This window comes from Ambystoma mexicanum, chromosome 5p, assembly GCF_040938575.1.
Source record: "Ambystoma mexicanum isolate Mex_15411 chromosome 5p, UKY_AmexF1_1, whole genome shotgun sequence".
Taxonomy (NCBI): domain Eukaryota; kingdom Metazoa; phylum Chordata; class Amphibia; order Caudata; family Ambystomatidae; genus Ambystoma; species Ambystoma mexicanum.
The window spans coordinates 10,338,589-10,410,677 of record NC_090930.1 but is presented as its reverse complement, the minus strand read 5'-3'; positions in this window follow the sequence as shown (position 1 = coordinate 10,410,677).

The window sequence follows — 72,089 nt, the reverse complement described above, 5'->3', positions numbered from 1 at the left end:
GCCTCAGGGCTGATGTACGCTTTATAAATGCTAATAAATACATAATAAATGAGCATGTATTAAGTGGCATGTAAAAGTACTGCGACGAATCCTGTGGAGTCACTACTGATTCCCCGGCAAGGATCTCCTACTATGTGGGCAGAGGACTCAGCCGCTACCTGATCCTGACCCTGCGGTTAGTACTATGATGGAGGATCACATGGAAGGAGACTGCTGTCTAGGGAAGGTGGTGACTCCATCAGGAGCGGCGCAGAATTCTTGCCTTTCAAGAGAAGACCTCATAATTCCTAAGTTCTTGGTGGATTGTTATCAACCTACACATCCATCCCATTAAAAAACACAGAAACAGTTCCTTTTTTATTTTTTTTATTTTTTATTTTTTATTGTGCATTTTTAGTTTGATGTACAAAACTTTTAGCACATATATAAAATAATATAAAAGAAAAAACGTCGATTTATATAACTCATACATAATACAATAACATTCACCAATTAAACACATGATTTCACACATGTAAAAAATACATTTAAAAGAAATGTGTTGAATTGTAAAACACCTACATAAAACAATACAATGTGCTGAATGTGCTGCTTAAATACGTAGATGAATTCACCTAATAACACATCTCATAATACAATAATAATAAATCATCTTCATTTTATAAACAGTTACGAGAAGTACAATCCATTTCCATTCATACCGAATAAGTTCCCAATTTCTTTATCATTTCCTTTCTTATACCAAAGGCGGTGTTTGTAACCACGATTGACTGTGCACCATATAATGTAGACCAAAACTGGTAATTCTGGATATTTTCAATTTTCCTAACAAAATGTGAATACCCTTTCATGTAACATGTCAACAAATAAGGCAAGCCATGGCAAAATCTACAGAAATGATTGCCTTGTCCAGAAGATTCTTTACTCCGCCACATTTCTATAAATTCATTTGTTGAGAGGAGGTTTAATCTCAGGTACAGAATAAACTGCTTCAATTCAATCGAACAAATCTTGGTTAGATAACGACAGGGCATAAAGTAGGCAAACCTTTGGTAAGAAAATTGCTTATATCATTTTTTTAATGTATTATATCGATATTCAAAGACCTATCCAACAATTTTTTCTTTGCTTTTATAATTTTCTCAAAATGCAGCATGGTTTCAAAAATATCTGCCCCGATATCCAAGGCCTCAAGGTGAACTTTGGCTGTTGTTTTTACATCTTCAATAAAAATGTTTATCCGGTCCTTTGTCATACCATTGCCCAATAATTTTAACAACTCGTTTGAGTTGTTATCAGTTTCCAAAATTGTAGCATATAACAAGGTACGTCTGACCAGCCACAATGATTTTAGTGAACATAAACCATACTCCAGTATTTATGCTTCGGCCGGGACAGATTTAGGAAGATTGATAATAGTTTGTGGCAATTTACCTTCAAGCTTCGCCAACCAGTGTACATGTGTGCTAGGAATTCCATAAGGCACATAAAGAATAGATGGTATAATGCTCAAGCGATAGACTTTCAAGAAGCCTTCAATGTTTTGGCCTCCTCTTCCTGAAACTCACTCTAGACAAAATAACATTTAAATCTCACACACTTCTCACACACATAACACAAATCTCCTGTTTCTGATGTTTTTCTAAGTAAATGTTCTAAACAGCATCACTTTTGAAATCCTAGAAATTCCATGGACTCCCAACTCCCATGAAAACTCAAGTACTGAGACGAGGAAGAGGAAGAAGGAGTGTATGCAGATTGAAAGAAACACAAAGTTCAATATGCGGGCTAGTTATTTTGATGAATCATGAGTGTGCAGGACATTAAAAAATTGTATCTGCACTCGAGATGCAGGCAGAGCTGGAGAAGGAAGCAGTATGGGAAAGGATTGTGCTGGAGGAGAGCGAGAGAGCAGGCACTTCCAGACAGCAGCACGCAATTGTGACAGTTACATACCGGCATGGTGCGAGGCCAGGACAGATGCAGCGGGCACCGTTGGGGCTCCGTTGGAGCACTGGCAGCAGCAGCAGAGCTACCAGACATACAGTTGTGCCTAGAAGCAAAAGTCTTTGGTCATGGAAAGATTCCTGGCATGGGAGTATACCAGGGTATCTGGAGTGTCTACTAAAGGATTCCTGGCAGAGGTGTCTACCAGAGGACCTGAAGAACCTACTAAAGGTGTCCTGGCAGGAGAGTATACCAGGGGACCTGAAGAACATACTAAAGGATTCCTGACAGGGGTGTATACCAGGGGACCTGAAGAACCTACTAAAGTATTCCTGGCAGGGGTGTATAACAGGGGATCTGAAGAACCTACTAAGGATTCGTAGCAGGAGAGTAAACCAGGGGTTCTTAGGAACCTACTAAAGGATTCCTGGCAGAGGAGTATACCAGGGGATCTGAAGAACCTACTAAAGGATTCCTGGCAGGGGAGTATACCAGGGGATCTGAAGTACCTACTAAAGGATTCCTGGCAGGAGAGTATATCAGGGGTTCTTAAGAACCTATTAAAGGATTCCTGGCAGGGGAGTATACCATGCGATCTGAAGAAGCTACTAAAGGATTCCTGGCAGGGGAGTATACCATGCGATCTGAAGAACCTACTAAAGGATTCCTGGCAGGGGAGTATACCAGGGGATCTGAAGTACCTATTAAAGGATTCCTGACAGGGGAGTATACCATGCGATCTGAAGAAGCTACTAAAGGATTCTTGGCAGGGGAGTATACCATGCGACCTGAAGAACCTACTAAAGGATTCCTGACAGGGGAGTATACCATGAGATCTGAAAAAGCTACTAAAGGATTACTGGCAGGGCAGTATACCAGGGAATCTGAAGAACGTACTAAAGGATACCTGGCAGGGGAGTACACCTGGGGATATGAAGAACATACTAAAGGATTCCTGGCAGGGCAGTATACCAGGGAATCTGAAGAACCTAATAAAGGATTCATGGCAGGGGAGTATAACAGGGATATGGAGAAGCTAAAAAAGGAATCCTAGCAGGGGAGTATAGCAGGGGATCTAAAGAACCTACCAAAGGATATCTGGTAGCGGTGTATACCATGAGTTCTGAAGAAGCAACTAAAGGATTAATGGCAGGGGAGTATACCAAGGAATCTTAAGAACCTACTAAATGATTCCTGACAGGAGATTATACCAGGGGGTATGGAGAAGCTACTAAAGGATTCCTGGCAGGTGAATATACCAGGGGATATGGAGAAGCTACAAAAGGAATCCTAGCAGGGGAGTATACTAGGGGATCTAAAGAACCTACTAATGGATCCATGACAGTGGCATATACGATGAGTTCTGAAGAACCTACTAAAGGATTCATGGCAGGGGAGTACACCGGGGGATCTGAACAACCTACTAAAGGATTCCTGGCAGGGAGTATACCTTGGGATCTGAAGAAGCTACTAAAGGATTCCTGGCAGGAGAGTACACAAGGGGATCTGAAAAACCGACTAAAGGATACCTGGCAGGGGAGTACACCAGGGGATCTGAAGAACCTACTAAAGGATTCTTGGCAGAGAAGTTTACCAGCAGATATGAAGAACCTACTAAAGGATTCCTGGCAGGGGATAATACCAGGGGATCTAAAGAACCTACTAAAGGATTCCTGGCAGAAAAGTATACCAGGTGATCTAAAGAACCTACTATAGGATTCCTGGCAGGGGAGAATACCAGGGGATCTGAAGAACCTACTAAAGGATTCCTGGCAGAGAAGTATACCAGGAGATATGAAGTACCTACTAAAGAATTCCTGGGAGAAAAGTATACCAGGGGATCTGAAGAACCTACTAAAGAATTCCTGGCAGGGGAGAATTCCAGGGGATCTAAATAACCTACTACCAGATTCCTGGCAGGTGGGAATACCAGGGGATCTAAAGAACCTACGAAAGAATTCCTGGCAGAAAAGTATACCAGGGGATCTAAAGAACTACTAAAGGATTCCTTGTAAGGGAGAATACCAGGGGATCTAAAGAACCTACTAAAGGATTTTTGGCAGAGAAGTTTACCAGCAGATACGAAGAACCTGCTAAGGAATTCCTGGCAGAAAAGTATAGCATGGATCTAAAGAACCTATTGAAGTATTCCTGGCAGGGGAGAATACCAGGGGATCTAAAGAACCTACTGAAGGATTCCTGGCAGAAAAGCATACCAGGCGATCTAAAAAAACCTACTAAAGGATTCCTGGCAGGGGAGAATACCAGGGAATCTGAAGAACCTACTAAAGGATTCCAGGCAGAGAAGTATACCAGGAGATATGAAGTACCTACTAAAGAATTCCTGGGAGAAAAGTATACCAGGGGATCTAAAGAACCTACCAAAGGATTCCTGGCAGAAAAGTATACCAGGGGATCTAAAGAACCTACTAAAGAATTCCTGGCAGGGGAGAATACCAGGGGATCTGAAGAACCTACTAAAGGATTCCTGCTAGAGAAGTATACCAGGAGATATGAAGTACCTACTAAAGAATTCCTGGGAGAAAAGTATACCAGGAGATCTAAAGAACCTACTAAAGGATTCCTGGCAGAGGAGTGTACCAGGAGATCTCAAGAACCTTCTCAAGGATTCCTGGCAGGGGAGTGTACCAGGGGATATGGAGAAGTTACTAAAGTATTCCTAGCAGGGGAGTATACCAGGGGATATGAGGAAGCTACTAAAGGATTCCTGGCCGGGGAGAATACCAGGAGATCTAAAGAACCTACTAAAGAATTCCTTTGCAGTGGTAATACCAGGGATCTAAAGAACCTACTAAAGGATTCCTGGCAGAAAAGTATTCCTGGTGATCTAAAGAACATACTAAAGGATTCCTGGCAGCGGAGAATACCAGGGGATCTGAAGAACCTACTAAAGGATTCCTGGCAGGGGAGAATTCCAGGGGATCTAAAGAACATACTAAAGGATTCCTGGCAGGGGAGTATAACAGGAGATCTGAAGAACCTTCTCAAGGATACCTGGCAGGGGAGTGTACCAGGGGACATGGAGAAGCTACTAAAGGATTCCTGGCAGGCGTATATTCCAGGGGATCTGAAAAGCCAACTAAATGATTCCTGGCAGGGGAGTATACCAAGGAATCTGAAGAAGCTACTAAAAGATTTCTAGCAGGGGAGAATACCAGGGGATATGGAGAAGCTACTAAAGGATTCCTGGCAGGGGAGTATACCAGCGTATCTGAAGAAGCTACTAAAGGATTCCTGGCAGAGGAGAATACCAGGGGATCTAAAGAACCTACTAAAGGATTCCTGGCAGAGGAGTGTACCAGGAGATCTCAAGAACCTTCTCAAGGATTCCTGGCAGGGGAGTGTACCAGGGGATAAGGAGAAGATACTAAAGGACTCCTGGCTGGTGTAGATACCAGGGGATCTGAAGAGCCGACTATTGGATTCCTAGCAGGGGAGTATACCAGGGGATATGAAGAAGCTACTAAAGGATTCCTGGCAGGGGAGAATACCAGGGGATCTAAAGAACCTACTAAAGAATTCCTGGCAGGGGTAATACCAGGGATCTAAAGAACCTACTAAAGGATTCCTGGCAGAAAAGTATTCCTGGTGATCTAAAGAACATACTAAAGGATTCCTGGCAGCGGAGAATACCAGTGGATCTGAAGAACCTACTAAAGGATTCCTGGCAGGGAAGAATTCCAGGGGATCTAAAGAACCTACTAAAGGATTCCTGGCAGGGGAGTATAACAGGAGATCTGAAGAACCTTCTCAAGGATACCTGGCAGGGGAGTGTACCAGGGGACATGGAAAAGCTACTAAAGGATTCCTGGCAGGCGTATATTCCAGGGGATCTGAAGAGCCAACTAAATGATTCCTGGCAGGGGAGTATACCAAGGGATCTGAAGAAGCTACTAAAAGATTTCTAGCAGGGGAGTATACCAGGGGATATGGAGAAGCTACTAAAGGATTCCTGGCAGGGGAGCATACCAGCGTATCTGAAGAAGCTACTAAAGGATTCCTGGCAGAGGAGAATACCAGGGGATCTAAAGAACCTACTAAAGGATTCCTGGCAGAGGAGTGTACCAGGAGATCTCAAGAACCTTCTCAAGGATTCCTGGCAGGGGAGTGTACCAGGGGATAAGGAGAAGATACTAAAGGATTCCTGGCTGGCGTAGATACCAGGGGATCTGAAGAGCCGACTATTGGATTCCTAGCAGGGGAGTATACCAGGGGATATGAAGAAGCTACTAAAGGATTCCTGGCAGGGGAGAATACCAGGGGATCTAAAGAACCTACTAAAGAATTCCTGGCAGGGGTAATACCAGGGATCTAAAGAACCTACTAAAGGATTCCTGGCAGAAAAGTATTCCTGGTGATCTAAAGAACATACTAAAGGATTCCTGGCAGGGGAGAATACCATGGGATCTGAAGAACCTACTAAAGGATTCCTGGCAGGGGAGAATTCCAGGGGATCTAAAGAACCTACTAAAGGATTTCTGGCAGGGGAGTATAACAAGAGATCTGAAGAACCTTCTCAAGGATACCTGGCAGGGGAGTGTACCAGGGGACATGGAGAAGGTACTAAAGGATTCCTGGCAGGCGTATATTCCAGGGGATCTGAAGAGCCAACTTATTGATTCCTGGCAGGGGAGTATACCAGGGGATCTGAAGAAGCTACTAAAAGATTTCTAGCAGGGGAGTATACCAGGGGATATGGAGAAGCTACTAAAGGATTCCTGGCAGCGGAGTATACCAGCATATCTGAAGAAGCTACTAAAGGATTCCTGGCAGGGCAGTATACCATGCAATCGGAAGAACATACTAAAGGATTCCTGGTAGGGGTGTATACCAGGGGATCTGAAGAACTTACTAATGGATTTCTGGAAGCAGAGTATACCATGGGATCTAAAGAACCTACTAAAGGATTCCTGGCAGGGGAGTATACCAGGAGATATCAAGAACCTTCTCAGGGATTCCTGGCCTGAGTGTACCATGGGATATGGAGAAGCTACTAAAGTATTCCTGGTAGGCGAATATACCAGGGGATCTGAAGAACCAACTAAAGGATTCCTGGCAGGGGAGTATACCAGGGGATCTAAAGAACGTACTAAAGGATAACTGGCAGGGGAGTATACCAGGGGGATCTGAAGAACGTACTAAAGGATTCCTGGCAGAGGAGAATACCAGAAGATCTGAAGAACCTTCTCAAGGATTCTTTGCAGGGGAGTGTACCAGGGGATATGGAGAATCTACTAAAGGATTCCTGGCAGGCGTATATACCAGGGGAACTGAAGAGCCGACTAAAGGATTCCTGGCAGGGGAGTATAGCAGGGGATCAGATGAAGCTACTAAAGGATTCCTAGCAGGGGAGAATACCTGGGGATATGGAGAAGCTACTAAAAGATTCCTGGCAGGGGAGTATATCATGGAATCTGAAGAACAAACTAAAGGATAGCTGGCAGGGGTGTATACCAGGGGATCTGAAGGACCTACTAAAGGATTCCTGGCAGAGAAGTATACCAGGGGATTGGAAGAACCTACTAACAGATTCCTGGCAGCGGAGTATAGCATGGGACATGGAGAAGCTACTAAAGGTATCCTAGCAGGGGAGTATACCAGGGGATCTGAAGAACCTACCAAAGGATCCCTGGCAGCTGTGTATACCATGAGTTTTGAAGAACCTACTAAAGGATCCCGGGCAGTGGGGTATACCATGAGTTCTGAAGAACCTACTAAAGGATTCATGGCAGGGGAGTGTACCAGGGAATCTGAATAATCTACAAAAGGATTCCTGGCAGGAGAGTACAGCAGGGGATCTGAAGAACCTACTAAAGGATACCTGGCAGGCGAGTACACCGGCAGATCTACAGAAGTTACTGAAGAAGACCTGGCAGGGCAGTACACCACGGGAGCCGATGAATCTATTAAAGGATTCCTGGCAGAGAAGTATACCAGGGTATCTGAAGAAACTACTAAAGGATTCCTGTCAAGGGAGAATACCAGGGGATCTGAAGAACCTACTAAAGGATTATTGGCAGAGAATTATACAAGGAGATATGAAGAACCTACTAAAGAATTCCTGGCAGAAAAGTATACCAGGGGATCTAAAAAAAAACACTAAAGAATTCCTGGCAGGGAGAATACCACTGGATCTGAAGAACCTACTAAAGGATTCCTGGCAAGATAGTATACCATGGGATCTAAAGAACCTACTAAAGGATTCCTGGCAGGGGAGCATACCAGTAGATCTCATGAACCTTCTCACGGATTCCTGGCCTGAGTGTATCATGGGATATGGAGAAGCTACTAAAGGATTCCTGGCAGGCGAATATACCAGGGGATCTGAAGAACCAACTAAAGGATTCCTGGCAGGGGAGCATACCAGGGGATCTGAAGAAGCTACTAAAGGATTCCTGGCAGGGGAGTATACCAGGGGATCTAAAGAACGTACTAAAGGATACCTGGCAGGGGAGCATACCAGGGGATCTGAAGAACGTACTAAAGGATTCCTGGCAGGGGAGTATACCAGGGGATATGGAGAATCTACTAAAGGAATCCTAGCAGGAAAGTATACCAGGGGATCTAAAGAACCTACTAAAGGATTCCTAGGAGGGGAGAATACCAGGGCATTTGAAGAACCTACTAAAGAATTCCTGGTACAGAAGTATAACAGGAGATATAAAGAACCTACTAAAGGATTCCTGGCAGAAAAGTATACCAGGGGATCTAAAGAACTTACTAAAGGATTCCTGGCAAAGGAAAATACCAGAAGATCTGAAGAACCTCCTCAAGGATTCTTTGCAGGGGAGTGTACCAGGGGATATGGAGAATCTTCTAAAGGATTCCTGGCAGGCATATATACCAGGGGAACTGAAGAGCCGACTAAAGGATTCCTGGCAGGGGAGTATAGCAGGGGATCAGAAGAAGCTACTAAAGGATTCCTAGCAGGGAAGTATACCCGGGGATATGGAGAAGCTACTAAAAGATTCCTGGCATGGGAGTATACCAGGGGATCTGAAGAAGTTACAAAAGGTTTCCTGGCAGGGCAGTATATCATGGAATCTGAAGAACAAACTAAAGGATAGCTGGCAGGGGAGTATACCAGGGGATCTGAAGGACGTACTAAAGGATTCCTGCTAGGGGTGTATACCAGGGGATCTGAAGGACCTATTAAAGGATTCCTGGCAGAGAAGTATACCAGGGGATTGGAAGAACCTACTAACAGATTCCTGGCAGCGGAGTATAGCATGGGACATGGAGAAGCTACTAAAGGAATCCTAGCAGGGGAGTTTACCAGGGGATCTGAAGAACCTACTAAAGGATCCCTGGCAGCTGTGTATACCATGAGTTCTGAAGAACCTACTAAAGGATCCCTGGCAGTGGTGTATACCATTAGTTCTGAAGAACCTACTAAAGGATTCATGGCAGGGGAGTGTACCAGGGAATCTGAATAATCTACAAAAGGATTCCTGGCAGGAGAGTACAGCAGGGGATTTGAAGAACCTACTAAAGGATACCTGGCAGGAGAGTACACTGGCAGATCTACAGAAGTTACTAAAGGAGACCTGGCAGGGCAGTACACCTTGGGAGCCGATTAACCTATTAAAGGATTCCTGGCAGAGAAGTATACCAGGGTATCTGAAGAAGCTACTAAAGGATTCCTGGCAAGAGAGAATACCAGGGGATCTGAAGAACCTACTAAAGGATTCTTGGCAGAGAATTATACAAGGCGATATGAAGAACCTACTAAAGAATTCCTTTCAGAAAAGTATACCAGGGGATCGAAAAAAAAAAACACTAAATGATTCCTGGCAGGGGGAATACCAGGGATCTAAAGAACCTACTAAAGGATTCCTGGCAGAAAGGTATACCAGGCGATCTAAAGAACCTACTAAAGGATTCCTGGGAGGGGAGAATACCAGGGGATCTAAAGAACCTACTGAAGGATTCCTGGCAGAAAAGCATACCAAGCGATCTAAAGAACCTACTAAAGGATTCCTGGCAGGGGAGAATACCAGGGGATCTGAAGAACCTACTAAAGGATTCCTGCTAGAGAAGTATACCAGGAGATATGAAGTACCTACTAAGGAATTCCTGGGAGAAAAGTATACCAGGAGATCTAAAGAACCTACCAAAGGATTCCTGGCAGAAAAGTATACCAGCGGATCTAAAGAACCTACTAAAGAATTCCTGGCAGGGGAGAATTCCAGGGGATCTAAATAACCTGCTAACAGATTCCTGGCAGGTGGGAATACCAGGGGATCTAAATAACCTTCTAAAGAATTCATGACAGAAAAGTATACCAGGGGATATAAAGAACCTACTAAAGGATTCCTGGCAGAGAAGTATAACAGGATATATGAAGAACCTACTAAAGGATTCCTGGCAGAGGAGAATACAAGGGGATCTAAAGAACCTACTAATGGTTCCTGTCAGAGGAGAATACCAGGGGATCTGAAGAGAAAACTATTGGATTCCTGGCAGGGGAGTATACTAGGGGATCTGAAGAAGCTACTTAAAGATTCCTAGCAGGAGAGTATACCAGGGGATATGAAGAAGCTACTAAAAGATTCCTGGCAGGGGAGAATACCAGGGGATCTAAAGAACCTACTAAAGAATTCCTGGCAGGGGTAATACCAGGGATCTAAAGAACCTACTAATGGATTCCTGGCAGAAAAGTATTCCTGGTGATCTAAATAACCTACTAAAGGATTCCTGGCAGGGGAGAATACCAGGGGATCTGAAGAACCTACTAAAGAATTCCTGGCAGGGGAGAATTCCAGGGGATCTAAAGAACCTACTAAAGGATTCCTGGCAGGGGAGTATAACAGGAGATCTGAAGAACCTTCTCAAGGATACCTGGCAGGGGAGTGTACCAGGGAATATGGCGAAGCTTCTAAAGGATTCCTGGCAAGCGTATATTCCAGGGGATCTGAAGAGCCTACTAAATGATTCCTGGCAGGGGAGTATACCAGGGGATCTGAAGAAGCTACTAAAAGATTCCTGGCAGGGGAGTATACCAGCGTATCTGAAGAAGCTACTAAAGGATTCCTGGCAGGGCAGTATACCATGCAATCTGAAGAACGTACTAAAGGATTCCTGGTAGGGGTGTATACCAGGGGATCTGAAGAACTTACTAACGCATTTCTGGCAGCAGAGTATATCAGGGGTTCTGATGAGCCTACTAAAGGATTCCTGACAGGGGAGAATACCAGTGGATCTGAAGAACCTACTAAAGGATTCCTGGCAGGATAGTATACCATGGGATCTAAAGAACGTACTAAAGGATTCCTGGCAGGGGAGCATACCAGGAGATCTCATGAACCTTCTCACGGATTCCTGGCCTGAGTGTATCATGGGATATGGAGAAGCTACTAAAGGATTCCTGGCAGGCGAATATACGAAGGGATCTGAAGAACCAACTAAAGGATTCCTGGCAAGGGAGTATACCAGGGGATCTGAAGAAGCTACTAAAGGATTCCTGGCAGGGGAGTATACCAGGGGATCTAAAGAACGTACTAAAGGATACCTGGCAGGGGAGTATACCAGGGGATCTGAAGAACGTACTAAAGGATTCCTGGCAGGGGAGTATACCAGGGGATATGGAGAATCTACTAAAGGAATCCTAGCAGGAAAGTATACCAGGGGATCTAAAGAACCTACTAAAGGATTCCTAGGAGGGGAGAATACCAGGGCATTTGAAGAACCTACTAAAGGATTCCTGGTATAGAAGTATAACAGGAGATATGAAGAACCTACTAAAGGATTCCTGGCAGAAAAGTATACCAGGGGATCTAAAGAACCTACTAAAGGATTCCTGGCAAAGAGAATACCAGAAGATCTGAAGAACCTTCTCAAGGATTCTTTGCAGGGGAGTGTACCAGGGGATATGGAGAATCTACTAAAGGATTCCTGGCAGGCGTATATACCAGGGGAACTGAAGAGCCGACTAAAGGATTCCTGGCAGGGGAGTATAGCAGGGGATCAGAAGAAGCTACTAAAGGATTCCTAGCAGGGGAGTATACCCGGGGATATGGAGAAGCTACTAAAAGATTCCTGGCAGGGGAGTATACCAGGGGATCTGAAGAAGCAACAAAAGGTTTCCTGGCAGGGCAGTATATCATGGAATCTGAAGAACAAACTAAAGGATAGCTGGCAGGGGAGAATTCCAGGGGATCTAAAGAACCTACTAAAGGATTCCTGGCAGGGGAGTATAACAGGAGATCTGAAGAACCTTCTCAAGGATACCTGGCAGGGGAGTGTACCAGGGAATATGGCGAAGCTACTAAAGGATTCCTGGCAAGCGTATATTCCAGGGGATCTGAAGAGCCTACTAAATGATTCCTGGCAGGGGAGTATACCAGGGGATCTGAAGAAGCTACTAAAAGATTTCTAGCAGGGGAGTATACCAGGGGATATGGAGAAGCTACTAAAGGATTCCTGGCAGGGGAGTATACCAGCGTATCTGAAGAAGCTACTAAAGGATTCCTGGCAGGGCAGTATACCATGCAATCTGAAGAACGTACTAAAGGATACGATGAGATCCCTACAAACCGAGGAGTCAAGCAAGGATGCCCGTTGGCCCCGGCGCTCTTTTTGACCTTTATAGGGGACTATAAAGAAACGGAGCACATGGTTCGTTCCTTCCCTCCACAAATTGGAAACACGAAAATCTCAAGAATTTTATATGCGGACGATATCATTATAGTAGTCCAGACAGCAATAGGGTTGCAAAGACAACTGACAAATCTTGCTGCATATATCGCCGCAAATGGCTTGGAGATAAATAAGCCAACGACTAAGATTCTGTTCTTTGGCAAAGGAAAAACAAAAAGTGATCTTTTCACATGGACTTTGGAAGGAGAACCCATCGAAAAGGTGACAGAATTTAAATATCTGGGTATCATGGTGGATAATACGCCAAAGGAAAACGCCATGCAAAAACAACTCTTGAGAAAAACAAAGAGTTTAATATCTCAAGCAAAAGCAATAGACAAGAAATTTGGCCGTTTTTCTCTTATACCAGTTATAGAATTTTACAAAACCAAGGTCACACCCACACTTGTGTATGGAGTTGAAGCTATGCCTGGCCTTCCAAAACAAATCTGGCCCATGTTAGAAAGCCAATATTGGAGAGAAGTTTTAAATCTACTGAGTTCCACACCTCTGGTATTAATAAGACGCGAAATGAGCCAGCTCTCGTTGACGGCAGTAGTAGAAAGGAACACCATGATGTTTTTCAGAAAATTACTCCTTGAAAAACGCTCGAAACTACTAGAAGCGATAGATGTAGAAGCTGAAAGTGGTTGGTCCGCTGTCCTGACCCAGTGGTACAAGGATCAAGAAGCGAAACTGGATGAAATTAATTGCTCAAAAAAAGACCTGGTGGAAAACCCAACGAAAATTCAAAAGAAATTAAACGAGCTTGATTGGGTCAACACCTTGGAACAAGCAGGTTCTTACAAACTGGTGGCCGATTTACCACTCATGACCTTTAAATTACATGAACTCCAACCCTTTGTGAAAAGATATCCTGATCGTAAATTGAGGAACACTTTTTTAAGAGCTCTTCTCAACTTACTCCACACTAACGAAATTCTCAAGATAAGAGGTCTAGCAACAACAAACAAATGCAGATTCTGCATAGACCCAGTGGTGGTAGAAACCACAAGACACCTACTCCTAACTTGTCCAGGCGTAGAGTTTATAAGAAATTCTTACCTGAAGACGACGTTAGCAGCGGCACATATCTTTGACGAAGAGATTTGGTGGGCAAGGTTAATCGGAGGTGGGCGTACTACATGGGTTACTGCAACCGCCAAAATCTTGGACACTATACTCGCGACTGCAAATAAAGAAGATGTGTAGAGTAAACTGTAAACTGTAAAATGTAAAAATTCAGAAACGAAGAGTTTGAACACAAAACCTTTTAAAAACCTTTGAGGTTAAAGAAAGTAAAAAAAAATAAATAAAAAAAAAAAAAAAGATTTCTAGCAGGGGAGTATACCAGGGGATATGGAGAAGCTACTAAAGGATTCCTGACAGGGCAGTATACCATGCAATCTGAAGAACGTACTAAAGGATACCTGGGAGGGGTGTATACCAGGGGATCTGAAGAACTTACTAACGGATTTCTGGCAGCAGAGTATACCTGGGGTTCTGATGAGCCTACTAAAGGATTCCTGACAGGGGTGTATAGCAGTGGATCTGAAGAACCTACTAAAGGATTCCTGGCAGGATAGTATACCATGGGATCTAAAGAACCTACTAAAAGATTCCTGGCAGGGGAGTATACCAGGAGATCTCAAGAACCTTCTCACGGATTCCTGGCCTGAGTGTATCATGGGATATGGAGAAGCTACTAAAGGATTCCTGGCAGGCGAATATACCAGGGGTTCTGAAGAACCAACTAAAGGATTCCTGGCAGGGGAGTATACCAGGGGATCTGAAGAAGCTACTAAAGGATTCCTGGCAGGGGAATATACCAGGGGATCTAAAGAACGTACTTAAGGATACCTGGCAGGGGAGTATACCAGGGGATCTGAAGAACGTACTAAACGATTCCTGGCAGGGGAGTATACCAGGGGATATGGAGAATCTACTAAAGGAATCCTAGCAGGAAAGTATACCAGGGGATCTAAAGAACCTACTAAAGGATTCCTAGGAGGGGAGAATACCAGGGCATTTGAAGAACCTACTAAAGGATTCCTGGTATAGAAGTATAACAGGAGATATGAAGAACCTACTAAAGGATTCCTGGCAGAAAAGTATACCAGGGGATCTAAAGAACCTACTAAAGGATTCCTGGCAAAGAGAATACCAGAAGATCTGACGAACCTTCTCAAGGATTCTTTGCAGGGGAGTGTACCAGGGGATATGGAGAATCTACTAAAGGATTCCTGGCAGGCGTATATACCAGGGGAACTGAAGAGCCGACTAAAGGATTCCTGGCAGGGGAGTATAGCAGGGGATCAGAAGAAGCTACTAAAGGATTCCTAGCAGGGGAGTATACCTGGGGATATGGAGAAGCTACTAAAAGATTCCTGGCAGGGGAGTATACCAGGGGATCTGAAGAAGCAACAAAAGGTTTCCTGGCAGGGCAGTATATCATGGAATCTGAAGAACAAACTAAAGGATAGCTGGCAGGGGAGTATACCAGGGGATCTGAAGGACGTACTAAAGGATTCCTGCTAGGGGTGTATACCAGGGGATCTGAAGGACCTACTAAAGGATTCCTGGCAGAGAAGTATACCAGGGGATTGGAAGAACCTACTAACAGATTCCTGGCAGCGGAGTATAGCATGGGACATGGAGAAGCTACTAAAGGAATCCTAGCAGGGGAGTTTACCAGGGGATCTGAAGAACCTACTAAAGGATCCCTGGCAGCAGTGTATACCATGAGTTCTGAAGAACCTACTAAAGGATCCCTGGCAGTGGTGTATACCATTAGTTCTGAAGAACCTACTAAAGGATTCATGGCAGGGGAGTGTACCAGTGAATCTGAATAATCTACAAAAGGATTCCTGGCAGGAGAGTACAGCAGGGGATTTGAAGAACCTACTAAAGGATACCTGGCAGGAGAGTACACTGGCAGATCTACAGAAGTTGCTAAAGGAGACCTGGCAGGGCAGTACACCATGGGAGCCGATGAACCTATTAAAGGATTCCTGGCAGAGAAGTATACCAGGGTATCTGAAGAAGCTACTAAAGGATTCCTGGCAAGAGAGAATACCAGGGGATCTGAAGAACCTTCTAAAGGATTCTTGGCAGAGAATTATACAAGGAGATATGAAGAACCTACTAAAGAATTCCTGGCAGAAAAGTATACCAGGGGATCGAAAAAAAAACACTAAATGATTCCTGGCAGGGGAAATACCAGGGATCTAAAGAACCTACTAAAGGATTCCTGGCAGAAAGGTATACCAGGCGATCTAAAGAACCTACTAAAGGATTCCTGGGAGGGGAGAATACCAGGGGATCTAAAGAACCTACTGAAGGATTCCTGGCAGAAAAGCATACCAGGCGATCTAAAGAACCTACTAAAGGATTCCTGGCAGGGGAGAATACCAGGGGATCTGAAGAACCTACTAAAGGATTCCTGCTAGAGAAGTATACCAGGAGATATGAAGTACCTACTAAAGAATTCCTGGGAGAAAAGTATACCAGGCGATCTAAAGAACCTACTAAAGGATTCCTGGGAGGGGAGAATACCAGGGGATCTAAAGAACCTACTGAAGGATTCCTGGCAGAAAAGCATACCAGGCGATCTAAAGAACCTACTAAAGGATTCCTGGCAGGGGAGAATACCAGCGGATCTAAAGAACCTACTAAAGAATTCCTGGCAGGGGAGAATTCCAGGGGATCTAAATAACCTGCTAACAGATTCCTGGCAGGTGGGAATACCAGGGGATCTAAATAACCTACTAAATAATTCCTGGCAGAAAAGTATACCAGGGGATATAAAGAACTACTAAAGGATTCCTGGCAGGGGAGTATAACAGGATATATGAAGAACCTACTAAAGGATTCCTGGCAGAGGAGAATACAAGGGGATCTAAAGAACCTACTAAAGAATTCCTGGCAGGGGTAATACCAGGGATCTAAAGAACCTACTAATGGATTCCTGGCAGAAAAGTATTCCTGGTGATCTAAATACCCTACTGAAGGATTCCTGGCAGGCGAGAATACCAGGGGATCTGAAGAACCTACTAAAGAATTCCTGGCAGGGGAGAATTCCAGGGGATCTAAAGAACCTACTAAAGGATTCCTGGCAGGGGAGTATAACAGGAGATCTGAAGAACCTTCTCAAGGATACCTGGCAGGGGAGTGTACCAGGGAATATGGAGAAGCTACTAAAGGATTCCTGGCAGGCGTATATTCCAGGGGATCTGAAGAGCCTAATAAATGATTCCTGGCAGGGGAGTATACCAGGGGATCTGAAGAAGCTACTAAAAGATTTCTAGCAGGGGAGTATACCAGGGGATATGGAGAAGCTACTAAAGGATTCCTGACAGGGCAGTATACCATGCAATCTGAAGAACGTACTAAAGGATACGATGAGATCCCTACAAACCGAGGAGTCAAGCAAGGATGCCCGTTGGCCCCGGCGCTCTTTTTGACCTTTATAGGGGACTATAAAGAAATGGAGCACATGGTTCGTTCCTTCCCTCCATAAATTGGAAACACGAAAATCTCAAGAATTTTATATGCGGACGATATCATTATAGTAGACCAGACAGCAATAGGGTTGCAAAGACAACTGACAAATCTTGCTGCATATATCGCCGCAAATGGCTTGGAGATAAATAAGCCAACGACTAAGATTCTGTTCTTTGGCAAAGGAAAAACAAAAAGTGATCTTTTCACATGGACTTTGGAAGGAGAACCCATCGAAAAGGTGACAGAATTTAAATATCTGGGTATCATGGTGGATAATACGCCAAAGGAAAACGCCATTAAAAACAACTCTTCAGAAAAACAAAGAGTTTAATATCTCAAGCAAAAGCAATAGACAAGAAATTTGGCCGTTTTTCTCTTATACCAGTTATAGAATTTTACAAAACCAAGGTCACACCCACACTTGTGTATGGAGTTGAAGCTATGCCTGGCCTTCCAAAACAAATCTGGCCCATGTTAGAAAGCCAATATTGGAGAGAAGTTTTAAATCTACTGAGTTCCACACCTCTGGTATTAATAAGACGCGAAATGAGCCAGCTCTCGTTGACGGCAGTAGTAGAAAGGAACACCATGATGCTTTTCAGAAAATTACTCCTTGAAAAACGCTCGAAACTACTAGAAGCGATAGATGTAGAAGCTGAAAGTGGTTGCTCCGCTGTCCTGACCCAGTGGTACAAGGATCAAGAAGCGAAACTGGATGAAATTAATTGCTCAAAAAAAGACCTGGTGGAAAACCCAACGAAAATTCAAAAGAAATTAAACGAGCTTGATTGGGTCAACACCTTGGAACAAGCAGGTTCTTACAAACTGGTGGCCGATTTACCACTCATGACCTTTAAATTACATGAACTCCAACCCTTTGTGAAAAGATATCCCGATCGTAAATTGAGGAACACTTTTTTAAGAGCTCTTCTCAACTTACTCCACACTAACGAAATTCTCAAGATAAGAGGTCTAGCAACAACAAACAAATGCAGATTCTGCATAGACCCAGTGGTGGTAGAAACCACAAGACACCTACTCCTAACTTGTCCAGGGGTAGAGTTTATAAGAAATTCTTACCTGAAGACGACGTTAGCAGCGGCACATATCTTTGACGAAGAGATTTGGTGGGCAAGGTTAATCGGAGGTGGGCGTACTATATGGGTTACTGCAACCGCCAAAATCTTGGACACTATACTCGCGACTGCAAATAAAGAAGATGTGTAGAGTAAACTGTAAACTGTAAAATGTAAAAATTCAGAAACGAAGAGTTTGAACACAAAACCTTTTAAAAACCTTTGAGGTTAAAGAAAGTATTAAAAAAAAAATAAAAAAAAATAAAAAGATTTCTAGCAGGGGAGTATACCAGGGGATATGGAGAAGCTACTAAAGGATTCCTGACAGGGCAGTATACCATGCAATCTGAAGAACGTACTAAAGGATACCTGGTAGGGGTGTATACCAGGGGATCTGAAGAACTTACTAACGGATTTCTGGCAGCAGAGTATACCTGGGGTTCTGATGAGCCTACTAAAGGATTCCTGACAGGGGTGTATAGCAGTGGATCTGAAGAACCTACTAAAGGATTCCTGGCAGGATAGTATACCATGGGATCTAAAGAACCTACTAAAAGATTCCTGGCAGGGGAGTATACCAGGAGATCTCAAGAACCTTCTCACGGATTCCTGGCCTGAGTGTATCATGGGATATGGAGAAGCTACTAAAGGATTCCTGGCAGGCGAATATACCAGGGGTTCTGAAGAACCAACTAAAGGATTCCTGGCAGGGGAGTATACCAGGGGATCTGAAGAAGCTACTAAAGGATTCCTGGCAGGGGAATATACCAGGGGATCTAAAGAACGTACTTAAGGATACCTGGCAGGGGAGTATACCAGGGGATCTGAAGAACGTACTAAAGGATTCTTGGCAGGGACGTATACCAGGGGATATGGAGAAGCTACTAAAGGAATCCTAGCAGGAAAGTATACCAGGGGATCTAAAGAACCTACTAAAGGATTCCTAGGAAGGGAGAATACCAGGGCATCTGAAGAACCTACTAAAGGATTCCTGGCAGAAAAGTATACCAGGGGATCTAAAGAACCTACTAAAGGATTCCTGGCAGAGGATAATACCAGAAGATCTGAAGAACCTTCTCAAGTATTCTTTGCAGGCGAGTGTACCAGGGGATATGGAGAATCTACTAAAGGATTCCTGGCAGGCGTATATACCAGGGGAACTGAAGAGCCGACTAAAGGGTTCTTGGCAGGGGAGTATAGCAGGGGATCAGAAGAGGCTACTAAAGAATTCCTAGCAGGGGAGTATACCCAGGGATCTGAAGAAGCTACAAAAGGTTTCCTGGCAGGGCAGAATATCATGGAATCTGAAGAAAAAACTAAAGGATAGCTGGCAGGGGAGTATACCAGGGGATCTGAAGGACATACTAAAGGATTCCTGCTAGGGGTGTATACCAGGGGATCTGAAGGACCTACTAAAGGATTCCTGGCAGAGAAGTATACCAGGGTATTGGAAGAACCTACTAACAGATTCCTGGCAGCGGAGTATAGCATGGGACATGGAGAAGCTACTAAAGGAATCCTAGCAGGGGAGTTTACCAGGGGATCTGAAGAACCTACTAAAGGATCCCTGGAAGCTGTGTATACCATGAGTTCTGAAGAACCTACTAAAGGATCCCTGGCAGTGGTGTATACCATTAGTTCTGAAGAACCTACTAAAGGATTCATGGCAGGGGAGTGTACCAGGGAATCTGAATAATCTACAAAAGGATTCCTGGCAGGAGAGTACAGCAGGGGATTTGAAGAACCTACTAAAGGATACCTGGCAGGAGAGTACACCGGCAGATCTACAGAAGTTACTAAAGGAGACCTGGCAGGGCAGTACACCATGGGAGCCGATGAACCTATTAAAGGATTCCTGGCAGAGAAGTATACCAGGGTATCTGAAGAAGCTACTAAAGGATTCCTGGCAAGAGAGAATACCAGGGGATCTGAAGAACCTACTAAAGGATTCTTGGCAGAGAATTATACAAGGAGACATGAAGAACCTACTAAAGAATTCCTGGCAGAAAAGTATACCAGTGGATCGAAAAAAAAAAACACTAAATGATTCCTGGCAGGGGGAATACCAGGGATCTAAAGAACCTACTAAAGGATTCCTGGCAGAAAGGTATACCAGGCGATCTAAAGAACCTACTAAAGGATTCCTGGGAGGGGAGAATACCAGGGGATCTAAAGAACCTACTGAAGGATTCCTGGCAGAAAAGCATACCAGGCGATCTAAAGAACCTACTAAAGGATTCCTGGCAGGGTAGAATACCAGAGGATCTGAAGAACCTACTAAAGGATTCCTGCTAGAGAAGTATACCAGGAGATATGAAGTACCTACTAAAGAATTCCTGGCAGGGGAGAATTCCAGGGGATCTAAATAACCTGCTAACAGATTCCTGGCAGGTGGGAATACCAGGGGATCTAAATAACCTTCTAAAGAATTCCTGACAGAAAAGTATACCAGGGGATATAAAGAACTACTAATGGTTCCTGTCAGAGGAGAATACCAGGGGATCTGAAGAGCAAACTATTGGATTCCTGGCAGGGAAGTATACCAGGGGATATGAAGAAGCTACTAAAAGATTCCTGGCAGGGGAGAATACCAGGGGATCTAAAGAACCTACTAAAGAATTCCTGGCAGGGGTAATACCAGGGATCTAAAGAACCTACTAATGGATTCCTGGCAGAAAAGTATTCCTGGTGATCTAAATAACCTACTAAAGGATTCCTGGCAGGGGAGAATACCAGGGGATCTGAAGAACCTACTAAAGAATTCCTGGCAGGGGAGAATTCCAGGGGATCTAAAGAACCTACTAAAGGATTCCTGGCAGGGGAGTATAACAGGAGATCTGAAGAACCTTCTCAAGGATACCTGGCAGGGGAGTGTACCAGGGATCTAAAGAACCTACTAATGGATTCCTGGCAGAAAAGTATTCCTGGTGATCTAAAGAACATACTAAAGGATTCCTGGCAGGGGAGTATACCAGGGGATTTGAAGTACCTATTAAAGGATTCCTGGCAGGGGAGTATACCATGCGATCTGAAGAAGCTACTAAAGGATTCCTGGCAGGGGAGAATACCAGGGGATCTGAAGAGCAAACTATTGGATTCCTGGCAGGGGAGTGTACCAGGGGATCTGAAGAAGCTACTAAAAGATTTCTAGCAGGGGAGTATACCAGGGGATATGGAGAAGCTACTAAAGGATTCTTGGCAGGGCAGTATACCATTCAATCTGAAGAACGTACTAAAGGATTCCTGGTAGGGGTGTATACCAGGGGATCTGAAGAATTTACTAACGGATTTCTGGCAGCAGAGTATACCAGGGGTTCTGATGAGCCTACTAAAGGATTCCTGACAGGGGTGTATAGCAGTGGATCTGAAGAACCTACTAAAGGATTCCTGGCAGGATAGTATACCATGGGATATAAAGAACCTACTAAAGGATTACTGGCAGGGGAGTATACCAGGAGATCTCAAGAACCTTCTCAAGGATTCCTGGCCTGAGTGTATCACAGGATATGGAGAAGCTAGTAAAGGATTCCTGGCAGGCGTATATACCAGGGGATATCAGAGAACCAACAAAAGTATTCCTGGCAGGGGAGTATACCAGGGGATCTGAAGAAGCTACTAAAGGATTTCTGGCAGGGGAGTATACCAGGGGATCTAAAGAACGTACTAAAGGATACCTGGCAGGGGAGTATACCAGGGGATCTGAAGAACGTACTTAAGGATTCCCAGCAGAAAAGTATACCAGGGGATCACCTACTAAAGGATTCCTGGAAGAGGAGAATACCAGGAGTTCTGAAGAACCTTCTCAAGGATACCTGGCAGGGGAGTGTAGCAGGGAATATGGAGAAGCTACTAAAGGATTCCTGGCAGGCATATATTCCAGGGGATCTGAAGAGCCTACTAAATGATTCCTGGCAGGGGAGTATACCAGGGGATCTGAAGAAGCTACTAAAAGATTTCTAGCAGGGGAGTATACCAGGGGATATGGAGAAGCTACTAAAGGATTCCTGGCAGGGGAGTATACCAGCGTATCTGAAGAAGCTACTAAAGGATTCCTGGCAGGGCAGTATACCATGCAATCTGAAGAATGTACTAAAGGATTCCTGGTAGGGGTGTATACCAGGGGATCTGAAGAACGTACTAACGGATTTCTGGCAGCAGAGTATACCAGGGGTTCTGATGAGCCTACTAAAGGATTCCTGACAGGGGTGTATAGCAGTGGATCTGAAGAACCTACTAAAGGATTCCTGGCAGGATAGTATACCATGGGATCTAAAGAACCTACTAAAAGATTCCTGGCAGGGGAGTATACCAGGAGATCTCAAGAACCTTCTCACGGATTCCTGGCCTGAGTGTATCATGGGATATGGAGAAGCTACTAAAGGATTCCTGGCAGGCGAATATACGAGGGGATCTGAAGAACCAACTAAAGGATTCCTGGCAGGGGAGTATACCAGGGGATCTGAAGAAGCTACTAAAGGATTCCTGGCAGGGGAGTATACCAGGGGATCTAAAGAACGTACTTAAGCATACCCGGCAGGGGAGTATACCAGGGGATCTGAAGAACGTACTAAAGGATTCCTGGCAGGGAAGTATACCAGGGGATATGGAGAAGCTACTAAAGGATACCTGGCAGGGGAGTACACCAGGGGATCTGAAGAACCTACTAAAGGATTCCTGGCAGAAAAGTATACCAGGGGATCTAAAGAACCTACTAAAGGATTCCTGGCAGAGGAGAATACCAGAAGATCTGAAGAACCTTCTCAAATATTCTTTGCAGGCGAGTGTACCAGGGGATATGGAGAATCTACTAAAGGATTCCTGGCAGGCGTATATACCAGGGGAACTGAAGAGCCGACTAAAGGGTTCCTGGCAGGGGAGTATAGCAGGGGATCAGAAGAAGCTACTAAAGAATTCCTAGCAGGGGAGTATACCCGGGGATCTGAAGAAGCTACAAAAGGTTTCCTGGCAGGGCAGTATATCATGGAATCTGAAGAACAAACTAAAGGATAGCTTGCAGGGGAGTATACCAGGGGATCTGAAGGACGTACTAAAGGATTCCTGTTAGGGGTGTATACCAGGGGATCTGAAGGACCTACTAAAGGATTCCTGGCAGAGAAGTATACCAGGGGATTGGAAGAACCTACTAACATATTCCTGGCAGCGGAGTATAGCATGGGACATGGAGAAGCTACTAAAGGAATCCTAGCAGGGGAGTATACCAGGGGATCTGAAGAACCTACTTAAGGATCCCTGGCAGCTGTGTATACCATGAGTTCTGAAGAACCTACTAAAGGATCCCTGGCAGAGAAGTATACCGGGGGATTGGAAGAACCTACTAACAGATTCCTGGCAGCGGGGTATGCCATGGGACATGGAGAAGCTACTAAAGGAATCCTAGCAGGGGAGTATACCAGCGGATCTGAAGAAGCTACTGCAGGATTCCTGGCAGGGCAGTATACCATGCAATCTGAAGAACGTACTAAAGGATTCCTGGTAGGGGTTTATACCAGGGGATTTGAAGAACCTACTATAGGATTCCTGACATAAAAGTATACCAAGGCATCGGAAGAACCTACTAACAGATTTCTGGCAGCAGAGTATACCAGGGGTTCTGATGAGCCTACTAAAGGATTCCTGACAGTGGTGTATAGAGGTGGATCTGAAGAACCAACTAAATGATTGCTGGCAGGATAGTATACCATGGGATCTAAAGAACCTACTAAAGGATTACTGGCAGGGGAGTATACCAGGAGATCTCAAGAACCTTCTCAAGGATTCCTGGCCTGAGTGTATCACAGGATATGGAGAAGCTAGTAAAGGATTCCTGGCAGGCGTATATACCAGGGGATATGAAGAACCAACGAAAGTATTCCTGGCAGGGGAGTATACCAGGGGATCTAAAGAACGTACTAAAGGATACCTGGCAGGGGAGTATACCAGGGGATCTGAAGAACGTACTAAAGGATTCCCGGCAGAAAAGTATACCAGTGGATCACCTACTAAAGGATTCCTGGAAGAGGAGAATACCCCGAGTTCTGAAGAACCTTCTCAAGGATTCTTTGCAGGGGAGTGTACCAGGGGATTTACAGAATCTACTAAAGGATTCCTGGCAGGCGTATATACCAGGGGATCTGAAGAGCCGACTAAAGGATTCCTGGCAGGGGAGTATAGCAGCGGATCTGAAGAAGCTACTAAAGATTCCTAGCAGGGGAGTATACCAGGGGATATGGGGAAGCTACTAATAGATTCCTGGCAGGGGAGTATACCAGGGGATCTGAAGAAGCAACAAAAGGTTTCCTGGCAGGGCAGTATATCATGGAATCTGAAGAACAAACTAAAGGATAGCTGGCAGGGGAGTATACCAGGGGATCTGAAGAACGTACTAAAGGATTCCTGCTAGGGGTGTATACCAGGGGAACTGAAGAACCTACTAAAGGATTCCTGGCAGAGAAGTATACCAGGGGATCTAAAGAACCTACTAAAGAATTCCTGGCAGGGGTAATACCAGGGATCTAAAGAACCTACTAATGGATTCCTGGCAGAAAAGTATTCCTGGTGATCTAAATAACCTACTAAAGGATTCCTGGCAGGGGAGAATACCAGGGGATCTGAAGAACCTACTAAAGAATTCCTGGCAGGGGAGAATTCCAGGGGATCTAAAGAACCTACTGAAGGATTCCTGGCAGGGGAGTATAACAGGAGATCTGAAGAACCTTCTCAAGGATACCTGGCAGGGGAGTATACCAGGGGATCTGAAGAACTTACTAACGGATTTCTGGCAGCAGAGTATACCAGGGGTTCTGATGAGCCTACTAAACGATTCCTGGCAGGGGAGAATACCAGTGGATCTGAAGAACCTACTAAAGGATTCCTGGCAGGATAGTATACCAGGAGATCTCATGAACCTTCTCACGGATTCCTGGCCTGAGTGTATCATGGGAATTGGGGAAGCTACTAAAGGATTCCTGGCAGGCGAATATACGAGGGGATCTGAAGAACCAACTAAAGGATTCCTGGCAGGGGAGTATACCAGGGGATCTGAAGAAGCTACTAAAGGATTCCTGGCAGGGGAGTATACCAGGGGATCTAAAGAACGTACTAAAGGATACCTGGCAGGGGAGTATACCAGGGGATCTGAAGAACGTACTAAAGGATTCCTGGCAGGGGAGTATACCAGGGGATATGGAGAATCTACTAAAGGAATCCTAGGAGGAGAGAATACCAGGGCATTTGAAGAACCTACTAAAGGATTCCTGGTATAGAAGTATAACAGGAGATATGAAGAACCTACTAAAGGATTCCTGGCAGAATAGTATACCAGGGGATCTAAAGAACCTACTAAAGGATTCCTGGCAAAGAGAATACCAGAAGATCTGAAGAACCTTCTCAAGGATTCTTTGCAGGGGAGTGTACCAGGGGATATGGAGGATCTACTAAAGGATTCCTGGCAGGCATATATACCAGGGGAAGTGAAGAGCCGACTAAAGGATTCCTGGCAGGGGAGTATAGCAGGGGATCAGAAGAAGCTACTAAAGGATTCCTAGCAGGGGAGTATACCCGGGGATATGGAGAAGCTACTAAAAGATTCCTGGCAGGGGAGTATACAAGGGGATCTGAAGAAGCAACAAAAGGTTTCCTGGCAGGGCAGTATATCATGGAATCTGAAGAACAAACTAAAGGATAGCTGGCAGGGGAGTATACCAGGGGATCTGAAGGACGTACTAAAGGATTCCTGCTAGGGGTGTATACCAGGGGATCTGAAGGACGTACTAAAGGATTCCTGGCAGAGAAGTATACCAGGGGATTGGAAGAACCTACTAACAGATTCCTGGCAGCGGAGTATTGCATGGGACATGGAGAAGCTACTAAAGGAATCCTAGCAGGGGAGTTTACCAGGGGATCTGAAGAACCTACTAAAGGATCCCTGGCAGCTGTGTATACCATGAGTTCTGAAGAACCTACTAAAGGATCCCTGGCAGTGGTGTATACCATTAGTTCTGAAGAACCTACTAAAGGATTCATGGCAGGGGAGTGTACCAGTGAATCTGAATAATCTACAAAAGGATTCCTGGCAGGAGAGTACAGCAGGGGATTTGAAGAACCTACTAAAGGATACCTGGCAGGAGAGTACACTGGCAGATCTACAGAAGTTGCTAAAGGAGACCTGGCAGGGCAGTACACCATGGGAGCCAATGAACCTATTAAAGGATTCCTGGCAGAGAAGTATACCAGGGTATCTGAAGAAGCTACTAAAGGATTCCTGGCAAGAGAGAATACCAGGGGATCTGAAGAACCTTCTAAAGGATTCTTGGCAGAGAATTATACAAGGAGATATGAAGAACCTACTAAAGAATTCCTGGCAGAAAAGTATACCAGGGGATCGAAAAAAAAAACACTAAATGATTCCTGGCAGGGGAAATACCAGGGATCTAAAGAACCTACTAAAGGATTCCTGGCAGAAAGGTATACCAGGCGATCTAAAGAACCTACTAAAGGATTCCTGGGAGGGGAGAATACCAGGGGATCTAAAGAACCTACTGAAGGATTCCTGGCAGAAAAGCATACCAGGAGATCTAAAGAACCTACCAAAGGATTCCTGGCAGAAAAGTATACCAGGGGATATAAAGAACCTACTAAAGGATTCCTGGCAGAGGAGAATACAAGGGGATCTAAAGAACCTACTAATGGTTCCTGTCAGAAGAGAATACCAGGGGATCTGAAGAGCAAACTATTGGATTCCTGGCAGGGGAGTATACTAGGGGATCTGAAGAAGCTACTAAAAGATTCCTGGCAGAGGAGAATACCAGGGGATCTAAAGAACCTACTAAAGAATTCCTGGCAGGGGTAATACCAGGGATCTAAAGAACCTACTAATGGATTCCTGGCAGAAAAGTATTCCTGGTGATCTAAATACCCTACTGAAGGATTCCTGGCAGGGGAGAATACCAGGGGATCTGAAGAACCTACTAAAGAATTCCTGGCAGGGGAGAATTCCAGGGGATCTAAAGAACCTACTAAAGGATTCCTGGCAGGGGAGTATAACAGGAGATCTGAAGAACCTTCTCAAGGATACCTGGCAGGGGAGTGTACCAGAGAATATGGAGAAGCTACTAAAGGATTCCTGGCAGGCGTATATTCCAGGGGATCTGAAGAGCCTACTAAATGATTCCTGGCAGGGGAGTATACCAGGGGATCTGAAGAAGCTACTAAAAGATTTCTAGCAGGGGAGTATACCAGGGGATATGGAGAAGCTACTAAAGGATTCCTGACAGGGCAGTATACCATGCAATCTGAAGAACGTACTAAAGGATACGATGAGATCCCTACAAACCGAGGAGTCAAGCAAGGATGCCCGTTGGCCCCGGCGCTCTTTTTGACCTTTATAGGGGACTATAAAGAAACGGAGCACATGGTTCGTTCCTTCCCTCCGCAAATTGGAAACACGAAAATCTCAAGAATTTTATATGCGGACGATATCATTATAGTAGACCAGACAGCAATAGGGTTGCAAAGACAACTGACAAATCTTGCTGCATATATCGCCGCAAATGGCTTGGAGATAAATAAGCCAAAGACTAAGATTCTGTTCTTTGGCAAAGGAAAAACAAAAAGTGATCTTTTCACATGGACTTTGGAAGGAGAACCCATCGAAAAGGTGACAGAATTTAAATATCTGGGTATCATGGTGGATAATACGCCAAAGGAAAACGCCATGCAAAAACAACTCTTGAGAAAAACAAAGAGTTTAATATCTCAAGCAAAAGCAATAGACAAGAAATTTGGCCGTTTTTCTCTTATACCAGTTATAGAATTTTACAAAACCAAGGTCACACCCACACTTGTGTATGGAGTTGAAGCTATGCCTGACCTTCCAAAACAAATCTGGCCCATGTTAGAAAGCCAATATTGGAGAGAAGTTTTAAATCTACTGAGTTCCACACCTCTGGTATTAATAAGACGCGAAATGAGCCAGCTCTCATTGACGGCAGTAGTAGAAAGGAACACCATGATGCTTTTCAGAAAATTACTCCTTGAAAAACGCTCGAAACTACTAGAAGCGATAGATGTAGAAGCTGAAAGTGGTTGCTCCGCTGTCCTGACCCAGTGATACAAGGATCAAGAAGCGAAACTGGATGAAATTAATTGCTCAAAAAAAGACCTGGTGGAAAACCCAACGAAAATTCAAAAGAAATTAAACGAGCTTGATTGGGTCAACACCTTGGAACAAGCAGGTTCTTACAAACTGGTGGCCGATTTACCACTCATGACCTTTAAATTACATGAACTCCAACCCTTTGTGAAAAGATATCCCGATCGTAAATTGAGGAACACTTTTTTAAGAGCTCTTCTCAACTTACTCCACACTAACGAAATTCTCAAGATAAGAGGTCTAGCAACAACAAACAAATGCAGATTCTGCATAGACCCAGTGGTGGTAGAAACCACAAGACACCTACTCCTAACTTGTCCAGGCGTAGAGTTTATAAGAAATTCTTACCTGAAGACGACGTTAGCAGCGGCACATATCTTTGACGAAGAGATTTGGTGTGCAAGGTTAATCGGAGGTGGGCGTACTACATGGGTTACTGCAACCGCCAAAATCTTGGACACTATACTCGCGACTGCAAATAAAGAAGATGTGTAGAGTAAACTGTAAACTGTAAAATGTAAAAATTCAGAAACGAAGAGTTTGAACACAAAACCTTTTAAAAACCTTTGAGGTTAAAGAAAATATAAAAAAAAAAATAAAAAAAAAAAAAAAGATTTCTAGCAGTGGAGTATACCAGGGGATATGGAGAAGCTACTAAAGGATTCCTGACAGGGCAGTATACCATGCAATCTGAAGAACGTACTAAAGGATACCTGGTAGGGGTGTATACCAGGGGATCTGAAGAACTTACTAACGGATTTCTGGCAGCAGAGTATACCTGGGGTTCTGATGAGCCTACTAAAGGATTCCTGACAGGGGTGTATAGCAGTGGATCTGAAGAACCTACTAAAGGATTCCTGGCAGGATAGTATACCATGGGACCTAAAGAACCTACTAAAAGATTCCTGGCAGGGGAGTATACCAGGAGATCTCAAGAACCTTCTCACGGATTCCTGGCCTGAGTGTATCATGGGATATGGAGAAGCTACTAAAGGATTCCTGGCAGGCGAATATACCAGGGGTTCTGAAGAACCAACTAAAGGATTCCTGGCAGGGGAGTATACCAGGGGATCTGAAGAAGCTAATAAAGGATTCCTGGCAGGGGAATATACCAGGGAATCTAAAGAACGTACTTAAGGATACCTGGCAGGGGAGTATACCAGGGGATCTGAAGAACGTACTAAAGGATTCTTGGCAGGGGAGAATACCAGGGGATCTAAAGAACCTACTAAAGGATTCCTGGCAGAGGAGAATACCAGAGGATCTGAAGAACCTTCTCAGGTATTCTTTGCAGGCGAGTGTACCAGGGGATATGGAGAATCTACTAAAGGATTCCTGGCAGGCGTATATACCAGGGGAACTGAAGAGCCGACTAAAGGGATCTTGGCAGGGGAGTATAGCAGGGGATCAGAAGAAGCTACTAAAGAATTCCTAGCAGGGGAGTATACCCGGGGATCTGAAGAAGCTACAAAAGGTTTCCTGGCAGGGCAGTATATCATGGAATCTGAAAAAAAACTAAAGGATAGCTGGCAGGGGAGTATACCAGGGGATCTGAAGGACATACTAAAGGATTCCTGCTAGGGGTGTACACCAGGGGATCTGAAGGACCTACTAAAGGATTCCTGGCAGAGAAGTATACCAGGGTATTGGAAGAACCTACTAACAGATTCCTGGCAGCGGAGTATAGCATGGGACATGGAGAAGCTACTAAAGGAATCCTAGCAGGGGAGTTTACCAGGGGATCTGAAGAACCTACTAAAGGATCCCTGGAAGCTGTGTATACCATGAGTTCTGAAGAACCTACTAAAGGATTCCTGGCAGGGGAGTATACCAGGGGATCTGAAGAACCTACTAAAGGATTCATGGCAGGGGAGTGTACCAGGGAATCTGAATAATCTACAAAAGGATTCCTGGCAGGAGAGTACAGCAGGGGATTTGAAGAACCTACTAAAGGATACCTGGCAGGAGAGTACACCGGCAGATCTACAGAAGTTACTAAAGGAGACCTGGCAGGGCAGTACACCATGGGAGCCGATGAACCTATTAAAGGATTCCTGGCAGAGAAGTATACCAGGGTATCTGAAGAAGCTACTTAAGGATTCCTGGCAAGAGAGAATACCAGGGGATCTGAAGAACCTACTAAAGGATTCTTGGCAGAGAATTATACAAGGAGACATGAAGAACCTACTAAAGAATTCCTGGCAGAAAAGTATACCAGGGGATCGAAAAACAAAACACTAAATGATTCCTGGCAGGGGGAATACCAGGGATCTAAAGAACCTACTAAAGGATTCCTGGCAGAAAGGTATACCAGGCGATCTAAAGAACCTACTAAAGGATTCCTGGGAGGGGAGAATACCAGGGGATCTAAAGAACCTACTGAAGGATTCCTGGCAGAAAAGCATACCAGGCGATCTAAAGAACCTACTAAAGGATTCCTGGCAGGGTAGAATACCAGAGGATCTGAAGAACCTACTAAAGGATTCCTGCTAGAGAAGTATACCAGGAGATATGCAGTACCTACTAAAGAATTCCTGGCAGGGGAGAATTCCAGGGGATCTAAATAACCTGCTAACAGATTCCTGGCAGGTGGGAATACCAGGGGATCTAAATAACCTTCTAAAGAATTCCTGACAGAAAAGTATACCAGGGGATATAAAGAACTACTAAAGGATTCCTGGCAGGAGAGAATACCAGGGCATCTGATTAACCTACAAAATGATTCCTGGCAGAGAAGTATAACAGGATATATGAAGAACCTACTAAAGGATTCCTGGCAGAGGAGAATACAAGGATCTAAAGAACCTACTAATGGTTCCTGTCAGAGGAGAATACCAGGGGATCTGAAGAGCAAACCATTAAATTCCTGGCAGGGGAGTATACTAGGGGATCTGAAGAAGCTACTTAAAGATTCCTAGCAGGAGAGTATACCAGGGGATATGAAGAAGCTACTAAAAGATTCCTGGCAGGGGAGAATACCAGGGGATCTAAAGAACCTACTAAAGAATTCCTGGCAGGGGTAATACCAGGGATCTAAAGAACCTACTAAAGGATTCCTGGCAGAAAAGTATACCAGGGGATCTAAAGAACCTACTAAAGGATCCCTGGAAGCTGTGTATACCATGAGTTCTGAAGAACCTACTAAAGGATCCCTGGCAGTGGTGTATACCATTAGTTCTGAAGAACCTTCTCAGGGATACCTGACAGGGGAGTATACCAGGGGATATGGAGATGCTACTAAAGGATTCCTGGCATGTGTATATAGCAGGGGATCTGAAGAGCTGACTAAAGGATTCCTGGCAGGGGAGTATACCAGGGGCTCTGAAGAAGCTACTAAAGGATTCCTGGCAGGGGAGTATACTAGGGGATCTAAAGAACCTACTAAAGGATTCCTGGCAGAAAAGTATACCAGGGGATCTAAAGAACCTACTAAAGGTTTCCTGGCAGGGGAAAATACCAGGACATCGGAAGAAACTACTAAAGGATTCCTGGCAGAGAAGTATAACAGGAGATATGAAGATCCTACTAAAGGATTCCCAGCAGAAAAGTATACCAGGGGATCTAAAGAACCTACTAAAGGATTCCTGGCAGAGGAGAATACAAGGGGATCTTAAGAACCTACTAAAGGATTCCTGGCAGAGGAGAATACCAGGGGATCTAAAGAACCTTCTCAAGGATTCCTGGCCTGGCAGGGGAGTGTACCAGGGGATATGGAGAAGATATTAAAGGATTACTTGCAGATGTATATACCAGGGGATCTGAAGAGCCAACTAAAGGATTCCTGGCACGGGATTATACCAGGGGATCTGAAGAAGCTATTAAAAGATTCCTAGTACGGGAGTATACCAGGGGATCTGAAGAAGCTACTAAAAGATTCCTAGCAAGGGAGTATACCAGGGGATATGGAGAAGCGACTAAAGGATTCCTGGCAGGGGAGTATACAGGGGATCTGAAGAAGCTACTAAAGGATTCCTGGCAGGGCAGTATACCAGAGGATATGGGGAAGCTACTAAAGGATTCCTGGCAGGGGAGTATACAGGGGATCTGAAGAAGCTACTAAATGATTCCTGGCAGGGCAATATACCATGCAATCTGAAGAACGTACTAAAGGATTCCTGTTAGGGGTGTACACCAGGGGATCTGAAGAACGTACTATAGGATTCCTGGCATTAAAGTATACCAGGGGATCAGAAGAACCTACTAACAGATTTCTGGCAGCAGAGTATGCCAGGGGTTCTCATGACCCTACTAAAGGATTCCTGACAGGGGTGTATAGCAGTGGATCTGAAGAACCTACTAAAGGATTCCTAGCAGGCGAGTATACCAGGGGATCTGAAGAACCTACTAAGGGATCCCTGGCAGCCCTGTATACCATGAGTTCTGAAGAACCTACTAAAGGATTCCTGCCAGAAAAGTATTCCAGGTGATCTAAAGAACATACTAAAGGATTCCAGGCAGGGGAGAATACCAGGGGATCTGAAGAACTACAAAAGGATTCCTGGTAGGGAAGTATAACAGGAGATCTGAAGAACCTTCTCAAGGATACCTGGCAGGGGAGTGTACCAGGGGATATGGAGAAGCAACTAAAGGATTCCTGGCAGGTGTGTATACCAGGGGATCCGAAGAGCTGACTAAAGGATTCCTGGCAGGGGAGTATACCAGGGGATCTCAAGAAGCTACTAAAGGATTCCTAGCAGGGGAGTATATCAGGGGATCTAAAGACCCTACTAAAGGTTTCCTGGCAGGGGAGAATACCAGGACATTGGAAGAAACTACTAAAGGATTCCTGGCAGAGAAGTATAACAGGAGATATGAAGAACCTACTAAAGGATTCCGAGCAGAAAGTATACCAGGGGATCTAAAGAACCTAGTAAAGGATTCCTGGCAGAGGAGAATACCAGGGGATCTAAAGAACGTACTAAAATATTCCTAACAGAGGGGAATACCAGGGATCTAAAGAACCTACTAAAATATTCCTAACAGAGGGGAATACCAGGGATCTAAAGAACCTACTAAAGGATTCCTGGAAGGGAGTATGCCAGGAGGGTGTGCAGTCATAATGTCGACAGTCAAAATGTCGACAGTCAAAATTTCGACAGATAAATGTCGAAAAACAATAATGTCGACAAACAAAAATGTCGACATTTTTCGATATTTTTTCGAAATTGTGTACTTATTGTAAGAATAAATAAATAAATAAATATATAATAGATTGTGTTGAGTATGAGGGGTGGGAGGGTGGTTGGAGGGGGTGTGGGGGGGGTGGCAGGGGGGTGTTGGGTGAGGGGGGGTTGGGGGGGAACCCCCCCATAGGAAATGATACTCTGTTTTGTTATTTATTTATTGAAAAAATAAATAAATAAATAAATATATAATTAGAATGTGTTGAGTATGAGGGGTGGGAGGGTGGTGGTGGGGGGTGTGGGGGGGTGGCAGGGGGGTGTTGGGTGAGGGGGGGTTGGGGGGGGACCCCCCCAATAGTAAATGATATTCTTTTTTGTTATTTATTTATTGAATAAATACATAAATAAATAAATATATAATTAGAATGTGTTGAGTATGAGGGGTGGGAGGGTGGTGGTGGGGGGTGTGGGGGAGTTGCAGGGGGGTGTTGGGTGAGGTGTTGATAGTTTTAAGGGTTTATAGTCATAATGTCAAAAAAAAAAATGTCGACATTTTTTTTTCGAAAAAATGACTTTTTACATTATAAGTATAGGATGTCGACATTATTATTTTCGACATTTTTTTTTCGACATTTTTGTCTGTCGACATTTTTTTTTCGACATTATGACTATAAACCTGCCAGGAGATCGGAAGAACGTTCTCAAGGATTCCTGGCAGGGGATTGTACCAGGGGATATGGAGAAGATACTAAAGGATTCCTGGCAGCCGTATATACCAGGGGATCTGAAGAGCCAACTAAAGGATTCCTGGCAGGGATTATACTAGGGGATCTGAAGAAGCTACTAAAAGATTCCAAGCAGGGGAGTATACCAGGGGATATGGAGAAGCTACTAAAGGATTCCTGGCAAGGGAGTACACCAGCAGATCTGAAGAAGCTACTGAAGGATTCCTGGCAGGGCAGTATACCATGCAATCTGAAGGACATACTAAAGGATACCTGGTAGGGGTTTATACCAGGGGATCTGAAGAACCTACTATATGATTCCTGGTATAAAAGTATACCAGGGGATCGGAAGAACCTACTAACAGATTTCTGGCAGCAGAGTTTACCAGGGGTTCTGATGAGCCTACTAAAGGATTCCTGACAGGGGTATATAGCAGTGGATCTGAAGAACCTACTAAAGGATTCCTGGCAGGATAGTATACCATGGGATCTAAAGAACCTACTAAAGGATTCCTGGCAAAGGAGTATACCAGGAGATCTCAAGAACCTTCTCAAGGATTCCTGGCTTGAGTGTATCATGGGACATGGAGAAGCTACTAAAGGATTCCTGGCCGGCGTATATACCAGGGGATATGAAGAACCAACTAAATGATTCCTGGCAGGGGAGTATATCAGGGGATCTGAAGAAGCTACTAAAAGATTCCTGGCAGGGGAGTATACCAGAGGATCTAAAGAACGTACTAAAGGATTCCTGGCAGGGGAGTATACCAGGGGATATGGAGAAGCTACTAAAGGAATCCTAGCAGGAAAGTATACCAGGGGATCTAAAGAACCTACTAAAGGATTCCTGGCAGGGGAGAATACCAGGGCATCTAAAGAACCTACTAAAGGATTCCTGGCAGGGGAGTATACCAGGGGATCTGAAGAACCTACTAAAGGATCCCTGGCAGCTGTGTAACCATGAGTTCTGAAGAACCTACTAAAGGATTCCTGGCAGAAAAGTATTCCAGGTTATCTAAAGAACATACTAAAGGATTCCTGGCAGGGGAGAATACCAGGGGATCTGAAGAACTACTAAAGGATTCCTGGTAGGGGAGTATAACAGGAGATATGAAGAACCTAGTAAAGGATTCCTGGCAGAGGAGAATACCAGGGGATCTAAAGAACCTACTAAAGAATTCCTGGCAGGGGTAATACCAGGGATCTAAAGAACCTACTAATAGATTCCTGGCAGAAAAGTATTCCTGGTGATCTAAATACCCTACTGAAGGATTCCTGGCAGGGGAGAATACCAGGGGATCTGAAGAACCTACTAAAGAATTCCTGGCAGGGGAGAATTCCAGGGGATCTAAAGAACCTACTAAAGGATTCCTGGCAGGGGAGTATAACAGGAGATCTGAAGAACCTTCTCAAGGATACCTGGCAGGGGAGTGTACCAGGGAATATGGAGAAGCTACTAAAGGATTCCTGGCAGGCGTATATTCCAGGGGATCTGAAGAGCCTACTAAATGATTCCTGGCAGGGGAGTATACCAGGGGATCTGAAGAAGCTTCTAAAAGATTTCTAGCAGGGGAGTATACCAGGGGATATGGAGAAGCTACTAAAGGATTCCTGACAGGGCAGTATACCATGCAATCTGAAGAACGTACTAAAGGATACGATGAGATCCCTACAAACCGAGGAGTCAAGCAAGGATGCCCGTTGGCCCCGGCGCTCTTTTTGACCTTTATAGGGGACTATAAAGAAACGGAGCACATGGTTCGTTCCTTCCCTCCACAAATTGGAAACACGAAAATCTCAAGAATTTTATATGCGGACGATATCATTATAGTAGACCAGACAGCAATAGGGTTGCAAAGACAACTGACAAATCTTGCTGCATATATCGCCGCAAATGGCTTGGAGATAAATAAGCCAACGACTAAGATTCTGTTCTTTGGCAAAGGAAAAACTAAAAGTGATCTTTTCACATGGACTTTGGAAGGAGAACCCATCGAAAAGGTGACAGAATTTAAATATCTGGGTATCATGGTGGATAATACGCCAAAGGAAAACGCCATGCAAAAACAACTCTTGAGAAAAACAAAGAGTTTAATATCTCAAGCAAAAGCAATAGACAAGAAATTTGGCCGTTTTTCTCTTATACCAGTTATAGAATTTTACAAAACCAAGGTCACACCCACACTTGTGTATGGAGTTGAAGCTATGCCTGGCCTTCCAAAACAAATCTGGCCCATGTTAGAAAGCCAATATTGGAGAGAAGTTTTAAATCTACTGAGTTCCACACCTCTGGTATTAATAAGACGCGAAATGAGCCAGCTCTCGTTGACGGCAGTAGTAGAAAGGAACACCATGATGCTTTTCAGAAAGTTACTCCTTGAAAAACGCTCGAAACTACTAGAAGCGATAGATGTAGAAGCTGAAAGTGGTTGCTCCGCTGTCCTGACCCAGTGGTACAAGGATCAAGAAGCGAAACTGGATGAAATTAATTGCTCAAAAAAAGACCTGGTGGAAAACCCAACGAAAATTCAAAAGAAATTAAACGAGCTTGATTGGGTCAACACCTTGGAACAAGCAGGTTCTTACAAACTGGTGGCCAATTTACCACTCATGACCTTTAAATTACATGAACTCCAACCCTTTGTGAAAAGATATCCCGATCGTAAATTGAGGAACACTTTTTTAAGAGCTCTTCTCAACTTACTCCACACTAACGAAATTCTCAAGATAAGAGGTCTAGCAACAACAAACAAATGCAGATTCTGCATAGACCCAGTGGTGGTAGAAACCACAAGACACCTACTCCTAACTTGTCCAGGCGTAGAGTTTATAAGAAATTCTTACCTGAAGACGGCGTTAGCAGCGGCACATATCTTTGACGAAGAGATTTGGTGGGCAAGGTTAATCGGAGGTGGGCGTACTACATGGGTTACTGCAACCGCCAAAATCTTGGACACTATAATCGCGACTGCAAATAAAGAAGATGTGTAGAGTAAACTGTAAACTGTAAAATGTAAAAATTCAGAAACGAAGAGTTTGAACACAAAACCTTTTAAAAACCTTTGAGGTTAAAGAAAGTATAAAAAAAAAATAAAAAAAAAATAAAAGATTTCTAGCAGGGGAGTATACCAGGGGATATGGAGAAGCTACTAAAGGATTCCTGACAGGGCAGTATACCATGCAATCTGAAGAACGTACTAAAGGATACCTGGTAGGGGTGTATACCAGGGGATCTGAAGAACTTACTAAAGGATTTCTGGCAGCAGAGTATACCTCGGGTTCTGATGAGCCTACTAAAGGATTCCTGTCTGGGATGTATAGCAGTGGATCTGAAGAACCTACTAAAGGATTCCTGGCAGGATAGTATACCATGGGATCTAAAGAACCTACTAAAAGATTCCTGGCAGGGGAGTATACCAGGAGATCTCAAGAACCTTCTCACGGATTCCTGGCCTGAGTGTATCATGGGATATGGAGAAGCTACTAAAGGATTCCTGGCAGGCGAATATACCAGGGGTTCTGAAGAACCAACTAAAGGATTCCTGGCAGGGGAGTATACCAGGGGATCTGAAGAAGCTACTAAAGGATTCCTGGCAGGGGAATATACCAGGGGATCTAAAGAACATACTTAAGGATACCTGGCAGGGGAGTATACCAGGGGATCTGAAGAACGTACTAAAGGATTCTTGGCAGGGAAGTATACCAGGGGATATGGAGAAGCTACTAAAGGAATCCTAGCAGGAAAGTATACCAGGGGATCTAAAGAACCTACTAAAGGATTCCTAGGAGGGGAGAATACCAGGGCATCTGAAGAACCTACTAAAGGATTCCTGGCAGAAAAGTATACCAGGGGATCTAAAGAACCAACTAAAGGATTCCTGGCAGAGGAGAATACCAGAAGATCTGAAGAACCTTCTCAAGTATTCTTTGCAGGCGAGTGTACCAGGGGATATGGAGAATCTACTAAAGGATTCCTGGCAGGCGTATATACCAGGGGAACTGAAAAGCCGACTAAAGGGTTCTTGGCAGGGGAGTATAGCAGGGGATCAGAAGAAGCTACTAAAGAATTCCTAGCAGGGGAGTATACCCGGGGATCTGAAGAAGCTACAAAAGGTTTCCTGGCAGGGCAGTATATCATGGAATCTGAGGAAAAAACTAAAGGATAGCTGGCAGGGGAGTATACCAGGGGATCCGAAGGACATACTAAAGGATTCCTGCTAGGGGTGTATACCAGGGGATCTGAAGGACCTACTAAAGGATTCCTGGCAGAGAAGTATACCAGGGTATTGGAAGAACCTACTAACAGATTCCTGGCAGCGGAGTATAGCATGGGACATGGAGAAGCTACTAAAGGAATCCTAGCAGGGGAGTTTACCAGGGGATCTGAAGAACCTACTAAAGGATCCCTGGCAGCTGTGTAACCATGAGTTCTGAAGAACCTACTAAAGGATTCCTGGCAGAAAAGTATTCCAGGTTATCTAAAGAACATACTAAAGGATTCCTGGCAGGGGAGAATACCAGGACATTGGAAGAAACTACTAAAGGATTCCTGGCAGAGAAGTATAACAGGAGATATGAAGAACCTACTAAAGGATTCCCAGCAGAAAAGTATACCAGGGGATCTAAAGAACCTAGTAAAGGATTCCTGGCAGAGGAGAATACCAGGGGATCTAAAGAACCTACTAAAATATTCTTAACAGAGGGGAATACCAGGGATCTAAAGAACCTACTAAAATATTCCTAACAGAGGGGAATACCAGGGATCTAAAGAACCTACTAAAGGATTCCTGGGAGGGTGTATGCCAGGAGATCGGAAGAACCTTCTCAAGGATTCCTGGCAGGGGATTGTACCAGGGGATATGGAGAAGATACTAAAGGATTCCTGGCAGCCGTATATACCAGGGGATCTGAAGAGCCAACTAAAGGATTCCTGGCAGGGATTATACTAGGGGATCTGAAGAAGCTACTAAAAGATTCCAAGCAGGGGAGTATACCAGGGGATATGGAGAAGCTACTAAAGGATTCCTGGAAAGGGAGTACACCAGCAGATCTGAAGAAGCTACTGAAGGATTCCTGGCAGGGCAGTATACCATGCAATCTGAAGGACATACTAAAGGATACCTGGTAGGGGTTTATACCAGGGGATCTGAAGAACCTACTATATGATTCCTGGCATAAAAGTATACCAGGGGATCGGAAGAACCTACTAACGGATTTCTGGCAGCAGAGTTTACCAGGGGTTCTGATGAGCCTACTAAAGGATTCCTGACAGGGGTGTATAGCAGTGGATCTGAAGAACCTACTAAAGGATTCCTGGCAGGATAGTATACCATGGGATCTAAAGAACCTACTAAAGGATTCCTGGCAGGGGAGTATACCAGGAGATCTCAAGAACCTTCTCAAGGATTCCTGGCCTGAGTGTATCATGGGATATGGAGAAGCTACTAAAGGATTCCTGGCCGGCGTATATACCAGGGGATGTGAAGAACCAACTAAATGATTCCTGGCAGGGGAGTATACCAGGGGATCTGAAGAAGCTACTAAAAGATTCCTGGCAGGGGAGTATACCAGAGGATCTAAAGAACGTACTAAAGGATTCCTGGCAGGGGAGTATACCAGGGGATATGGAGAAGCTACTAAAGGAATCCTAGCAGGAAAGTATACCAGGGGATCTAAAGAACCTACTAAAGGATTCCTGGCAGGGGAGAATACCAGGGCATCTGAAAAACGTACTAAAGGATTGCTGGCAGGGGAGTATAACAGGAGTTATGAAGAACCTACTAAAGGATTCCCGGCAGAAAAGTATACCATGGGATCACCTACTAATTGATTCCTGGAAGAGGAGAATACCAGGAGATCTGAAGAACCTTCTGAAGGATTCTTTGCAGGCGAGTTTACCAGGGGATAGGGAGAATCTACTAAAGGATTCCTGGCAGGCATATATACCAGGGGATCTGAAGAGCCGACTAAAGGATTCCTGGCAGGGGAGTATAGCAGGGGATCTGAAGAAGCTACTAAAGGATTTCTAGCAGGGTAGTATACAAGGGGATATGGAGAAGCTACTAAAAGATTCCTGGCAGGGGAGTATACCTGGGGATCTGAAGAAGCTATAAAAGGATTCCTGGCAGGGCAGTATATCATGGAATCTGAAGAACAAACTAAAGGATAGCTGGCAGGGGTGTATACCAGGGGAACTGAAGAACCTACTAAAGGATTCCTGGCAGAGAAGTATACCAGAGGATTGGAAGAACCTACTAACAGATTCCTGGCAGCGGGGTATACCATGGGACATGGAGAAGATACTCAAGGAATCCTAGCAGGCGAGTATACCAGGGGATCTGAAGAACCTACTAAAGGATCCCTCCCAGCTGTGTATACCATGAGTTCTGAAGAACCTACTAAAGGATCCCTGGCAGAGAAGTATACCAGGGGATTGGAAGAACCTACTAACAGATTCCTGGCAGCGGGGTATACCATGGGACATGGAGAAGCTACTAAAGGAATCCTAGCAGGTGAGTATACCAGGGAATCTGAAGAACCTACTAAAGGATCCCTGGCAGTGGTGTATACCATGAGTTCTGAAGAACCTACTAAAGGATTCATGGCAGGGGAGTATACCAGGGAATCTGAAGAACCTACTAAAGGATCCCTGGCAGTGGTGTATACCATGAGTTCTGAAGAACCTACTAAAGGATTCATGGCAGGGGAGTATACCAGGGAATCTGAAGTATCTACAAAAGGATTCCTGGCAGGAGAGTACACCAGCAGATCTAAAGAAGTTACTAAAGGAGACCTGGCAGGGCAGTACACCAGGGGAGCCGATGAACCTAATAAAGGATTCCTGGCAGAGAAGTATACCAGGGTATCTGAAGAAGCTACTAAAGGATTCTATTCTTGGCAGAGAATAATACAGGGAGATATGAAGAACCTACTAAAGAATTACTGGCAGAAAAGTATACCAGGAGATCTAAAAAAAAACACTAATGGATTCCTGGCAGGGGGAATACCAGGGATCTAAAGAACCTACTAAAGGATTCCTGGCAGAAAATGATACCAGGCGATCTAAAGAACCTACTAAAGGATTCCTAGCAGGGGAGAATGCCAGGGGATCTGAAGAACCTACTAAAGGATTCCTGGCAGAAAAGTATACCAGGGGATCTAAAGAACCTACTAAAGGATTCCTTGTAGAGAAGAATAACAGCAGATATCTAGAACCTACTAAAGGATTCCCAGCAGAAAAGTATACCAGGGGATCTAAAGAACCTACTAAAGGATTCCTGGCAGAGGAGAACACAAGGGGATCTAAAGAACCTACTAAAGGATTCCTGGCAGAGGAGAATATGAGGGGATCTAAAGAACCTACGAAAGGATTCCTGGCAGAGGAGTATAACAGGAGATCTCAAGAACCTTCTCAAGGATTCCTGGCAGGGGAGTGTACCAGGGGATATGGAGAAGATACTAAAGGATTCCTGGCAGGCGCATTTACCAGGGGATCTGAAGAGCCAGCTATTGGATTCCTGGCAGGGGAGTATACTAGGGGATCTGAAGAAGCTACTAAAAGATTCCTAGCAGGGGACTATACCAGGGGATATATAGAAGCTACTAAAGGATTCCTGGCAGGGGAGAATATCAGGGGATCTAAAGAACCTACTAAAGAATTCCTGGCAGAAAAGTATTCCAGGTGATCTTAAGAACATACTAAATGATTCCTGGCAGGGGAGAATACCAAGGGGTCTGAAGAACTACTAAAGGATTCCTGGCAGGGGAGATTTCCAGGGGATCTAAAGAACCTACTAAAGGATTCCTGGCAGGGGAGTATAACAGGAGATCTGAAATACCTGCTCAAGGATACCTGGCAGGGGAGTGTACCGGGGGATATGGAGAAGCTACTAAAGGATTCCTGGCAGGCGTATATAGCAGGGGATCTGAAGAGCCGACTAAAGGATTCCTGGCAGGGGAGTATACCAGGGGCTCTGAAGAAGCTACTAAAGGATTCCTGGCAGGGGAGTATACCAGGGGATCTAAAGAACCTACTAAAGGATTCCTGGCAGGGGAGAATACCAGGACATCGGAAGAAACTACTAAAGGATTCCTGGCAGAGAAGTATAACAGGAGATATGAAGAACCTACTAAAGGATTCCTAGCAGAAAAGTATACCAGGGGATCTAAAGAACCTACTAAAGGATTCCTAGCAGAGGAGAATACAAGGGGATCTAAAGAACCTACTAAAGGATTCCTGGCAGAGGAGAATACCAGGGGATCTAAAGAACCTACTAAAGGATTCCTGGCAGAGGAGTATACCAGGAGATCTCAAGAACCTTCTCAAGGATTCCTGGCAGTGGAGTGTACCAGGGGATATGGAGAAGATACTAAAGCATTCCTGGCAGATGTATATACCAGGGGATCTGAAGAGCCAGCTAAAGGATCCCTGGCAGGGTATTATACCAGGGGATCTGAAGAAGCTATTAAAAGATTCCTAGCACGGGAGTATACCAGGGGATCTGAAGAAGCTGCCAAAAGATTCCTAGCAAGGGAGTATACCAGGGGATATGGAGAAGCTACTAAAGGATTCTCGGCAGGGGAGTATACAGGGGATCTGAAGAAGCTACTAAAGGATTCCTGGCAGGGCAGTATACCAGGGGATATGGAGAAGCTACTAAAGGATTCCTGGCAGGGGAGTATACAGGGGATCTGAAGAAGCTACTAAATGATTCCTGGCAGGGCAATATACCATGAAATCTGAAGAACGTACTAAAGGATTCCTGGTAGGGGTATACACCAGGGGATCTGAAGAACCTACTATAGGATTCCTGGCATTAAAGTATACCAGGGGATCAGAAGAACCTACTAACAGATTTCTGGCAGCAGAGTATACCAGGGGTTCTGATGAGCCTACTAAAAGATTCCTGACAGGGGTGTATAGCAGTGGATCTGAAGAACCTACTAAAGGATTCCTGGCAGAAAAGTATACCAGGGCTTCTAAAGAACCTACTAAAGGATTCCTGGCAGAGGAGAATACAAGGGGATCTAAAGAACCTACTAAAGGATTCCTGGCAGAGGAGAATACCAGGGGATCTAAAGAACCTACTAAAGGATTCCTGGCAGAGGAGTATACCAGGAGATCTCAAGAACCTTCTCAAGGATTCCTGGCAGGGGAGTGTACCAGGGGATATGGAGAAGATACTAAAGGATTCCTGGCAGGCGTATAGAGCAGGGGATCTGAAGAGCCGACTATTGGATTCCTGGCAGGGGAGTATAGTAGGGGATCTGAAGAAGCTACTAAATGATTCCTAGCAAGGGAGTATACCAGGGGATATGGAGAAACTACTAAAGGATTCCTGGCAGGGGAGAATACCAGGGGATCTAAAGAACCTACTAAAGAATTCCTGGCAGGGGGAATACCAGGGATCTAAAGAACCTACTAAAGGATTCCTGGCAGAAAAGTATTCCAGGTGATCTAATGAACATACTAAAGGATTCCTGGCAGGGGAGAATACCAGGGGATCTGAAGAACTACTAAAGGATTCCTGGCAGGGGAGTATAACAGGAGATCTGAATAACCTTCTCAAGGATACCTGGCAGGGGAGTGTACCAGAGGATATTGAGAAGCTACTAAAGGATTCCTGGCAGGTGTATATACCAGGGGATCTGAAGAGCCGACTAAAGGATTCCTGGCAGGGGAGTATACGAGGGGATCTGAAGAAGCTACTAAAGGATTCCTAGCAGGGGAGTATACCAGGGGATCTAAAGAACCTACTAAAGGATTCTTGGCAGAAAAGTATACCAGGGAATCTAAAGAACCTACTAAAGGTTTCCTGGCAGGGGAGAATACCAGGACATCGGAAGAAACTACTAAAGGATTCCTGGCAGAGAAGTATAACAGGAGATATGAAGAACCTACTAAAGGATTCTCAGCAGAAAAGTATACCAGGGGATTTAAAGAACCTACTGAAGAATTCCTGGCAGAGGAGAATACCAGGGGATCTAAAGAACCTACTAAAATATTCCTGACAAAGGAGAATACCAGGGGATCTAAAGAACCTACTAAAGGATTCCTGGCAGGGGAGTATACCAAGGGATATGGAGAAGATACTAAAGGATTCCTGCAGGCGTATACCAGGGGATCTGAAGAGCCAACTAAAGGATTCCTGGCAGGGGATTATACCGGGGGATCTAAAGAAGCTATTAAAAGATTCCTAGTACAGGAGTATTCCAGGGGATATGGAGAAGCTACTAAAGGATTCCTGGCAGGGGGGTATACCAGGGGATCTGAAGAAGCTACTAAAAGATTCCTAGCAGGTGAGTATACCAGGGGATATGGAGAAGCTACTAAAGGATTCCTGGCAGGGCTGTATATCATGTAATCTGAAGAACGTACTAAAGGATTCCTGGTAGGGGTGTATACCAGGGGATCTGAAGAACCTACTAACGGATTTCTGGCAGCAGAGTATACCAGGGGTTCTGATGAGCCTACTAAAGGATTCCTGACAGGGGTGTATAGCAGTGGATCTGAAGAACATACTAAAGGATTCCAGGCAGGATAGTATACCATGGGATCTAAAGAACCTACTAAAGGATTCCTGGCAGGGGAGTATACGAGGAGATCTCAAGAACCTTCTCAAGGATTCCTGGCCTGAGTGTATCACAGTATATGGAGAAACTACTAAAGGATTTCTGGCAGGCTTGTATACCAGGGGATCTGAAGAACCAACTAAAGGATTCCTGGCAGGGGAGTATACCAGGGGATCTGAAGAAGCAACTGAAGGATTCCTGGTAGGGGAGTATACCAGGGGATCTGAAGAACCTTCTAATGGATACCTGGAAGGGGAGTACACCAGGGGTTCTGAAGAAGTTACTAAAAGTGACCTGGCAGGGCAATACACCAGGGGAGCCAATTAACCTATTAAAGGATTCCTGGCCGAGAAGTATACCAGGGGATCTGAAGAAACTACTAAAGGATTCCTTACAGGGGAGAATACTAGGGGATCTGAAGAACCTGCTAAAGGATTATTGGCAGAGAAGTATACCAGGAGATATGACAAATCTATTAAAGAATTCCTGGCAGAAAAGTATACCATGGGATCTAAAGAACCTACTAAAGGATTCCTGGCAGCTGAGAATACCAGGGGATCTAAAGAACCTACTACAGGATTCCTGGCAGGTGGCAATACCAGGGGATCTAAAGAACCTACTAAAGGATTCCTTTCAGAAAAGTATACCAGGATATCTAAAGAACCTACTAAAGGATTCCTGGCAGAGAAGTATAGCAGGAGATATGAAGAACCTAATAAAGGATTCCCGGCAGAAAAGTATACCAGGGGATCTAAAGAACCTACTAAAGGTTTCCTAGCAGGGGAGAATACCAGGGGATCTCAAGAACCTTCTCAAGGATTCCTGGCAGGGGAGTGTACCAGGGGATATGGAGAAGATACTAAAGGATTCCGGGCAGGCGTATATACCAGGGGATCTGAAGAGCCGACTAAAGGATTCCTGGCATGGGAGTATACCAGGGAATCTGAAGAAGCTACTAAAGGATTCCTGGCAGGGGAGTATACCAGGGGATATGGAGAAGCTACTAAAGGAATCCTAGCAGGAAAGTATATGAGGGGATCTAAAGAACCTACTAACGAATTCCTGGCAGAGGAGAATACCAGGAGATATGAAGAACCTTCTCAAGGATTCTTTGCAGGGGAGTGTACCAGGGGATATGGAGAAGCTAAAAAAGGATTCCTGACAGGCATATATACCAGGGGATCTGAAGAGCCGACTAAAGGATTCCTGGCATGGGAGTACACCAGGGGATCTGAAGAAGCTACTAAAAGATTTCAAGCAGGGGAGTAAACCAGGGGATCTGAAGAAGCTACTAAAGGATTCCTGATAGAAAAGTATACCAGGGGATCGGAAGAACCTACTAACGGATTTCTGGCAGCGGAGTATATCATGGGTTCTGATGAGCCTATTAAGGATTCCTGGCAGGGGTGTATAGCAGTGGATCTGAATAACCTACTAAAGGATTCCTGGCAGGATAGTATACCAGGGGATCTAAAGAACCTACTAAAGGATTCCTGGCAGGGGAGTATACCAGGGGACCTGAAGAAGCTACTAAAGGATTCCTGGCAGGGGAGTATACCAAGGGATCTGAAGAATGTACTAAAGGATACCTGCCAGGGGAGTATACCAGGGGATCTGAAGAAAGAACATACTAAAGGATTCCTGGCAGGAGAGTATACCAGGGGATCTGAACAAGCTACTAAAGGAACCTTGGCATCAGAGTACACCAGGGGATCGGAAGAACCTACTAAAGGATCCTTGGCAGGGGGGTCACCAGGGGATCTGAAGAGCCTACTAAAGTATTCCTGGCAGAAAAGTATACCAGGGGATCGGAAGAAGCTACTAAAGGATTTCTGGCAGTAGAGTATACCAGAGGATTGGAAGAACCTACTAAAGGATTCCTGGCAGAGCAGTATACCAGGGGATCTGAAGAAACTACTAAATGATTCCTTGCAGGGGAGTATACCAGGGGATCTAAAGAACCTACTAAAGGATTCCTTGCAGGGGAATATACCAGGGGATCTGAAGAACCTACTAATGGAACCCTGGCACGATAGTATACCAGGGGATCTGAAGAACCTTCTAAAGGATCCCTGGCAGTGATGTATACCATGAGTTCTGAAGAACGTACTAAAGGATTCATTGCAGGGGAGTACCCCGGGGGATCTGAAGAACCCTGCTAAAGGATTCCTGGCAGGGGAGTATACCATGGGTTCTGCAGAAGCTACTAAAGGATTCCTGGCAGTAGAGTACACCAGGGGATCTGAAGAACCTACTAACGGATAGCTGGCGGGGAGTACACCAAGTGATCTGAAGAATTTACTAAAGGAAAACTGGCAGGGCAGTAGACCAGGGGAACTGATGAACCTATTAAAGGATTCCTGGCAGAGAAGTATACCAGCGGATCTGAAGAAATTACTAAAGGATTCATGGCAGGGGAGAATAAAAGGGGATCTGAAGAACCTACTAAAGGATTCTTGGCAGAGGAGTATACCAGGAGATATGAAGAACCTACTAAAGGATTCCTGGCAGAAAAGTATACCAGGTGATCTAAAGAACCTACTAAAGGATTCCTGGCAGGGGAGAATCCCAGGGGATCTGAAGAACCTACTAAAGGATTCCTGACAGGGGGAATTCCAGGGGATCTAAAGAACCTACTAAAGGATTCCTAGCAGGTGGGAATACCAGGGGATCTAAAGAACCTTTGCAAGGATTCCTGACAGGGGAGTGTACCAGGGGATATGGAGAAGCTACTAAAGGATTCCTGGCAGGTGTATATACAAGGGGATCTGGAGATCCAACAAAAGGATTCCTGGCAGGGGAGTATACCAAGGGATCTGAAGAAGCTACTAAAGGATTCCTGACAGGGGAATATATCAGGGGATCTGAAGAATGTACTAAAGGATACCTGGCAGGGGAGTATACTAAGGGATCTGAAGAATGAACGTACTAAAGGATTCCTGGCAGGAGAGTATACCATGGGATATGGAGAAGCTACTAATGGATTCCTGGCAGGGGAGTACACCGGGGGATCTGAAGAACCTACCAAAGGATCCTTGGCAGGGGAGTACACCAGGGGATCTGAAGAGCCTACTAAAGGATACCTGGAAGGGGAGTACACCAGGGGCTCTGAAGAAGTTACTAAAGGTGACCTGGCAGGGCAATACACCAGGGGAGCCAATTAACCTATTAAAGGATTTCTGGCCGAGAAGTATACCAGGGGATCTGAAGAAACTACTAAAGGATTCCTTACAGGGGAGAATACTAGGGGATCTGAAGAACCTACTAAAGGATTATTGGCAGAGAAGTATACCAGGAGATATGAAGAACCTATTAAAGAATTCCTGGCAGGAAAGTATACCATGGGATCTAAAGAACCTACTAAAGGATTCCTGGCAGCTGAGAATACCAGGGGATCTAACGAACCTACTAAAGGATTCCTGGCAGGTGGTAATACCAGAGGATCTAAAGAACCTACTAAAGGATTCCTGGCAGGTGGTAATACCAGGAGATCTAAAGAACCTACTAAAGGCTTACTGGCGGGGTAGGATACCAGGGGATCTAAAGAACCTACTAATGGTTTCCTAGCAGGGGAGTATGCCAGGAGATCTCAAGAACCTTCTCAAGGATTCCTGGCAGGGGAGTGTACCAGGGGATATGGAAAAGATACTAAAGGATTCCGGGCAGTCATATATACTAGGGGATCTGAGGAGCCAACTAAAGGATTCCTGGCATGGGAGTATACCAGGGAATCTGAAGAAGCTAATAAAGGATTCCTGGCAGGGGAGTATACCAGGGGATATGGAAAAGCTACTAAAGGAATCCTAGCAGGAAAGTATATGAGGGGATTTAAAGAACCTACTAAAGGATTCCTGGCAGGGGAGAATACCAGGGCATCTGAAGAACCTACTAGAGGAAAACTAGCAGGGCAGTAGACCAGGGGAACTGATGAACCTATTAAAGGATTCCTGGCAGAGAAGTATACCAGGGGATCTGAAGAAATTACTAAAGAATTCATGGCAGGGGAGAATAAAAGGGGATCTGAAGAACCTACTAAAGGATTCTTGGCAGAGAAGTATACCAGGAGATATGAAGAACCTACAAAAGGATTCCTGGCAGAAAAGTATACCAGGTGATCTGAAGAACCTACTAAAGGATTCCTGACAGGGGAGAATTCCAGGGGATCTAAAGAACCTTCTCAAGGATTCCTGACAGGGGAGTGTACCAGGGGATATAGAGAAGCTACTAAAGGATTCCTGGCAGGTGTATATACAAGGGGATCTGGAAAGCCAACAAAAGGATTTCTGGCAGGGGAGTATACCAAGGGATCTGAAGAAGCGACTAAAGGATTCCTGGCAGGGGAATATATCAGGGGATCTGAAGAATGTACTAAAGGATACCTGGCAGGGGAGTATACCAAGGGATATGAAGAATGAACGTACTAAAGGATTCCTGGCAGGAGAGTATACCATGGGATATGGAGAAGCTACTAATGGATTCCTGGCAGGGGAGTACACCGGGGGATCTGAAGAACCTACCAAAGGATCCTTGGTAGGGGAGTACACCAGGGGATCTGAAGAGCCTATTAAAGGATACCTGGAAGGGGAGTACACCAGGGGTTCTGAAGAAGTTACTAAAGGTGACCTGGCAGGGCAATACACCAGGGGAGACAATTAACCTATTAAAGGATTCCTGGCCGAGAAGTATACCAGGGGATCTGAAGAAACTACTAAAGGATTCCTTACAGGGGAGAATACTAGGGGATCTGAAGAACCTACTAAAGGATTATTGGCAGAGAAGTATACCAGGAGATATGAAGAACCTACTAAAGGCTTACTGGCAGGGTAGGATACCAGGGCAACTGAAGAACCTACAAAAGGATTCCTGGCAGAGAAGTATAACAGGAGATATGAAGAACCTACTAAAGGATTCCCAGCAGAAAAGTATACCAGGGGATCTAAAGAACCTACTAAAGGTTTCCTAGCAGGGGGGAATACCAGGAGATCTAAAGAACCTTCTAAAGGATTCCTGGCAGGGGAGTATGCCAGGAGATCTCAAGAACCTTTTCAAGGATTCCTGGCAGGGGAGTGTACTAGGGGATATGGTGAAGATACTAAAGGATTCCGGGCAGGCGTATATACCAGGGGATCTGAAAAGCCGACTAAAGGATTCCTGGCATGGGAGTATACCAGGGGATATGGAGAAGCTACTAAAGGAATCCTAGCAGGAAAGTATATGAGGGGATCTAAAGAACCTACTAAAGGATTCCTGGCAGGGGAGAATACCAGGAGATATGAAGAACCTTCTCAAGGATTCTTTGCAGGGGAGTGTACCAGGGGATATGGAGAAGCTACTAAAGGAATCCTAGCAGGAAAGTATATGAGGGGATCTAAAGAACCTACTAAAGGATTCCTGGCAGGCATATATACCAGGGGATCTGAAGAGCCGACTAAAGGATTCCTGGCATGGGAGTATACCAGGGGATCTGAAGAAGCTACTAAAAGATTTCAAGCAGAGGAGTAAACCAGGGGATCTGAAGAAGCTACTAAAGGATTCCTGGTAGGGCAGTATACCATGGAATCTGAAGAACGTACTAAAGGATACCTGGCAGGGGAGTATACCCAGGGATCTGAAGAATGTACTAAAGGATTCCTGGTAGAAAAGTATACCAGGGGATCTGAAGAACCTACTAAAGGATTCCTGGCAGGATAGTATACCAGGGGATCTAAAGAACCTACTAAAGGATTCCTAGCAGGGGGGTATACCAGGGGACCTGAAGAAGCTACTAAAGGATTCCTGGCAGGGGAGTACACCAGGGGATCTGAAGAGCCTACTAAAGGATTCCTGGCAAAAAAGTATACCAGGGGATTGGAAGAACCTACTAAAGGATTTCTGGCAGGGGAGTATACCAGAAGATCAGAAGAACCTACTAAAGGATTCCTGTCAGGGAAGTATACCGGGGGATCTTCCTGCCAGAGCAGTATACCAGGGGATCTGTAGAACCTACTAATGGATACCTGGCAGGGGAGTATACCAGGGAATTTGATGAACATAATAAATGATTCCTTGCAGGGGAGTACACCAGGGGATCTAAAGAACCTATTAAAGGATTCCTGGCAGGGCAGTATACCAGGGGATCTAAAGAAAATACTAAAGGATTCCTGTCAGGTTTGTATACCAGGGGATCTGAAGAACCTACTAATGGAACCCTGGCAGTCTAGTATACCAGGGGATCTGAAGAACCTACTAAAGGATCCCTGGCAGCGATGTATACCATGAGTTCTGAAGAAGCTACTAAAGGATTCCTGGCAGTAGAGTATACCAGGGGATCTGAAGAACCTACTAAAGGATAGCTGGCAGGGGAGTATACCAGGGTATCTGAAGAAGTTACTAAAGGAGACCTGGCAGGGCAGTAGACCAAGGAAGCCGATGAACCTATTAAAGTGTTCCTGGCAGAGAAGTATAGAAACTACTAAAGGATTACTGGCAGGGGAGAATCCCAGGGGATCTGAAGAACCTACTAAAGGATCCTGACAGGGGAGAATTCCAGGGGATCTAAAGAAACTACTAAAGGATTCCTGGCAGGGGAGAATTCCAGGGGATCTAAAGATCCTATAAAAGGATTCCTGGTAGGTGGGAATACCAGGGGATCTAAAGAACCTACTAAAGGATTCCTGGCAGAAAAGTATACCAGGGGATCTAAAGAACCTACTAAAGGATTCCTGACAGTGGAGAATACCAGGGCATATGAAGAACCTACTAAAGGATTCCTGGCAGAGAAGTATAACAGGAGATATAAAGAACCTACTAAAGGATTCCGGCAGAAAAGTATACCAGGGGATCTAAAGAACCTACTGAAGGATTCCTGGCAGAGGCAAACACCAGGGCATCTAAAGAATCTACTAAAGGATTCCTGGCAGGGGATAATACCATTGGATCTAAAAAACCTACTAAAGGATTCCTGGTAGTGGAGTATACCAGGAGATCTCAAGAACCTTTGCAAGGATTCCTTGCAGGGGAGTGTACCAGGGGATATGGAGATGATACTAAAGGATTCCTGGCAGGCATATATACCAGGGGATCTGAAGAGCCGACTAAAGGATTCCTGGTAGGGCAGTATATCAGGGGATCTGAAGAAGCTACTAGAAGATTCCTAGCAGGGGAATACACCAGGGGATATGGAGAAGCTACTAAAGGATTCCTGGCAGGGGAGTATACCAGGGGATCTGAAGAAGCTACTAAAGGATTCCTGGCAGGGCAGTATACCAGGGGATCTGAAGAACCGACTAAAGGATTCCTGGCAGGGGAGCATACCACGGGATCTGAAGAAGCTACTAAAGGATTCCTGACAGGGGAGTATACCAGGGAATTTGAAGAACCTACTAAAGGATACCTGGCAGGGGAGTATATCAGGTGATCTAAAGAACGAACGTACTAAAGGATTCCTGGCAGGAGAGTATACCGGAGGATATGGAGAAGCTACTAAAGGATTCCTGGCAGGGGAGTATACGAAGGGATCTGAAGAAGCTGCTAAAGGATCCTTGGCAGGGGAGTACACCAGGGGGGCTGAAGAACCTACTAAAGGTTTCCTGGCAGAAAAGTATACCAGAGGATCGGAAGACCTACTTAAGGATTCCTGTCAAGGGAGTATACCAGGGGATCTGAAGAACCTACTAAAGGATTAATGGCAGAGCAGTATACCAGTTGATCTGAAGAAACTACTAAAGTATACCTTGCAGGGGAGTATACCAGGGGATCTGAAGAACCTACTAAAGGATCCTTGGCAGGGGAGTATACCAGGGGATCTGAAGAACCTACTAAAGGATCCTTGGCAGGGGAGTATACCAAGGGATCCAACGAACCTACTAAAGGATTCCTGGCAGGATAGTATACCAGGGGATCTGAAGAACCTACGAGACAATCCTTGGCAGGTGAGTACACCAGGGGATCGGCAGAACCTACTAAAGGATTTCTGGCAGGGGAGTATGCCAGAGGATCGGAAGTACCTAATAAAGGATTCCTGTCAGGGGAGTATAGCGGGAGATCTGAAGAACCTACTAAAGGATTCCTGGCAGGGCAGTATACCAGGGAATCTGAAGAGCCTACTAAATGATTCCTTGCAGGAGAGTATACCAGGGGATATGAAAAACCTACTAAAGGATTCCTGTATGGGGTGTATTTATTTATTTATTTGTACTTGTAGAGTGCACTGCAGCCCACGGGCATTGAGGCACTATCTGACAACTTAAGAAGTCTTGATTCAAGGTTACACGAATGTGGTCTTAACAGAGAAATCTTGGTACAGAGAGCTTAGTTCCAGTTACAAGTATAACATAAACAACATATGGCATAAATGCATTGTGACACAAAGAGCCTAGTTTTGATAGCTTTCCTGAAGGTTGCATGGGGTCTGAAGAAGCTACTAAAGGAACCCTGGCAGGAGGGTATACCAGGGGATCTGAAGAACCTACCAAAGTCTTCCTAGTTGGGGTGTATGCCACTGAATCTGAATAACCTACTAATGGATTCCTGTCAGGGGAGAAAATGAGGAGGTCCACGAAAGCCATAGAAAGAAAGCTACTTATTTTGCAAAGTATGGAAGTATACCAGAGACTCGGGGAAGCACAAGGAAAAGTTTGTGATGTATAGATGTACCAGGCATTTGAATGTGTGAAGTTGAACACATGTTCAGACCAGAAGACCTGAAGAGCTCGCAAGAGGATTCCTGATGGAGGAATGCATCAGATATTCCACCAAGATATAAAAGAGGTTAAAGGAAACCTTAAATGGAATTTTGCATCTGAAAAAGATCCTTTTTGTGACCTTGGTGCAAAGAAACCCAGGAAGAGCTACATGGTATGGGTCATATTGTTTGCACAGGAACTTTCTGAACCTGTTATAAATAACCAAATGAATTGTTGTTTGAAAGAGACATTTTTTCATCCTTTCTAAATATCCTGGGGAAGGGAACCACACTCTGGATCCAACGATTTCTCCTTAGATGCAGCTGTTTGCTTTCATTATGAACACATTTTGCCACAGATTAGTCAGAGTGTTTTCCTTGCACTCTTAGTTGATTGTTTCTAGAATGATGGTTAGATTAGTATATTTTGGACATAAGGACAGTTTATAAGTTTAACGACTTGACACAGACTGATCTTTAGTTTTAGTTTCCTAGTTAGAGAAACTTTCTTTAGGATAGGGACAGAGAGACCTTCATCCAAACTTTTTTGTTTTAATAAAGATGTCTGATAATGAAAATATTACAGCTGTGTGTCCACCTCTCACTTCTGGCCCCTCATAGTACATTATTACTCTATAATAATAATAATAATAATTATAATAATAATAATAATAATAATAAAGTGAAATCTTGTTCCCATATTTTAGCTTTCACTTTGTTGTGTTTAATGGGACAATTCAGCCAATACATCTCTACCTATTGAGGAAGTCACTTGATGAAAAAGAAATCCTGCCTAGAAATTCCTTTTTTCCACATTTGCTTTTGACGACAGAATGTTCAGAAAACAAAAAGTCATTTCCAGTAGTTATTGACTGCACTCTGAACATTCTAATGGCTGGGAGGTGGTCAATAATGATCTCCATTTGCTAATAGTCCATAGGTTCAGCAAGTTCCTAAATCTGTGTAAACAAAAGATTCTCGGAGTGTTATGAGAATCAGAGCAGCAATAGGGATGACTTTTAGAAAAACTGTGTGGAGACTGAACTTGTAGATGGTTTGTTTTCTGATGACTGGGCCCTGATGGTGGTGACATGTTTTCCTGGCAATAAGTCCAGGTAACCGCAAATCCACAGGTTAAAAACGAAATGGCTATTTGTTCTTACCTTTGACAGGAGGGTGGCGCAGGTCTTTCTGTGAAGTTGGTCTCTGTGAGTGCCACCCCAGAATAAACAGACATGACCCCTGCCAGGAGAACCTTTCCTGGTTTGGCGAGAGATTCCATCTGCCATAGTGGCAAATCGCAGGACGGTTTCACTGTCTGCTTCAAGGCAACCAGGACAAGGTTCACTATCACATATCTGTGAAGATCCATTTTAGGGGAAATGGACAGTAAATGGCACACAGTCCTACAGGGCACGTCCTCAATGATAAACAAAAGATATAGAGTATGCAGGGTGGAGTGATGAGTAACACAGGCTCTCAAATACCTGAGGTTGGTAACTCATCTACTCACAGCCGAGCCTGTGAATGGCCAGATAATATTAAACCCAAGACACGCGGCCACAGCCAAAGACCCAGGAGTCACTGCGAATCATGAGACCCAGATTCGTGAAGAAGACAATACCCAACCCAAGAGCAGAATCCTGCCTCAAAACACTGCCTTATAAAGAGAAACCTGATGACTCCCTTCAGGTCACACCATTCACCAGCTGATGCCCTTCATTCCCTGAGAGCCCAACACTGCAATTAAGGGGGTGTCACTAAGAATCACAGGGGAAAGTTAATGTCCACCTTACCATGCAGAAAGAGGTGTGACCGAGGAACCATGAAGCTGATCCTTTGAGGATAAACAGAAAGGAGCCTTTCAATTAAAGACACAGATGCATAAAGGATACAGCTGAATACTCCTGTGCATCCTGATGAGATGTGAGCAATGGGCATAAGATTCACAAGCATTGATGCAGCCCATAAACATTCAGCCTATAGGCTTCCAGCCTGTAAACATAGGTCTGTGGCTAAACCTAGACTATTCCTTACGGATTTTGGGATTTCCTCTTTAATTCTTATCAGTTAAGGTCTATGCAGACAGGCAGCACACCTCCCAAACTATTATAAGCTCCCTTCTTATCTATAAGACTGGGACAGCTCTGTCCCTTTACACTTGCACAGCCCGAAAATGTTTTTTTCTCTCACACTTTTGTGATAAAAAACGTCATAATAAGACACAATTATACACATATTAGTTTTAACAGAAATACATACATAATTCACTAATTTATCCTGAAATCAAAGAGCAAACTATTTTGAGACACCCCTCCTCCCCCTTTCTGAGCAGATACCAGTTGGCTTCAGCCGGACTATGAGAGGCATTTCTACTGCCAAGTGACATTTATTTTCATACTTCCCCTGTCTGTGAAGGGCAGTCTTTCAAAGGCTGGGAACACAAAACACGCCATGGGACATAGATAACTGCAGGCAGAATCCTTTGTACTTGAGAAGTGTTGAGGGGGTCTCAACCCCCTCCCCCCCCAGCATACCCCAAAGATGACGGATGCCACCCAATGAAGCAGCCCCATAGACCATACTCAGATGACATCACCAAAGTAATCATGGTAAGGCGACACAGCTGAACACACACGCAGAGACATCAGCTAGGTGTAAAACAACACACATAAACTGCTTGCTGACACTGAAAACGTAATCACCACGAACAGCCATAAAAGCAAAATGGAAACCACAGCTGCATTGAAACGAATTGGGAAAGCGCAAAACACTGGGCTGAGACCTGATACACTGAGTTTCCTGAGAGAGGCAAAGCTGGCCTCGAAGCATGTCCGGCCCTGCCAAGCACTCTGGGGGAGAAAGCGTGAGTCCGCTGAAAAGATACAGCACCTGCAGGGACAAAATGGCCACAATCCCTCATAAATGCCCGCAGAGAATATCATTTTTATGGGTGCTGAACTTGTGACCTGGAGCTGGTGAACAAGGCCCATTCAGACAGATAAGGTGGTTCCCATCAAATTGAAGACAGAAGATGAAGAAATTGAGAATGGAGCAGGGACGTCATTTCACCAAAATGTCAGGGGTCGCAGCAGTGATGTCATGTGACCCGCCCGAGTAACATGACAGGAAGTTATGTGTTTTTGAGCCCACCCCCACATGACATCGCCGGAAGTGGCATTCTAAGGCAGTATCCCTTAGTACACTAAGAAAAATATGGTTACAATATCAATGTAATATGACACACAGTCCAACTCTCCTTCGACAGACGAGATATATGTTTGAAAGAGATGTGGCCCAGCTCCTCCCGATTGTGGTGTAGAGGAAAGGGGAGCTAGGCGTCAATGAGAGACGCTGAGTCATAGAGGGGAGGTGTCCCCGCTTTCCCCCATTCCCATCACAGACAGGCTGGGTGTTGAATTAGTCGTGTTTAGGCCTACTTCATCATTGTCTATGGACACGGTTGCTGTGCCTCCACCTATTTCCTTTGCTTCTGGACAAGAATGGGAAAACCTGGATAATCATTTCAAGTGTTGGTGGTTCTGTGTGTTGTACATGCTTAACCGCTTCTGACGCATTGACGTGGTATTTATTAGCTCACATGAGTCTCTTTCTAGTCGTCTGCCTTATCATCTCTTGTTCATTTTCTGTAGTTATGCATGATAACTTATGCATAAGTGCACAAAGGACAGCACATGCTCCTCAGACCGTGTTTGAAACATACTTTAAACAAGAGCACAAGACAACCTCACTGCACAGGGTGTCACGCTAGCATTGCCCAGGTCAGCATGTGCCAGGTTAACATGCTAGAACTGTCCAGTGTCACATGTGAGCATTGTCTAGGTCAGCATGCTAGCACTGCCCACGGTAGCACATAGCACTGCCCAGGCTAGCGCGCTAGCATTGTCCAGGGTGACACACTGGCACTCTCCAGGTAAGCACAGGTCCAGGGTAGCACACTAGAACTGTCTGAGGTAGCCTGCTAGCACTGTCCAGGGCAGCACACTAGCACTGTCCAGGGCAGCACACTAGCACTGTCCAGGGAAGCCTGCTAGCACTGCCCACGGTAGCACATAGCGCTGCCCAGGCTAACACACTAGCATTGTCCAGGGTGACACGCTGGCACTCTCCAGGTAAGCACAGGTCCAGGTTAGCCTGCTAGCACTGTCTGGGGTGGCCTGCTAGCACTGTCCAGGGCAGCACACTAGCACTGTCCAGGGCAGCACACTAGCACTGTCCAGGGCAGCACATGTCCAGGGTAACACGCTAGAACTGTCCAGGGTCGCATGTGAGCATTGTCCAGGTCAGCATGCTAGCACTGCCCACGGTAGTGCATAGCACTGCCCAGGCTAGCGCACTAGCATTGTCCAGGGTGACACGCCGGCACTCTCCAGGTAAGCAGAGGTCCAGGGTAGCACACTAGCACTGTCTGAGGTAGCCTGCTAGCACTGTCCAGGGCAGCACAGTAGCACTGTCCAGGGAAGCCTGCTAGCACTGCCCACGGTAGCACATAGCACTGCCCAGGCTAGCGCACTAGCATTGTCCAGGGTGACACGCTGCCACTCTCCAGGTAAGCAGAGGTCCAGGGTAGTCTGCTAGCACAGTACAGGGCAGCACACTAGCACTGTCCAGGGTAGCCTGCTAGCACTGCCCACGGTAGCATGTTAGCACTGACCCAGGTAACCTGCTAGCACTGTCCAGGGCAGCACACTAGCACTGACCCGGGAAACCTGCTAGTACTGTCCAGGGCAGCACACTAGCACTGACCCGGGCAACCTTCTAGCACTGTCCAGGGCAGCACACTAGCACTGACCCGGGCAACCTGCTAGCACTGTCCAGGGAAGCACACTAGCACTGTTCAGAAGGACCATGAACAACGAGCAATGGGTTTATGGACGTCTAACGTAAAACTCAAAACTTCAAATGCAGATTTTCAGAAATTAGAATCTAGTACCCCTTATTTAACTAGGAGTAGGTTATTGGTAGCACAGGAACCCAAACTTGTTCGGCAGATCGTTTCGTAGCACTGCTAGGAAGTATCACAGATACATTCTCCAGGGAGACATAGCTTATGGATCTAGGCCACAGTTCTGGACTCCCTATTGCAATCAGCTTCTCGCTGCCATTATCAGGGGCACTGTCATTTACACCGAGGCCAGCTTACCACATAGTGGCTTTTGGTCCTCTGGGAGTGCCGCAACTGCAACTTCCTCCAGAGTCCCTGAGCTCAATAAGAAAAAGATAGTGTTTCTCTCTTTCTCTAAGCAACCAAAGCTTGAGTAACAGACATGAAGGCTCCAGTGTGCCACGTTGCTGCTTCCAGTGGCGTGGATTGGAGCCTGGTGCTTGCTCATTTTTTATAAATAGTTTGTAACTAACTATTTTTTTTTAATTTTATTTGTATATGGTTTCAAAGAAACCTTTACAAAATGTGTATATTAAAGTTAAAAACATGCAATTTACAAACACGTCAATTCATTATTTTCCATACATATTAATACTACAGATGTACTTGACAGTATACCCTACACACAATGATTTTTTTTTTCTTTAACCACTAAGGCATAACAAATCAATAATCTCTTTTAAAACAAACTGTTGACAATTAATACAAAATTACAATAGTTTACATTCTACTTTGAAAAAACGTACTACCGCCATTTGTAAAGGTATTTTGTTATCAAAGAGCATGCGCTTCCATAATAGCTCCAAATCTACTTTTGAGGCAGCGGGGACAAAACGCTTAAAATAGAGCTGCCTTTTCTGACTCAGCGCAGGACACTCAATTAAGAGATGTTTTAATGTCTCTCTATAACCACTGATTTTACAATGGCCACACAGAACTATTGCCTCAGATGTTTTAGTTCTCACCGCAACAATTTCTCCTGTAAGGAGAACATTAAAACGGAATCTCGTAAAAAAGATTCTCCAACTTTTCTGTGGAAAAGAGTGTAGATACGGTTCCGGAAGACCCATACATTTATAAAAAGATACCATGTGCCCATATAGTTTATAATGACACAGTTTCTCCATTGCCGTCCCAGTCTGCATTTCTTAGTAATAGTTTAACTGTGTTTGGGTGATTTATAAGTGAACTCACTGATGCCCCTACTCTATCCAGGAGATGTTTACAAATTTCCTCCAGTTTTCCCATAAGGACAGATTTAGACGTACCGTTAATAAACTTGGTTGCCATATCATTGTATAAAGTCTCTCCGTTCTTACTTACGATATTCCGAAAAAGCAACAGACGTTTCCATTCAATGGTACTTTTTAGTGACTGTAGCCCTAATTCATATCTTATTGCTACAAGCGGCACACTCTTTGGAAGATACCATACCATTTTCCGCAATAGGATTGATTCCAATTTATCTGAGTCAATTTTGCCATGAATAAACGGGAATTCAATACCGTAAGTAGTTTTCAGGATGGCTTTAAGAGTGTAATATTTCACAAGTGGAAGGCAAGAAAAAGCCCCATATTTTTGGTCAATTATTCGCATCTGTAGACAGCATTCTTTTATTTTCATCTTGTAATGGCTGAGTGTTAAAGCTCTTTCCGGGATATCACTCACATACAGACCCAAGTAAATTATATTATGTTTGACTTCTAACTTCGTCTTAACTATAAACCAGTTTTTATTATGGAGTTTTTTGTTCCGAGTAAAACATAAAACATTTAATTTAAGAGCATTCACCACTGAGCCATTTTTGGACATATAAATGAAAAATGCTTCCAGTATGCATTGCAACCCTACCGGAGTCCTGTCAAATAGAAGGTAATCGTCCGCATAGGAGCACCAACTTAATTTGATACCTTCCACAGACGGCTGTATGAACGCTACTTCCTGCAAAAATGGGCCGATATCCGAAGTGTACAAATTGTATAAGGTTGGGGCAAATATGCATCCCTGCCTTAAGCCATTGAAGGTGTCAATTGGTATTGAGAGAAGACCATCGTTGTTTAATCTGATCTGAACACTCGAACCATTGTGTAGGTGAATTAAGATGGCCAAGATCTCTATCGGCATACCCAATCTTTGCAGTTTACCCCAGAGATGTCCTCTATTCACTAGATCAAACGCCAGAGACAGATCCATACTGGCGATATATACTGGCGGAGCATTCTTTTTCCAGCCTATCTCTTGTAGGAGATTTATAAGAAGGCCCCCTGCCAATGTACCACAGTTTTTTCTAAAACCAAATTGCTGTGAGCACAAAATAGATTTATCAGATATCCATTCTTCTATTTGGTGCAATATCAAACCAGCAAAGATTTTAGAGTCCGAGTCTAAGAGCGCAATAGGCCTATAGTTGGAAGGTGTGAGTCTGTCGCCCTTTTTGTTTATTGGCACAATGAATGACATTTTCCACGTTAGTGGGATAGATTTAGTGCGCCCGATATCTTTGAATAAAATTTCCAGCGCTGTTGCCCAAGTGTCAGGATCCCCTTTCATTAACTGATTGGATGTGCCATTAGGTCCTGCAGCCCTCGACCGGCTAGAGGCCATAATTTTCTCCTTTATTCTCGAAAAGGAGAAATCACATTTCCATGCAACTGCTTTTAAATGTTTTAAGGATTCTATCTTGAATAAACCTAATTCACCCTTTGCATATAAATTGGATATATGTTTCACCCAGACATGTTCATTAATAGGATTTAGGGAGCCTTCCATGTTCATAGGAGGATTTTTGTTGACTAGTCGCCAAAATTGGCGTGCCGAGTTATGGTTTAAGGCAGCTAGCATGTTTTCATGATCAGTTTGATATCATTTACATTTATAGCCTCTTATCCAATTTTTATATTGTTGTTTTAAATGTCTCCCACCATCCTGTAATACAGAATCGGGAAATTGCAAAGATTTGAATTTTCTTAAATGTCTACGTAGGAGGATCTTAGCCTGCATGACTATTGTGTCGTGTTTATGTATGTGTGGTTTAATTACAATTGTTGACCTTGGTTTTTTCACCGATGTCTCAATCAGATTTTTAAGAAAATTCCCCACATTTATGTGGTCCTGGAAAAAACATCTCTTAAGGATGTATTACACGCTTCAATATTTCCTTCATGCCAAATTATCCTGTTCCCCCTTTGATTGGGATGAACATCAATTTGCATTTTTTCATGGGCCTCACTTTCTCTAACAACCATCAAATCTAGTTCCAGCATACCATCATCACTCATCAAAGTCATACTTATTTCAAAGTGTATTACAAGGTTAAGGAGCATTTCTGATGCATAGATGTAATCAATCGCGGAAACCTTATCCCCCGCAGACCAAGTTGTATATTTTGCCTAAGTTCTAAGTTGTTGGTGTACTGATCTTAGGCCCCATGACTTAAAGAACCAATTCCAGATTCTTGCATCAGATATCTTATCCGGTATACTCATCTTGACCATACACTCTGGGATCTGATCAAATACCTTAGCTGGCACTATATGGGCATCTTTAGTGTCTGACATCAGACGTAACATATTCGTATTTAGGTCACCCATTAACATCACTTGAACTCCCGGAAAACGTACTGCACAGTCCACCAGTGTTGACTCTATATTTAGAAGAAGCGTGTATAAATCACATCCCGGAGTCCAGTATATATTCCATAAAAGAATATGAGACAATAAAGGGGAATCACAGATTTCCAGTAGGGTTTCCAGAGCATGTGGGCACTCTCTATATATCTCTTTGATCAAAATCCCACATTTGAGCTTTATTGCTGTAATAATACCTCCAGACGGGCGGCCAATAGGGCCTTTAGTAGCCAATAAATGTACACATTCAAATCCGTCCATTTGTTCCCCATTCATCATCCATGATTCTTGGATACATATTATGTGTTTTGATTTTAGTTTACAACATAGTTCATTCGAAGATGATAAATAAGAATGCCCTATCGAATTCCAGAATACTAAAAAGAGATGTTTCTGTATTCCTAAAGATTTTGTTTTAATGATTGGAGTTTGGACATCGAGTCTCTTAGGCTTAATGCCAACCATCTCCAACTTGTTTCCTGTTCTGGATCGTGATCTGGAGCCCTTGTTTGAAAAGACCCACCTGGATAGAGAGGCCTAGAGTTGTCGTTTATTTCATTTTCGAGGGAGATCTTTGACCCATCAGTGAAGATCAGTACATCGTAGCCCCTTCTATTCAATTGGTCCGAGTGGAAAACTACCCGAACGTGATCGTAACAATACGGGTGAATAAAACCAACCCTTTTGATATCAGAACAGGATAAATCTGCTAAAGATGGAATATCATTAATTAGGGTTAGGATTCGGTTTCTGTTCAGTGCAGGTTGTTTACCACAGTCAAACAAAGGATACAGAAGAATACTTGGAAAATCCAAATGACAGGGTTTCCTCCAAACCACATCCCTCAAATCCGTTTCCATATAATGTTTGGGCGCTCTCAGATCTCCTCCTCCCTCATAGGTGGTCGAATGGACAGCCTGTTCCCGTACAGCACCCACTGGACATAAAGGAACCTCCCCTTGTTGTGGCTGCCGTAACTGGGAGGATCGAGCAAGACTAACGACCCTCGCTTGGGGGCAATATCCATCCCCTTTAGCTGTTTCTGCCAAGGCATCGTCATCTTGTATCTCAATCGAGACCTCTCGACCTTCCCTATTTTGATTTTGTTTGTCCCTTTTCTCCTGTATTTTACCCGCAGTGGCTTTGTCCGATGAAGGTACTTTCGGTAAGGACTCACACGTAAGTTTGTTTCTAAGTGCCTCCTCCACCGCTCTACTCACCATTAACGCAAGTTCATTTTGCATTATGTCCACAGGAGCCCCTAGCTTTTCCAGAGGAATAGCTGGGGCGGGTTTCCTGGGACAGTCAATCGGTACCTTATCTGTTTTATTATCTGTAACTTTCGTGGCGACTTCCCGAGTAGGTTTCAGATGGGGACCCTGTTCCTTTTCCTCAGTCGACCTCCCAGCCGTACCTGCAATTGGAGGATAATTTTGGGCCCCCTGCTCAAGGTATTTGCTGGGTTTCGGCGCCAGGGGACCCTCCAGCCCTAGGCCAGCCTTTTCCGGAGGATCCCCTACTCCTGTCTGCCCTGTACCAGACTTTACCTGATATTCAGTTTCCCCTAACTGAGCACCCTCCCATATTGGTTGGTTTTCTTTGGGCTTAGTAAAGAGGCCATACATTTCTCTCGGGGCCGGGGGAGGGGGATTTACCCCCTTCTCCCCCTGCTCCTCCCTGGAAGGGTTACTGATCTGCTTTGTGGGGGCTGCCTTTTCCTTATCAACCAATGTCTTTTTACGAGCCAATTCTTCAGATCATGAACTGGTGGGACAGAAATATGTTGGATTCTGGCCTTCACTCCCATCCTGATTTGAGCTCAATGCCTGTCCCACCTCTTCCCTTATAAAGTTTCTCCAAGTGTGTTTGGCAACATTTTGACTATTCACATGCGTAAGAGAATTTTTTTTTTTAATTGTTATTTTTCCTATTTTTTGGAGGATTTTTGTTCCATGTTACCTTTCTTATCATCTAACAGTGTTGTTATCTGCTGGCGGAGGGCAGTGTCTACAGCCTTACACTCAGGGGCCGCTGGGAAGACTGAGTCTACCTTACTCTCCCCCTCAGCCACACTTTCGTCTGCTTTCTTTTCTTGGGGATTCGCCAGGACCAGCCCTAATGATATCAGACGCGTTATCGTTCTTAAAGGGAGGGATTCCATCAGGTCCACGCTGATTTTTGCCTGAGCTATCTGGCGCTCAGTCAAAATTCTCAGCTCTGTAAAACCCCAAGAATGTATTTTTAATTCTTGGAGAATTTGGGTCAAAATTTCAGTTGTAACCATATTTTGTTCAGGAAACCCCCTTATTACGGGTGTTTGTCGAGAGGGGAGCTCATGTAGGTGTTGAGACATATTGCATACTTCGGCCTCCGCCGAAAAGAAGTCAGGTGGAGTATCCAAAAAGGAGGAAATAGGTATAATACTTCCATTTTTTCTCACAATATTCTCAAACAAGGATGAACTAGATGCTATGTCCTGCTTATTTGAGATATTTCCTCCTAGGGATAGCATGGAGGAATGTGCCATGGCTGCTCCCTCCAATATCAGGGAGTCACTAGGCTCCGGAGGGGAAGGCGGCAAGGGCATATTCATTGCCATGCGCATCGTGTTCTTTACTGGAGTAAAGATCAAAGGGGCTGAGAGAATATCATCATACATCCTTACCCCCAAACCTTGTGCAGTCCTAATACCTAGACCATTTGCTGAAGGATCGCTAGTTGAAGAACGACTGTACACATATTCAAAGCTATTGCGGCGCCTCGACATGGTCCAAGAATTTTTTTTTTAAACAGTGTTAGGTAACAGTCCAGACTCTGCTCTGCACAATGGGGGCGAGTGCCGGAAGTACAAATGCCTACCTCTAATACTATTCCAGTGATCACTTTGGATATTCTAATTCTACCCTTCGATGCAATTTCGGTCCATCCCGCCTCCACTAACTGCTACAATGTCGACGTGACATCACCGCCCACCACCCAGTGACCCAACGGGCGTAGCCAGCTTGCACTTTTCGCATGCACTTCAAAAGTGCGCTCTGGAAAAAGCCTTCGGCCGAGGTCTCCTATAGAGGGACAGGCCAGGGATGTAGGAAAAATTATACAGGAACTCCAGTGATGCTTGCAACGGTGCACTTACCGCTCTTAATAGTGCGGGAAACCGAAATGTATGGCAGGAGGTGGACTAAGTTGCGTTCTCGGCCACCAGACTAGCATAAACTATCATGCACAAACAGGGCGGGGGAGACCTTGCAGCCGCCTCCAAGCTCCACGCGAACAGCAAACAGCCAACAGTACTTGCAGGTACTTGGCTGGTGTGCGGCGCTGGTGCGCGAGGGGCAATGTTTTATGGGAGCTTCCTGGACGTCACGCAGCACAGGGGGGAGGGGCCTCCGATGAAAGGAAACCTGCGGGCGGGGAAAGCACAACACAGCAGGGGATTAGGCACTCCTCAAACACAGATGTTCAATAAAGAATAACAAAATTGAGAGGGGAGGGGTTCCCTTCCCTAGGGAGAGTTCGAGTTCAGTAAGAGTCACCGCCTTCCCACACGCGAAGGCCAGGCAAGCTGTGTCACACAAAAGGACGTCCTCCAGCCTTCCAAAAATCAGAGCCGTACACACGGCAGTAGGGCAGAGAAGCACAGTAAAACGCAGGGCCGTAGCATCACTGTGTAAAAAGTCCAACGGGCGGAGCAGTCCAGTCCACAGCCAAAAGTACTTGCAGGTACTGTTTTATGGGAGCTTCCTGGACGTCACGCAGCACAGGGGGGAGGGGCCTCCGGTGAAAGGAAACCTCCTTTCCACACGTGAAGGCCAGGCAAGCTGTGTCACACAAAAGGACGTCCTCCAGCCTTCCAAAAATCCGAGCCGTACACACGGCAGTAGGGCAGAGAAGCACAGTAAAACGCAGGGCCGTAGCAGCACTGTGTAAAAAGTCCAACGGGCGGAGCAGTCCAGTCCACAGCCAACAGTACTTGCAGGTACTAACTAACTAACTATTTATAAAAAAGCACAAGCTCCAAGCACCAGTCCAGACCAGAGGTCGCAGAATTATGCCAGAGGTCGCAGGGGAAATGGCAGAGGTCGCTCTTGACACCTCTGGCGACCCCAATTGACGTCCCTGGAATGGAGTGTCCTTGTTCAAGGCCTGGGAAGATAGAGGGCTGAAACAATAGTGGGAAACAGTCGGTGCTCTGAGCTCACCTTCCTCACCCATCATTATTGCTCACATGCTGGTACAGTTTCTAAACTGACATGCTTGCACTGTCCTCATGGTGGTGGTGCCAGGCGGAGCTACCAGATCAAGCCAGACCAATCAAATTATTTGTCCCCTGTAATTATGCCGATACTGTTCACCCAATCGCATTTTACCTAAGAGCAAGGAATGCATCTTTTGGTTGTGAGGTCACAGCAGTTTAAAAACTCACTGGCCGCCTATAATGAGCTGAGAGTGCATTTGGAGCTGTGGAATCCATGTGTGTATCCCTGCTTGGATTAGTAGCACCAATTTGTCACATTTCTGGACTCCGTTTTTTGGGCATCAGGGAATTTCCCTTGAGCCGAACCCTGTTTTTCTAACTACACTTCAGAAGTGTCAAGGCATCATGAAGTAAGACAGAGACAAGAGATTCAAATCAGTACTCAAAAGTGTTATTGAACCTAAATCGCAGGGTGGAGTAAGGCCTCTTTTTTATGGACACTTTCATTGGCTCTTTCCGTAAAGGGTGGCCCTCGGTCTAGGCGCAGTTGTTGGACCACGCGGTCCACACATTATAGGTCACACAACCAATACCCCTTGTGATCTGCTTTTCATCAACACCTGTCCACTGCTTTTCTTGAACAATTCAACTTGCTCCTTTCATCAATGTTACACTCTTCCAACTCTTTACTATGGCTGTTTTGCCACCATGCACTTTGTTACACATTGTGTGTTCTTCTGGCTCTTCCCAATACAGGTTTTCCCTTAACCTGCAGTTCCTTCAACAATTGTAATTTTGCCCAAAACTTGGCATCTACTCTCATACCCTTCTTGGAATACTCTTGGCTTGACACTTGTGTCTCCAACAATTCACTTTGTGGTATCTGTTACTTACACCACCTTTTCTCTGTTACATTCACAAGTACTCATAACTTGCTTTTGCTTTATGCAGTATTCAAAATTGCTTGTTACAACTTTCAGTTTGTTCGCTTTTCCAAAAGCACTTGTTTCTTCATTCCAAAGTGCTTATTACAAACGTTCAACTAATTCGGTAGTTAAGATTGCGTATTTCATGCTCACGGAGCACCCTGGTAGGAGTGTTTCCCTTTTATCACTCACCGGCTCCACATGGCAGCCTCCTTCGGCGTCTCGCTTGCTCCTTGCACTGCTGTCCGGCGTCCTTTGTCTCTGTCCTTCCTTCGCAGAGACCGGAGAGAGCACTGCTCACTCGCCTGGAGTTCTGCTGCCACTGGAGTGCCTCTCTGCCTCACATCTCCTGATGCGTGCACCCAACGAGGAGGACTGGCAGTCCTCCAGACACTCCCATTGACAGATCTCTGCTACGGCGTCCCGCTCTCCAGCCCGACACGGCTCTAAGCTCGCGTGTTTCCCATTCCTCTCACTCTCCAGCCAGCATCTCTCCAGCTCGTTTTGGCAACCCGCTTCTGGGTTCCTTTCTGTGCTGCTCTACTTGCAGTGCAGCCAGGCCTCCTATAACTATTGGAATTGTTGAAGGCCCACAGGTGTGGGTCATTTAGTTCAATTGCCTGCCCTTCATGAAACCTATTTGCTGGTCATGCCTCGCTATTCCAATGGTACACTTGCATAGCCGCCTTCTTCTCAGTAACAAAGTGGTGTTTGGGGAGGTTTGAATCAAAGGAAGTGTGCATTACTCTATGGTGTCTCCTACTCGTTTTGGTACTTGACTAATGTATGTCTGCATTAATGACATAAGGTGAATAAATGTTTATCTTACCAAAAGGAGGATGTGTCCTCCAAGTTGGTTTCTTCTTCGTTCCAGTGTTGAGGTGATAGTTTTGGGGGACATTTCGGAGGAAAGAAAAGGGAAAGGGCTGACAGTAAACTACAAAGGCTTGAGGGACAGAGGTTTGTTTTGGAAAGGGGATGGGGGATACCATGTCTCACTTAAGGATGTCCTCTCCCCACTTCCCAAGTTCCCTCCACACAGGTAATCCTCTCTCGCATATCCACCGCCAGGGTTCGGATCCAAAAGCAATGGCCTTCCCTGGCTACCTGAGAGGAGGATCTAGGGGGAAAAAGAAGTGAGAGCACCCTCAGGTTCCTCACAGGAGACAGTATATCGTTCGGGTTGGCATTGTATGGCATCCCCGAGTAATCCCCGGGAGATAATAAAAGAACAGAACCCCAACACGTGAAGGACATAGTTAGAGTAAAGGACCCTCACGTTTGGTCACGCAAGGGTCCCTCTACTCTTTAGAAAGGAAAAAAAGTTGTGCCGGCGTGAGCACAGCACCATGGGTATAATGGTTTCAACCCTTCAAGATGGTTGACGGGCACTCCATGCCCATTCACCAATGCTGCCCGGAGCCTTTAAAAGGCACTCCCTTGACAGACAGGGGAGTACCTAAAAGCCAGCACCACCACACCCCAGGTTGTGATTAATAACCACCAGCCCGGGCATGCATTAATTTAATGGTGCTCCCCACAGGAGGAGAGCACCCAATGTTTCCAGCCCTGCTGGGCTGAAATAAGCAAAGGGGCCATCACGATACAGGTGGTCCATCAGGAGTCCCTAGGCCACATCTGGCAGACATGGCCCCGGCAGAGTGAGGCAGTGGAGGGCTCCCTACACTGCATCTAAGTGCTGGGCTGATGCTTGCCTATGCAGCCCAGCCCAAGCAGGGACTGTGCCCCCCCCCCACAGTGTTGCTGCTGCTGAATGACAGGACCAGCTTAAGAGAGTGTGGTGCCTGAGAAGGACATTAAGAGAGCAGAACATTTGATACAGTAGGTAGAAAAAAGCAGAGTTCTGAGCAGTTTCCGGAACTTACGGAGGGCTGGCTTTAGGGGCAGGGATGCTCTTCCAAAGGGAGGCACCAGCCAAGCAGAGAAACCTGCCCCCAATCTCTGCTTGGAGAAGCGTTTGACAGTTAGAGAGTTGGAATTAGAGGATCATAGGGTTCTAGCTGGAGAGTATTTAGGGAGGGAAAGTTGAAGATAGCATGGTCCCAGGCCACAAAGGCCTCATGGATGATGCAAAGGGTCCTCAATTGGATCCTTGCAGCCATTGGGAGTCAGTGGAGAGATTTTAGGGCTGGATGGTTACGGTTCCTGGGATGGAGGCAAAGGATAAGTCTTGCAGCCCTGTACTTCATTAGCTGAAGGGTGCAAAGGGAGGAAAGAGGGCGATTGAGAAAGAGGCTGTTGTAGTTGTCCAGCCTGGAGAGAGGTAGGTCACTGGAGACATTGGGCCTCTTTACAAGCTTGCCGGTCTGGAAACAACGATACCGGTAAGCGTGCCGTTACTGTTGTTTCCGGACCGGCAAGCTACGAGTTCTGCGGGCGGGTGCCATCCCGCCCGCCATGTCTGACCTGGCAGGCAGCACGGCACCCACCCACAGACCTTGACGGTAGCACCGGCACCATTCTGAATGGTGCTGGTGCTACTGTTCTCCCCATTCCCATTGAGTCCAATGGGACTCGAATGGGAATGGGGAGTAATTTGTTCCCGCACCTGGCAATGGGCAATTACCGGCTCCGCCGGGCCTGTAATGCCCCGGTAAAGGCCCATTGCCAAGTGCCGGGAAAAAAAATGACTCCGGCGGAAGCCATGCCGTTTTTACCAGCATGGCTAACCCTGGACTCATAATGAGGACCATTGAGCTTCTGGTTGATGCTGAGAAAAGGTAGAATGCCTCGGAGGAGGTGGAGCTGGAAGTGGGATGTCTTGGTAAGGTGCAATATGTGGGTGGTGAAGGAGAGATCGGATGCAAAGATGACCCGACGGTTTTTTGCCTTACAAGATGGTGGGGGTAGAGGGCCCATGGAGGGTTGCAGAGAGTAGGAGGAAAAGAGGGCACAGGTTTCCTGATGAGGAGTAGCTCCGTCTTACTGCCATTGATACAGAGATCATTCACTGCACACCATGCCTAAAAGGCAGATGGACAGTCAGCTATGAGAGAAGAGGAAGAGAGGGAAGTAGGGGGAAGTTTGAAGGAAAGCTGTGTGTCATCGGCATAACATTGGAAATGAGGATAGAAGGAAGAGATCAGGTGAGCAAGAGGGCGAGATAGATATTGAAGGTGGTGGTGGAGAAAGGGCACAGTTGCAGCTGCGAAGGGCAGTTAGTGTGGAAGAAGGTCTACCAATCCAGTGCCCAGCCAGGGATGCTGAGGGTTGTCACTGAGTCATTTTATGAGGATGGAATGTTTGACCATGTCAAAAGCAGAGAAGAGATCCAGGAGAATGAGAACAGCAGGAGAGTTGGAGTCAGACTTGCAAACATCGTTTCACCGGTGTTCAGTAGAGCAGTTTCCATGCCTCTGGATTCCTGGAATCCAGATTGATGGTCATGAAGGAAACCAACAAGATCAGTGTGGAGGGTCAATTGGGGAGGACCAACTTTTCCAAGAGTTTACCCAGGAAGGGGGTAGTAGAGATAGGGCGATGGTTAGCCGGGCAGGAGGGATCATCAAAAGGCTTTTTTAGGAGAGGGTGTACAAGGGAGTGCTTGAGGGATAGAGGAAAAGAGCCATTGGTGAAGGAGTGGTTACAGAAGTAGTCTGCAAGGGCTGGTGCAAAAGAGGAAATGTTGTCCTTCATGGTTCTGGAGGAGCCTGGGAGCACTTGCCTGGAGGAGGTCCTCATAGAGCGGACCACTATAGAGACCTCAACCGGTGCTACGGGCCGGAGGGAGGAGAGTAAGGGCATGGGAGGAGGGGGGCCAAGGGAGGCCAGGGAGTAGGTGTGGGAGAGGAGATGAGGTGGAGGAGAGTGAGGACAGGATGAGAAGAGGGAAGCCGGGGTAGTGCAGCGAGCCTGGGAAGGAGGGAGAGATGTGGTGACTGCAGGTGGATTGGGAGTTCTTTGCAGAATTTTAAAAGTTTGACTGTGTTGTCAGTGGCTCCAGAGATGCAGGCACTTGGATGTGGGCCCGCTTCTTGGAGTGGATAGAGAAGCGATATTGCCTTTGGGGAAGACGACAGGCCAGTTTGTCTTAGAGGATAAGCCCACGGTCCGCCACATCCGTTCAGAAACTCTGCACTTGCGTTTCAGATATGCTAGATCAGAGTCATACCAGCTGTTGTTCTTAGTGGCAGGTTTTAGGAGGATCCTCATGGCAGGGGCGAGGATGTCATGGGTGTTAGAGATGGCAAGGTGCACGTTAGCAAGGACAGAGTCAGAGGGAGAGTCGGGAGTGGGAGGGGGGATGAAGGTGGAGGCAAAAGCAGCAACTGACACTCGCTTCATTGGTCGAATGACGGAAAAGGAGGCTGGCAGTGCAGGGGGTGGCTCGGATAGAGGGCAAGGGCACCCAGGTGGGAGGAAAGGAGAGAGTGGTCAGACCAGGAGAGGTGGGTGGTGACTGGATTAGAGATAGGGATGTCACCAGAGCATTAAGAGTGTGGGCAGCAGAGTGAGTCGGGCCGGAAGGAAGAATAGTGAGAGAGAGGGAGTCACAGAGGACCCGGAACTGAGAGGTGGATGATTCAGGAGAGTCGAGGTGGATGTTGAAGTCACCAAGGAGGAGGAATTTGGAAGAAAATGTTGAAAGGGGTGAGGCAAGGTCGGTCCATTGGGATGGGAAAGAGTGTGATGGGGACAGGGGGTCTGTAGATGGTGGTGAGGGTGAAGGAGAGATTAGGGGAGACCCCAAGTCTACTGATGAGGCATTCAAAAGAAGAGTCAGATTGAGTAGGAATGGTGGAAGCAGAGACCCACTAAGGGAAGATCAGGGACACTCTACCTCCAGTCCTATTTGGGTCTGGGTTTGGAGAGGATTTTGTATTTTGTAGCCCTCAGGAAGGAGAGTGTCAAGAGCAGTGACAGAGCCGGCGTTGAACCATCTCTGAGTAAGAGTGAGGACATCAATCTCACAGTCTTCGAAAAGACAGATATCGGAGGAGCGCTTGACAGTAGAGTGTATATTCAGAGTAGCTAAGTGAAGCTGGTTACCACCTT